Below are 72,089 nucleotides of genomic sequence, written 5' to 3'. Positions count from 1 at the left end.
AGTTTTGTTCTGTATAAAGTTTCTCCTTGGGAAACGCCCACTTACACCAGGGCCTGGCCAGTGTTTTTCCATCAGTCTCATTAGCCCATGCTTCAAAAGGGTGGAGAGTAAGTACCCGGGATCCTTCCAGAGTAACTCAGAATTTCCAAGAAGCAGCTTTTGTACATAAGGCTTCAAAGAAATGAATTTGGCCTGGGCTGGCGCCTGTCCCGGCCAGATCTGAAGTAGCAGCACAGCCATGGCTAATGCGCATGCGGCCCCACACACTTGTGGCTAATGTCCATGCGGGCCCACAGGTGCTTTGACTTACCAGCCTGGCTTCCCAGTAATTGCAATAAGACATAAAACAGAGGTCCTGGCTATCTGGGGTCATTAAAGCAACTCAGGTCCCCCGCCCCCGCAACCAGAGGGTTAGCTCAGGCGTTCTAGCTGGGCTGCAACTGAATTAAATGACTCCTTTCTGTTACCACATCCATCTGCCCACCCAGCGTCGAGCCACACAGGTTTCTGGTAGCCTGTCGGGGCCTGTGGACCATGGAAGGTTAGACAGGAAGTTAAGAAAAGCCACAAAGACTTCGATGGGGCATGGAAACTTCCAGACTGGTTTTTTTAGATGCCTTGTTTTCTAATATTCCTGAGAAAACTGAGACTTAGCTATGCATCTGGTGATGGTGACAGACCCCAGACCCCTCTTATTCTAAGCCGGAGTGTCCTTCCTCTATCCCAGGGACACTTTCTGCCTCTACCTCTTGTCCCCAAAGAAGAGATTCAGGGTGATACTGGATCACCGAAGTCATTTTTAGTTTGAAAGTAGAGTGAGAAAATGTCTTATACTGCTCTCTAAAGTTGAGCTTAGTTTTAAAAAAATTAGCTTAACCTACTTCTTTATTCTTGGTTTCATTGATAAGGTGAATCTAGGGAGCCCTGGTAAATATTTGGAATGGCGGAGGAGGGGCCAGGGCTTAACAAAGTGTGGTAGTTCACATTTCTGCTCATTGACTTTGTTAGATGGGTCGAATATATCACATTTGCACGTTTGGATTTTAATTGCACGTCTCTCCTGATTGCTTTTATTTTATTTTATTTTTGAACTCTAAGAACTAACTCTGAGATGGATTGCTTATGAAGAGCAGACAAAACAAAACAATAAAAAACAAAAACAAAAAAAAATCTCCTAACCTAGAAATGAACCCAAACTTATTTTGGCTCTTCTGTAGCCAGCTTGGACCAGAGAAAAATTTACTGTTGCTGTTTGAGAGGAATAATAACACACACACACACACACACACACACACACACACACACACACACCCCTCAAACAGTGACTTAGGGACTTTCCCAAATGCTAGAAGGGGGTCAAGGTCACCTCTGACCCAGAATATCGCACAGATGACTTATTTTCAGATAAACCATTCAGTATTAAAATGCTTCTGACAGCATATTTACCGCTAGGTTTGAGTCCTATAGACCAGGTGTTAATATGAAAATACAGCGAGGAGATGGCTCCACTACCACAGTAACGGGAAGGTAAGGCCCAGAGAGGAACCACATAAATAGTGTTCTTGTATTATGTTAATCCTTACAAGAACTCACAGCAACATTTCATCCCAGCACTGCAGACCCCGGTGAAGTAGTCGGTGGCTTCGTCAGGCACGGAAATATGTTCTTCTTGCCTGCAGATGCCAAAGTAAATAGAAATCAATGGAAGACAGCAGAAGTGCTGAAGTCATTCCAATAAGGGAAGTGCCTGTTCGTTTCAATTTTGCACTTGACATTGGTAAGGACCAATAGTGGGAAATCACGTCCTGGGCTGGCTTCTGAAGTCACTTTGGTCATCTTACCTCGTATTTCTTTATTGCTGCAAAAATAGTGTTATAAATAATAAGTGCATCTAATTGTGATTCAGCTTTAGAGTAAGAAGGAGAATAGATGTTGTGTATGTTTGAGTGTTAAGTCTTGGGAACTTTTGCCTATAAAGGGTCTTATCATATTGTGTTTGGATCAAGTGACCTCTACACACACACACACACACACACACACACACACACACACACACACACACACACGCTCATCCATGTATATGTGTTTCAGAAAGTTCAAACGGTGCCTCCTGCTGTTTTCAAAACCAAGCAAATATGTTTGAGGCCTGTTGGTAATTTAGAAGAGGAAGATATACCCAGAGCCTAAGGTGGCCACAGGAAATTAGAAAAGTCTTGACTCTACCGAGCAAAATGAATGGGACATTGTATCACTAAGTAATTGGAGGGGTGGGTCTGTGTTGTTGATGCTAAGCAGGTGTCCATAAATCAGCATAGATGTTTGTAATTAACCATTGTTAGTGCTAATAAGAAAGGTTTTCAATAAGCTAACTTGCTTCTCCTTCAGCTAAACCTCTTAGAGTTCATAGCTTATCATTTCAATCCCAAATGGATGGAGAAGCTATTCTTTGGGGTTTCACTGAGTGTCATAACCTCAGATGTACTACTCCATGTTTCCCATCAATGAAACACCCACACTTAGCCAACAGTGACTCATTCCTGGTCTGAGATGTGGTGTCCCACACAGTTGGAACACCCACTTCAAAGCAAACTTTTCTTTTTAGAAGAATCACACAGTTTGTCAGTTCTTAAGGAAAAAGTTTTAGATAGCCTTGCTGGGTCAGGATAGCCTGTTCTGTGGAGAACCTGTCTCAAGGAGGTCATGCCATAGTCCCAGAGCATCTGTTCTCTGCTTCCCTTCAGAGAAGGCTGTTGAAGAAGAATCATATTCTCTTGATTCATTTGTCGGATGTGTGGGAAAGTCTGAGTCATACAGTTTGGTTGCACCACACCTTGCAGGCCTGAGGCTGAGGACTGCTATTATTTAATCCAAATGTTTCTATAAAGGAGCAGTAATTTAGGACACTGTCGGATGCTGAGGAAATGAGACAGCAGGAAGGTACTGGCTCAGTACTGAGGTCTGCTCTGCGTTCTTTCTGGAGAGCAACCAGGATCAAGGAGTGAGCAGGAGGAGGAGGGGAGTCCTTTTGGAGACGAAATTGAGATATGAGGTATGTGCTGAGAGCGTTGGTATGAGACGGCATGGAAGAGAACGTAAGGCTAAAACGCTCCGTCTGCTCTAGCAAAAACAAGGTGGTGTTTATTCCAAACCCATCGAAGTAGGAAAAAGTACTTCTGAGAATTTTTTAAAAGAAAGAACCCATATCATAGGCAGTCTGGATCTAGGCCAGTAGACTAGGCCTAATAGAGTGAAGGGGTGCAGTTCTACTGTCTGCACTGGGTCCTGGCTTGTGATGCACCCCTCTACCCTTGCAGGCCACACTCATCAGGAATACTGGAAGATTCCAGGGAGACTAGACCACAGCCCGTTAGGTGGGCATCCGATCACCGCACAGGCTACAGTCATAGCAGGCTTCTCAAGGCCAGGTCAACGTGACCAGGAGCCAAGGTTCTGAGCACTGAGCTGAATCGACTCCTTTTACATGCTTTAGAGATGATCTCCACGATGGAAAAGAGATAGGAAAGGAAACTCATTCAACTTGCCAAAGATGAGCCGTGGCCAGGCTGGCTTGGATGTATGACAGGAAGACACTGAGAGACCATGACACGTTTTCTCTTTTTAAAATGAGCTAACAGCCTGGCACTGAAGTGAAGGGATGATGTGTTCTGGTAAAAATAATTCGCTATCTCTAGAATGAGAAGCAGCAGCGAGGCTTCAGCCGGCAACTTGGTTGGTGGGGCTAATCACCTTGGACGAGCATGCTTGCAGGTTTCATGGGAGGAAGGATTTCTCTCTCCTGACCCGAACTCTCTGAGTGTGTTAGAATTCTAAGGCGGCCTTGTTATAGAGCCTGTTGACTAACTTGAGACACTGGCCACCCATCAGGCCAGGGTGCGGAGCTCTAACTTGGTTTCCTTCTGCTTTGTATTAGAGATTTTTCCAGTAGTGAAAAACCACGTTTCTGGAAACATCTGGGAGAGTGAAATGCCACACCACCAACTTCCAGCAATATATCTGTTGTTGTTGTTGTTTGGTCCTGGAGGCTTCAGCAGGAAGAACTCATGGAGCCAGACTTGAGTGCAACCTCTCACGGGGAGAGCTCTCACGTTCTCTCTCCTATAAATTCCCAGCGTAAACCTCAGAAAGACTTCGCCTTCTCTGTCAAACTCGTCCACGGATAAGAGTTCTCACCTCGGGTGCTCCTTCCTACAGACAAGGGCCCAGAGAGGCAAATCAGAGAATCCTGGCATTTTACCAGAAGGTTCACTCAGAGGTCAAAGGCACAACAAATCACGTACAATCGTCACATGGGGAAAATATGTGGGGCACCTTTTCTAATTCATCTGCCTGGTATTACATGAGCACATCTCGTGTCTCCTTGCCTCAAAGCAACGATGCGTGCTCTTCTAAGGAAGTTCTAAGGGCTTATTATCCTCTTGTGCCACTGCTAGAGTCACGTTTTCTCTTGGTCTCCCCTTCTCAATACCCATGCCTCCCCTTTCTCTTTCATTTCGCTTCTCAGTGTACCATGGGGCTTCAGCCACTGCTTGATGAAATGGCCACAATAAATACAGAACTTGTTCCATGAATGTCAAAAAGTTCTCGTTGTCTTCTTTATTCTTGGCATTGTGGGTGGGAACGAGCAAAAAAATATGAGGTGGCTCAGGTTCTCAAAGGGGAAGAAGCAAGATGTCAATATACTACTGATGGAAAACAACTCACTTGATTACAGTGTAGCTGAGAAATTATGATGTCTAAAAATAAAAGGATTTGGGGGCTAGCGCTATGGCTTAGAGGTTAAGAACACTGACTGCTATTCTTGAGGACTGGGGTTTGATTCCCAGCACCCGTGTGGTAGCTCACAACTGTGTGTACCTCTAATTATGGCCTCCTTGGGCACCAGGCATGCACATGGCACACAGACATATACACAGACAAAACAATCATACAGGTAAAATAATAATGATTTGAAATTTAAAAAAAAAGAAAAGTAGAGATTGATAAAAACATGAATTTCTGGCTCCCAGTTGCAAAATAAAATAAAATAAAGAATAGACCCCCATAACCAAGGAATTCTTTTTGGAAACCAGGATAATATTCCTTTTAGTAGAGAATAAAGGGAAATGTGTTTCAAATGAGAGAATGCTTGATCATAAAGGGCAGCAGGAGCTGGGAGTGGAGGAGCTGACCCTCTGAACCAAGGGAAGATGTTGAGTGCTGGAGCTAAGAACTGTGAGGAATCCAAGGTTCACTACTTCTGCTCACCTCCATGACCGGGAAGCTCTCTTCACAGACTTTCTTTGAAGTACTGTCTAGACTGTTAGTGCTGAACACTAGGCTCACAGGAAGCTCACCATTTCCTAAGAAGAACCATGCGATTAAACGGCAGCTTTAATAATTAGAAGGCTTTACTTTGTATTGATCTCAATTATTTTTCCTTCTAACACTATTATTTTTAATCCATCCCCCTTCTGATCTCTGTGGTTAACAGGGAGATGTCAGCTCATGCAAACTAGAATTCAGCTGCCAGGCTGAGGATCTGAGCTTCAATCTGGGAGCAGTGCGTCCAGGAAGAGTGAGCAGATGTCCTGCTTTAAGGGAAGACTTGAAGCTCTTGAGGCTATTTGAGGCAGAGAATAGTAGAGTCACTTCAGGTGTGAGCGTGATTGATATAACACCATGTCAGGACGCTGGAGAGGACAGTTTGGAGACAAGAAAGAGTGTGGAGGGAAGTTCGAAGATTGCAAAGTGAATGCTAAACTGTGACACTGAACAAATTCCATTTACTGATGAGACTTTTCTCCTCTCACAAATGAGCTAGGTGCTGGGCATGGCGGTGGCACACTTTTTTAAACCCAGCACTTGGTAGACAGAGGCAGGTGGGTCATTGTGAGTTTGAGGTCATCTCTGTTCACATAGGGGGTTTCAAGCCAGCCAGGTCTGCAGAGTGAGACACTATCTTAGAAAACAAAGCAAAACAAACAAATAACAACAACAACAAAAATGGTGGAGATGACCTCACAAGGATCTTTCCACTTTGCTGCTCTGTGATTCTCTGGCTTTGGAACTAAGAAGGGGCATTTGCAGAGCAAGGAAAGTTTGAATCATTGTGAGGAAAGCTGTAGGCGCCTAGAATGCCAATGGGAAAAAATTTGAACCCAAGAACATTATGGAGTGGACTCAAAGGTCAAGATGATGTCTTCACTCTTGAGACCAAGAGAAAACAGGATGAACTGAACCCAATTCCTGGGCCTGGGGCACGGACGAAGCATAGCTTTCAGATTTAAAGAAAATTTTTCTTCAGCAAAACTAGTTGGGAAGGAAGGAGGCTTAATGGTGCTTAACGTGTGGAATTTGAGAACATTCAGATATGAATGGAAAGCTGGGGTAATCGGTGCATGTAGTCAGGAAACAGGTTTTGTTGGGAGTCTCCAGATGGGTGTGATGCTTCTAAGGCAGGAAGAATTAAACCGGGGAGGATGTCACAAGGGTGAGACTGGGAGGGGCCTGCTGAAAGGGGGAGAGAAAGAGCTGTGGGCAAAGGACAGGGGCATCACAGAAGGAAGGAAGCAGGTTCAGAAGGATGTGGTGGTGTGTGGGGGGTGGGAGAGGCGGAGGGAGCAGCAAGGGAGTGGGATTAAAGAGTCATCTCTGGAGATGACTGAAAGTACCTGCAGTGAGGTATCAGGGCTGGAAACCACTGTATTGTAATGAATTAAGGAAGGAAGCCATTCATTCAACAGAAAATTATTCACCACGTCTCAGGGACAGTACTAACATGCTACTTGAACTAAGCAAGAAAAGTAGATTGAGAATTACCATGGAGTGATTTGGATTAGATGGCTGGTGTGTGAAAAGTCCTGTCAGCAAAGACACCAGCTAGGACAGGACCTGGGGTGGGAGAAAATTGACATGTGTGAGGAACACCTCAGAGAGCAGAGACATTTTCTGAGAAGAACTTACATCATAAAGCTTTCAGACAAGACTGGGGCAAGAAATTTAATTGTATCCCCGTGTGTTCCTAGGTGCATTGGAAAGGGGTGGACTTAAAGTGTGTGGCGGTGGTGTTGACAGGATGCAATTTATCTAAATAATTGTCTTGTCTACCTCTTGGGAAATGACCACATTGGAAGGTAGGTGGAGGTAGGAGCCCATGGGGAGGCTACTCAAATAGCCCAGAAAAAAAGCCGGTGGTGGTATAGAACAGGCGGTGGTAGTGGAGATGAAGGAGAGAGAATAGATTTGGGATGTGGTTCTGAGGTAAGGTTTATAGAATTTATCGATGGCTTAGATGGAGAAAAAGAATATATTATGTTTATTTATTTTTAAACAGGGTCTCACTATGTCCCCTGGGCTGGCCTCAAACTCACTGTGCAGACCAGACTGGCCTTTTGCAGAGGCTGCCTTTCTGGCTATGGACCACACACCCAGCTCAGATTCCTCTTTTTCCTTCTAGATTAAATCTGAAAGTCATGTACACTGATTCATCAAGATTAGCAAGACAAAAGGAAATCCCCACTTCCAACTTGATCCTCTGTAACGACTGTCCTACTGTGTGGAAGATACAATCCCAGTCTTATTCACTTGGTAAATATTTTGTCAACACTCACTATGTCCTGAGTACTGTGCTAAATCTAAAGTCATACACAGGACAGTCTCTTCTTCATTGGCTGTAGGTTTGAGTGACATAGGTTATGGCTTACATATTTATTACACAGTTCATACATGACTACATATGATGAAAAAGGCCAACAAAGACACGTGCACAATGGTGAGAAGCAAAATAGCAGGCAGTTATAGCTTGGGGAATCAGGAAGCCTCCCTTAGAATGTGGTATCTGAGATATTTGAAGTATGATGACAGAAACATTGACAAGACTTGTGGAAAGAAAAAGACTCTGAGACCCAAGGAACACAAAAATGGCAGTGTCATTGAAGCCAGGGGAGAAGGAATGATATTAGAGGCGTGACCAGTCAGTGGTTGACCAGATGGTACAAGCCTTCATTGTTGTTGTTGATAAGGATCTTGGCCTTTAGTCCAAGGGTAATAGAAAACAATGATGTGAGGGATGTGAGGGATTTTAACAATGTCTCTGACTATAGAAATAAGAAGAGTCTTGACTTTCACATTTCGGGACTCTAGTAGAAAGCATGGGTGGGCTAAAGCCTGAATCATGAGAACAAAGTTCGTGATGGACCTGAGCTGCAGAGTATGTCACAGTTACCTTTTCAGATCTGCACATTTCAGAAAGAGCACATCTTCTTTCTAGTGGCTTCGATCAGCTGAATTGATAGGCCATACTTTAATTCTTCCCTTCTCTTTAAAGGCGCCCATTTAAACAGCTCTCAATTTTTACTATCACAAACAATACTTTTCCGGGATATCTCTAAACATTTATCTTAGCTCTCCAGAGATTGAGAAGTAAAAATGCCAGGTTAGAGTACAGGAACATTTTTTACATTTTATTAGATTATGAAAAATTGCACTGAAAAGATATGATGCCAATTTTGAGTAGTGTTTGAAGGAAACATGTTGAACTGGAGTGTAATACCAGAACCAAGAGTGTAAAATCATGACAGCCAGCAAGGAGCTAGGACAGTGATGCTGTGGTAAGCCGCTGGGCTCCTGACCTCCCTGATGGGGCTGATTGGAGTTTGCCTCAAAGTCAGAATTGCCCATAATCCTCAGAGGGGCAGCACTGGTCTTTGACTTGCCAATTCACCTAATCAGTCACCACCTGAGTTTCTATTGCAATCACCATAGGCAGACTTCGGAGATGCTGGTGGCCAGAGGCTAGAATCCCAGGTGGGTTCCCCTTGGTTAACCTCTTCCTATCCCTCAAGAATCCCAGCAGTGTGGCCTTGGGGTAGTAGCCCAAAGGTAGGACTCTTGCTTGACATGCACAAAGCTCTGGGTTCTTTTCTCCAATACCAAAAATCCAATAAAGCCAGCACTTCCCACCTGCCAAACAAGAACGTTCTTCTCAACTCTAGAGCAGCACGCCCTGCTTTCCTTTGCAAAGAAGCCATGAGCCTCTTGGCCTCTGTCATTGGTCTTTGGTCCTGCTCCCTCTGGCCCGCTTCCAGACTCTTTCCTCCATGATTTTATTATTCCCAAAGGGCAGAGACTTTTATCTGGCAACTCCCGACTTAGAATCATCAGCCCCAGCACCTCCTGAGTTTCAGGCTCGTCCCTGCAACATGCCTGGCCCAGAGGGGTGGATTTCCACTTCCAGTTTGTGCCCTCATCCCACCCCGTTTCTCCTGTTTTGGTGAAAGACATTTCTCTGACTGGGGATAGGAAGAACCTCCGAGTCCCCTGGAATTCCCCTCACCTTCTCAGTACAGTCTGCTGACAGGCTTAGTCATCTCTCCTTCCTACAGTACTTGAATCAGTCCATTTTCCTCCTCTCCTCCCTCTCCCCTAGTCCAAACCATCTCTCACCATTCACTGTATCTCACTTATCCCCTCTCTCATCCATTCTCTCCACACAACAAATGAAGAGCTGCTTTTTTTTTTTTAATGAAATGTAAAGCAGACCATTTTACTCTTTTGGTTAAAGCTATCAAAGGCTTCCTGTTTGGAATTTGGAAGTAAAATGGGGCAAAGCACCTTGGCCTGTATGAAGCCTTCACCAACCTCCCGCCTTCTGGACCCTTGGTTGGTTTCAGCAGACTTGGGTTTGCACTCCTTTTCATCTCCTGGGCTCCTAGCAGGGCTGTGATCTGCCTCCTTCTCTACCAGGAATGTCCTTCCCCCTTATCTACATGTAGTCAGTATCTATGACCGCCTTACACTGTGACTCAGTGTCACCCTCAGGAAGCCTCCCTGACAGCTCTACCCAGCAGCTTCTCTAATTTGGTCCTCTATCAATCATAACTCCATTTCCCCTCTACTTCTTTGCCTTCCCAGGATTACAATGGAAAATTCATGAAACATGGCATCTCTTGCATATTGTTCACATGGATTCTTCACTATTAGTAGGACTTAATATGTATTTATTAGTCTTATTCTGATAAACAAGTGTCACTTTTCTGTCTGGTAAATCACTGATAGTGTAGTTCATTGTTATTTACCATACTTACCATATTTACCAACCTACCATAGTAGGTTCACACTTGGGGCCTGTGAGTTCCCTAACTACAAGTTCCTGGCAAGATTTACAGTACATGTGTTTTATCTTATGAAACAGGCCTTAATAACAATTAGAAACTGGTTGGTTATCCCACAACATTCATACCATTATTGTACCCATGGGCATATCTTGCCATGTTGGTCATTATTGTAGTTTACAGAGTTCACAGTTGGGTAGGACTATTGATGACTCCCCTGCCCCACTCCAGCACCTTACACAACATTTTCCAATACCATGAAAGCTAGCCAGTAGGAAAGAAACTGACTTGATCATTTCATGTTCTGTGACCAGTATGCATGGTGTCTTACCATCAAGTTCTGGTGAGCAGCCAAGAGCAATGACTGTATCCTGTATTGTTTGGTGGCTTCTGGGACACTTCTGACCAAGAATTCAGGGGGAAGTATCCTCCACTTGGCTCTGAGCCTTTTATTTGGCAACATATGGCTCCAGAATGAGTATGATCCCCTGGGTAGGGTAACTCCTATTAACCAAACCACATTTCAAATGTTATGCTCTATCCTGTATTAATGTCTATGGAGTGCCTTTTCTGTTGTTTCTGGAGTTCCACATGAAAACATTGTTTAGTTAGCCCTATGAAGCTATAGAAAGACCTTTGGAGGCTTGCTGTGAGAGATGTGCTATTTGCTTTGGGTAGTGGTTCTCACAGGGAGGTCTCCGGGGATTGAAAGTGGTCTCTGTTTAGGCTCCACATCCTCCCTCTCTTGGAACAAGAACACTTCTCTCTCATCTGAGTGCAGATCGGGACACTCTCTGCTGCCATCCTTCCCACTCTGTAAACATTAGCAAAACATCGTGTAGCTGATGAATTACTCAGTTATTGGCTCTCCGAGGAATTTAAATTGCTAAATTTATAAGTCAGCACAACACATAGTATGAGTTCCATGAGTTGTGATTTGACCCCCTCCTACTTCTGGGCCCTCCAAGTCTTAATGTGTAAACTCAAATCTTCTGTACTCCTGACTCCTGAGTCTTTCTACCCCAACCCATATGGAGCAGAATGGAGGAAGAGAAGAGGAGAAAGGAAAAATGAAAAACAAAACAAATAAAACCTCCCGTGACCTGAAATGACACCCATGGACACTGTGCTTATAGAAGAAAGAACTTAATAAAACTTTTCTAAACAGAGGAAATCTAGCCTTTAAACTTTATCCGACCCCAGTTCCTAGTCTGCCAAATGTCCATTCTTGTTTGGACATGGGAGGGCTCTGTGTAGTCTGATTTTATTGCACTGAAAGGAAAACCTAAAACAGATTTGTCTTAACAATGGCCTGACATATCAAAAAGCTAGAGTTATTGAAACAATGTGGTGTGAGAGTGAGACCAGATATAGAGATTAACCAGACAGACTGGGAAAGGGATCCACACAGACACTAAAATGTTGTTTGTGCCAGAGATGCAAATCATGAATAAACAAAAAGGTAGAAAATGGACTTACTCCATTGTTAAAAAAAAATCCTTATCTTATACCATATGCAAACATAAATTCCAGGCCATTAAAGACCAAAATGTAAATAAGGTAATTCTAAACATATGAGAAGAAATACATAAATATTTTTGGTGTATGAAAGACTTTTATTTTTAAAAAGACACAAACCCCACACACTATAGGGTAAAAGGGACTGGAATTTGATACAGTTAATTAAGTTTTTGTGGAAAACATTGAAACTGAAACAAATTCCTAAACCTACTACAAACAAAGATAAAACACAGCTGAAAAAGGCAAATGATTCTTTTTTCTTTAATAAATAAATGGTGAGAAAAGAAGAAGAATGGGAACTATTAGGAACTAAAGGGGACTTGAGAGCCATGGCAGCTGAAGGAAACACATAGAATTTGTTTAGATTCTGACCCAAAGAAACCGAGTGTGGAAAGAGTGTTGTAGGTCATGATGTCAGAGAAGTTTGAATATAGAGTGGCTAGTATGTGGTTGCAAAAAAAATTATTGTCAATATTCAATGAATCATAATGAGATTCTGCTGTATGGTGGCGGAGAAAGGTATATAAGGTATGAGGAGACAGGAACTAAGGCTTTTCAGCTGGGGAACCCCTTTTGGCTAGAGGCCTTTCAGCTGGAAATCTTTTTCAGGCTGAGGAGTTGGTGAGGTAAGAGGTGGTGGCTGTGGCTTACTCTGCTTCTTTGATCTTTCAGCTTTCACCCCAATATCAGGCTCTGGGTTTTTATTATAAGACCATTTAAGATTCATGTTGCACCTGGTGTCTAACTTGTGGGGCACGAATTCACAAAAAAGCCACTTGCCTGTGGCAATTAGCAGGAACAGACCTAGCAGAAATTGTAGTAGCTTTAACTAATGATGAAACTGACAACTTTTGGGCAGAAAATGAACCTTGGCAAAGAGCTTGCAGTAATTTTTTGGGAGAGATTAACAACAAATACCCAAAAGCAATAGAATTAAACTTATAAAGAGAACTAACTGGATCCTCCCTCACATTGTATGGGGAATACCAATATCTGGAGCCCCTACATTTGGTTATGCTGATGCAAACCAAAAGGAAAGCAGGTTACAAATCATAAAATTTAAGAAAAGTGGTTCAAAGTCCTTATAATTCTGTCCAAAAAATCAGAATTATATGCCATTTTGGTGGTATAAATGGATTTTTCAGAAACTCTCAACATAGTTACTCATTCTCAGTATGCAGAAAGAGTGGTCTTACATATTGAAACTGCTGAATTTGTTCCTGAGGAGTCAGAATTAACTTCACTATTTATTCAATTACAAGATATAATCAGGAACAGGAGTCATCCCTTACATATAACTCACATCCCATCCCATAAGGGTCTCCCAGGACCTCTAGCACAAGATAATGACAAGATTGACTAACTATTGATAGGAAATGTGATGGAGGCCTCAGAATTTCATAAAAAAAATCATGTCAATAGTAAGGGTGTAAAAAAGAATTTTTCCATAACCAGGCAACAAGCCAAGGAAATATTGAGGAAATGCCCTACTTGTTCTTTATACAATCAAACTACCAGAAGGATATAACCCAAAGGGTACTCAGAGGAATGAAATCTGGCAGATGGATGTGTTTTATTTTGTAGAATTTAGAAAATTGAAATATGTACACCACACCATTGTACCTATTCAGGATTTCAATGGGCAACTGCTCAGAGTTCTGAAAAGGCTGATTCCATAATCATACATTTGCTAGAAGTTATGGCCATTATGGGTATACCTGTACAAATTAAGACTGACAATGCTCCAGCATATGTCTCTGGTAAAATGAAATAGTTTTTTGTTTATTACAATATAAATCATATTACGGGTATACCACACAATCCTACAGGCCAAGCAGTCATAGAAAGACCAAATTGAACTCTAAAGGATATGCTAAATAAACAGAAAGGGGTAACAAAAACCCCCAGAAACAGATTACATAATGCTCTATTAACTTTGAATTTTCTCAGTGCTAATGAGAAAAAAACAACAGCTGCAGAGAGACATTGGATAATAGAAAAAACAACCTACAGAATTAAATCAGCCTATTTACTTTAAAGATGTGCTGACCTCAGAATGGAAACCAGGATATGTGTTACAATGGGGATGAGGTTTTTGCTTTTGTAAAATTGATGTAAGTTCAATTTGAATAAGAGAGACCTCTTAATTAGAAGAGGTGGGGCTGGAGAGATGGCTCAGCCGTTAAAGGCTAGGCTCACAACCAAAAATTAGAAGAGGTGATAGTTCATCAACTAGCATGACCATTCAATTTAAATTAACTTATATGACTAACAAAAGCTTTTCATTTGATCATATATAATTGCCAAAAGGGAACCTCCCCAAAGTTAGGGTTGGGGAAGGGTTTTGTTTTTGTCTTTCAGGAGAATGAAGGCTAAGGAATCTGAAGAACATTGGACAAATGAGATAACTGAAGAGAAAGGACAAATCATCTTTAAAAAATGTCCCAAGAAAAAGAGTAAATTGGCCTATTGGTATATCACATATCTAACAAGATAAAATTTCACAAGTCTTTCTAAATATTTGTGTCTGCTGTTCTCTACAGACACATAATGAAAATGGTCTTTATGTAGTCCCAGTTCAATTAAAAATTAAAGCTGGCTTTGGGGTTGTAATGCGGCTCTCTCCTTCTCTAAACCCAAGCACGCTTGTTAAAAGAAAATGCAAAATCTCTGTATCATGTCAGAAGAGCCACCTGATATGGGACAAAAGAAAAACCAAAATTAAGAGACTATTCTATTGCTATTAATCTCATGATCCTTTGGTTTTATTTTGATTCTTTAAAACTGTTCTTAAGGTATGGATTTCATATCAAAATTTATAAGATATATATATATATTAAACTTTTGTTATGACATTGTGATCATAGAGAATACTAACTAATTCTAGAAAAAAGGCTTCATCTAGCTTTTTATACATGATTTTGAGTTTGAATCTTTATCAATTTTCTACAGTGAATCATGACCATGCCAAACAGTGACTTTGAAGTCTCCAAAAAGATGATGGGACCCCACAATGATGATTCCATGAGGACAATGATAATGCCATTAAGCTGACAAACACCACCCAAAGATTGACTTTGAACTACAAACTGCTCAGGACAATATTGAGATGGCTAGCTGAGATGATACAGCCTCACAGACTACTACAATCAGGACTTGACCATAATCCTAAATTTTCTTTGTGTCCCCATAAGACTACCAGCATCTTCAGTCAGCAGGAAGTAGCCTAGAAAACTATGCCCACATTCCCAAAAAATGGATTAGAGAAGTTTGTCTTTGTTTAGGGGTTGGTTAAAAATTGTTATTGGTCATAGTCAATCTCTTTCTAAAAGAAGAAAGGGGGATATGATATAGAAATGTATTATATAGAAATGATAAGATAAAAGGGTAGATTACTCTGAAAAGAAAAAAGGGAGACTACAGATATGATAAGATAAAAGGTAGATTCTTGAATCTACTCTGAAAAAAAAGATATAAAATGATAGGATTAAAAAGGTAGATTATTGAATCTACTCTGAAAAAAAAGAGGATATGGATATGATAAGATAAATTGGTAGATTATTGAATCTACTTTTAAGGAGAAACTACTAGTTTTAAATATTTACATTGGATTGGATTTTTATATATTGTATATAAACTGTATATATTGATACAAAGTTGAGATTAATTTTGTTAGAAAATACTGCACATATATTTCTAATCTTGTTCAAGGTATTGTACCTATACAACTCACTTAACAATGTAATGCAATTTCTAGTCCTTGAAAGTTATTATTACCAACTAATTAGGATATAAAGAAATGCAAGTTAGTATTTAGTCACCTATTACAATCGAATTTGTAGTCATATTAGGTATGTTTTCAAGGTCAAATGGATATGTTTTATCTTCAAACACTTCAGAGATCTACAGAATATGGCATTTGTTTTAATAACATAGGTTCTTTTTTTTTTTAAATGACAATGAGACATGTCTGCTCCTGACAGTACCAATTTACTTCAGAGAAGATGATGGTCATTGAAGAAACTCCATATGGAGTTTACTTTCTTTGTGGCAAAAGTTAGCCACTGGGCAAGAAAGTGCCCTTGTCTCAACTGCTGACTGTATGCTGTCCAAATGGACAAACAGGACACAAAAGAAAGAACTGCTGAATCTTGCCAAGACAAGGTAGAAAGGCCCTTTAGAAAATCCTGCTTCACAGATGAGTCTGTCAGATATGCTAGGCCTGTAGGCCAAAGATGGATGTCCCAATGTTGCAGCGGAACCTTGGGTGACTGACCAGGTAGCCAGGTGTTTCTGTCATTTCTCACATTTTTTGGAAGTCACTCGTTTGCACTTCCTGCTTACTTGGTTAATATTATTTCCTTCTCAGGTCTCTGAGGGAGGTGAAGATTAGATAATTATAGTTATAGTTTTCCTTGTTAATAAATTCAGAAAAGAAACTCACTAAAGAGTGTGTAAGTTTAAAAGACATCAAAAGATAGTTTTTGGTTTGTAATACAAGTTAGGATAGAACATGAATTAGGTACAACATTTTGGACTCACAAAAATAAAATAAATAATGGAATAATTTCTCTGAATTTGTCAAATGTTAATGGACTAGACATTGCTAATGTAATTCTTGACTATATATATTGTATATACTTATACTTACTGTATATATTTTTCTTATATTAGTTATAACTTTCTTTTATTATTTTAGACAAAAAAGGGGAAATGTGGTGATATATTGTATTCCCTAATAAAATTTGCCTGAAGATCAGAGAATAGAACAAGCCACTAGATTAAACATAGAGGCCAGGCAGTGGTGGCACGCACCTTTAATCCTAGCACTTGGGAGGCAGAAATCCATCCAGGGTTCAAAGCCACGCTGGACTACATGGGATTAACACAGTATAGGAGAGAAACAGAGCCAGGCAGTGGTGGCACACACCTTTAATTACAGTGCTTGGGAAGTCACACGCCTTTAATTCCAGCACTAAGAAGGAAGTGGTGTGGTGGGCGGAGAAAGATAAGCGTGAGGAGACAGGAACTAAGGCTTTTTGGCTGAGGAACCCCATTGGCTAGAGGCCTTTCATCTAGAAAGCCTTTTCAGGCTGAGGAGTTGGTGAGGTAAGAGGTGGTGGCTGTGGCTTACTCTGCTTCTCTCAGCTTTCACCCCAATATCAGGCTCTGGGTTTTTGTTATAAGACCATTTAAGATTCGTGTTACACTGTTGTTTTCATTTTTAATTCTTGGTATTGCAGAGGCAGTACTCACATACTTGTGAACAAAATTGACATTTGCTTTACAGGAACCAGCAGCTGTATGGAAAGGCAGAGGGTGCGAATTTCTATCAATGTGGCTTATGCTCTTAGTTATTGGAGCTGGGTGAGGGCCTCACGTAAGTTCATGATACTATTTTATTTTACTGATGGGATTTTTAAAAAAATAAAACACAAGCAGTAGATTTAAAACAATGCTTGGCACATAGCAAATACCGGACTCCACGTTACCTGTTATTATTACATTAATTTTTAGAAAGGAAGATGGAACATACATTGTTGGTGGGAATGTATTTGGGACAGCCTCCAGAGAACATGGTTTGATAACACCTGGTTTTAAGAAGACAAACAGTCTTTAATCTAGTTCTCCTGCTTTTAAGAATCTCTTCTAGAGACATTGGCACATTATAAAACAATATGAATAGTTGCTAAAACACAATTTTTAACAACAGAAAATTGGAAGCAACCAATTCTAGTTTCCAGTTACTAAGAAACCGTTTAAACATGCTCTGGATCATAACTTTTAAAAAGTGGCCCTACAGTCAATAAGAAAAAATTAAAAAGAAGTAGTTCCGTGTTACTGGGGAGCTAGCTTGCCCAGTGAGTACTTACAGCATGAACACGACAGCTGAGTCTGCACCACATCATTCAAGTGGCATACCTTATAATCCCAGCACTCGGGGAATGGGGACAGGGAAATGGCTGGGGCTCACTGGCCAGCAGCCTAGTCTAACCTGTGAACCCCAGGTCCCAGTGACAGTCCCTGTCTCAAAAACAAGGTGGATGGGTCCTGAGGAACAGCACATTCTCTACATGTGCATACTGTGTGCACATGCACCCATGCACATGAATGCTCACACATGTGCACACGCAAACATGGCTGTTTATAGACTAATATAGAATTACATTTTGGGTATATTGAGGTCAAGGAAGCACAATGAAGAACAAATACCGGTATGCCATCTTTTAAATTTATAAAGAGGGACTATAGAGGAACAGGGAGACTATTTTTATATGCACAGAGAACTTATGGAGCATACAAATAGAGTACTGTTCCCCCCCCCCCCCCCGCCCGGCCTCCAAGAAGAGAAACTGAAGGGAGCAGGGGGAGAATAGATGTGAGGGACAGACTTGTCACTGTGCTCTTTGTACTGTATGTAGTCATTGCAAAAACAAGAAGACTTACTTGCAATGTGTTGTGGGAGTATGGCTCCCACTTTTTTCCAGGGTACTCTTGAGGAGAGAAGGATAAGAAATATTTAGATAGAAAGATAGTGGAGAGAAGACAGACAGAAACACAGGATAGCTTCGGGAGGACCTGGATCAATATCCACTGGCCCCTTCTGTCTCTTCAAAAGGACTTTTTATAGGAATGCCAAAGGGTAGAGCAAAAGACCTCCCCCCAGCACAGCCAAGTGCAGACCCCTCCAATCACCTGGTAACCATGCACATGGTCAAGCCATCCCCTAATGCAGCCCTGCTGGGAAGCAAGCTCAGATCTCACTAGGAAACCTCTGTGGGCCCTCACAATGTATATATTATTAAAAAGATTAACATCTATGATATCCATAGAATTCTGGCAAATAAATAGTAAAACAAAAATAGTCCAATAGAAAAATAGTGAAACGATGTGATAAAAGAGAATCACAATTCAAAAAAGCTGTGCTTGGGAAATGAAAAATAAAACCAATGTTTACAGGGTTTCTTGTATGTTTATCTGTTTTTGTAGTGAGGATTGAATCCATCCACAGCACCTACGCTAGGAAAGACTTCTACCACTGAGCCAAATTCCAACCCTATTATTATTTGTTGTTGTTATTATTAATTGTGTATGTGTGCACATGAATATGCATAAGGTGTGCTCACTATATATGCACATATGGAGGCCGGAGGCTAACATCTGGTATCTTTCTACATTGCTCACTACCTTATTTTTGAGACAGTGAACCTAGAATTCACTGTTTGGGCTAGACTGGTTATCTAGTGAGCCCCCAAGATCCAATCATCTCCATCCCCTCAATGCTGGAGTGACAGGGGCGTGCCCTGGAACCTGGCTTTTACATGGATGCCGAAGACTGGAACTCAGGTCCTCATGCTACACAGTAAACACTTTACCCACTGATATGTTCCTTCAGTCTCTAATATTTCTAACCCTTTATTTGGGGGAAAATTATCAACTAATAATGCCCTACTGTGGACAGGATGTGAGGAGAATGGTCCCATCATTTTATGCTAAAGTATACTTGGAAAATTGGAAAAAATTTGCCAATACTTCTACAAAATAAAATTCTGTGTGCCATAGGGTCACAAACTCTACTGCTTAGGTTATTTTATAAAGAACCATTTGTGTGTGTGTGTGTGTGTGTGTGTGTGTGTGTGTGTGTGTGTGTGTGTGCAAAGAGACCATTGCCAGATTGTTATAGAGAGAAAGAAAAAAAAACCTGAGAAGAATCTAAATATCCAGCAGTAAGAGATTATAAATGTGACTTATACACAAAGAAAATTGATGAGCTAGATGTATATAATTCAGCCAGGAGTCAGGTGTGGTTCCAGCTATTTGGGAAACTGAAGATGGAGGATTGTAAGTTCAGGGCCCATCTGAACTACAGAGTGAGTTCAAGGCCAGCTAAGGCAACTTAGTCAAGTCCTGTGTCAAGACAAACAGTAAAAGAGGGCGGAGGTCACAGGTCAGTGGTAGAATGCTTGTCTGGGGTTTGAGAATAAGTTTCAGTTCCCAGTACTGTAAAGACAGAGGAAAGGAAGAGGGAGAGGGGGAGGGGGAGGGGGAGGGGGAGGGGGAGGGGAGGGGGAGGGGAGGGGGAGGGGGAGGGAGAGGGGGGAGGGGGAGGGGGAGAGAGAGAGGGAGAGGGAGAGGGAGAGGGAGAGGGAGGAGAGGGAGAGGGAGAGGGAGAGGGAGGAGGAGAGGGAGAGGGAGAGGGAGAGGGAGAGAGAGGGAGGGAGGGAGGGAGGGAGGGAGGGAGGGAGGGAGGGAGGGAGGGAGGGAGGGAGGGAGGGAGGGAGGGAGGGAGAGAGAGAGAGAGAGAGAGAGAGAGAGAGAGAGAGAGAGAGAGAGAGAGAGAGAGAGAGAGAGAGAATTAACCAGGATAGATTGCCAAAACCCCAATGTTAGTAAAGAGGGAAAACTGCATAAACTATAACAGATGATGGCATTTAGTTAAGTCATAAAACACATATAGAATCAGTACTGTGTATTATTTGTGACACACACACATATACAAAAGGGACATATTTGATGGATTGAAAGGATTCAACTCTTGAAAACATTTGCCTTGCCAGTGGGGAGTAGACCAAATAAGAGTGATTGCATTTAGACCTGCAAAATATTATTTAAAATAATGGAGGATCAGGGCTGGGGAGATGGTTCAGTGGTTAAGAATACTGTCTGCTCTTCCAGAAGACCCAAGTTCAATTCCCAGCACCCACATGACAACTCACAACTGTCTGTAACTCTAGTTCTAGGGGACTCAACACCCTCATATGGACATACACGCAGGCAAACCGCCAATGCACATAAAATAAAAATAAATAAATAATTTTAAAAAAGGGAGGATCATCTGACTGGGTGTTAATAGGTGTTCATTCTGGGAAGTATGACTGTGAGAATTTAAACTTTTATGTATTTTAAATTTCTCAAGAAAGGAGGAGAAAGCAGGAGAAATTTTCTCAGAGAAAAGAATAACGGAGCTTTTCCTTCAAGCTTTGGAGTCTGTAAGCTTTCTTATGAAGGAAGTTGTGAACTAACACTTGGCTTCCTCTAGAAGAGACTTGCTGATGACAGCCATTTCCTCCCATCACTCCTCACCACCACAGACAGCAAGGCGGCCATTTGTAACAGCGGCAGCTCAGAGCCCCATATGCCCACAAGGGAGAGTGCTTGGGAACACAGAATTTTCCTGAGCATGATTTGTGTGCTGTCAATTTTGTGCCTGTGTGTGTCTATTATATTTTACTGGAAACTTTTCTACGTGATACAGAAAGTGGCTTAAGTTGTGCTTTAAATTTCAAAGATAAAGTATATTTAAGAGAAGTTCTAGTTGCGAGGGGTGGGGGCTGGGAAAAAGAGGGAGAAATGGGGAGTGAGCGTGACTGAAATACTTGGATGCATGTGTAAAATTGAAAGGAATTAATTAAAAACATGCCACATTAAAAAGGAAAAATATCTGAAAAAAGATAAAGTAAAATGAAAATACGGATACCAAACACATAGGTAACAAAATTACAAGCCTCATTTAATACATATAGTAAGAGCTGTGTGCTAAATATCCAGAGATATATCCCCTAAAAGAAATCCCAACATATTTTAAGGAATTGAAATTTAATCAGACCATATACTTTGATTAGAATGAAATAAGATTAGAAAATAAGAATAAAAGTGTAGTTAAGAGGGAAAAGAAGTTGATAAACTTCTGAGAAATGGAAAAAAAAACTCCTACTAACAACTTAGTATGCAGTTAACATGAATAGTTGAGAAAATACAAAGTGATGTGGTTCTCCTCAAGTGTATCTGTTGTCAATAACATTTTGTTTTCTGAAAGGGAAAGAAAGAGATGTTCTGAGAAGACAGTGCTCCTGAATGACTTTTTTTTTTAAAGGAAAAATATTGAGATATTCTCCAGAAAAAGAAAATCGTTTTTCCAACCATGTGTGACTTGATCAGTGGACACACAGTGACAAAAGGCCCTGCCACAGGCCCCTCTGTCATACCTGCGAATAAGGCTGAGCTCAAGCAGTGGGGATGGCACTCACAAAATGCCATGGTGTAAGTGTGGAAGCAAGGTGGGTGTTATGGTGGAGGGCCATTGTCCGGCCTGGTCCCTGCTACTGCGCCTGAGCACAGGCGTGGTGAGCAGAGCGCAGAGCCCTAGTGGAAAAGGAGACATTTGGGCAGCACCAAGTCCTTTTTCTGATCCCGTATCATCAGAGTGCTTATGACACCAGTCGGCCTCCATCAAACTCTCCTGTCATCGTTTGACGACATGGTGGACCTCCATATCCGTGCAGTGTGCATAAATGAGACACACTGGTTTTGAGACCGTTGTTTCTGTGAAAGAGAAAGAAGCCAGCGTGGAGAGCAGGATCGGGAACTGGCGACATCATTTGAGAATAGCAACAGTAGAAATGGGGCTCTTTCAGGCCAGGTGAAGCCATGACACGGTGCTGGGACCCACGGGGGTAGGGTGGGTGGGTGGGTGGGGGCGGAGCTAGCCTTGCAGTTCCGGCCTTATCCTGGAGAACATCTGGGCTCATTCTCACGGCTTCTGCAGCCCCGGGTGAAGGGAAACTCATCCCTGGCCCCAGTCACTTAACCTTTTATGATACTTGATACTAAAAATTAGTATGTTGGCAACTCTATGGCTCCTATTCGTAGAGATAAGTCTTTGCTCCTTAAGCTTTGATTTATGGTCTTTGGTTGTTTGGGGTAGGGAATGGCTGCTTTTTAACAAGAAGATAAACTTACAAATGGAAATTCTTTTAAGCCATAAATACCACTAACTTGCCTGTTCTGGGGGAAGTTCAAATAAAGACACCGGGATTCAGCAACTGCTGAAATATTTTCTTTCTCTTCCCATTGGCCAAGAAAAAGATGTGCCCCACTGACAGAGGAGTAGGCGCCAGGGCCTGACCTGGGCCTGGATCCATAAGCCACTGAAAGCTCCTACTGCGGAGAAGGGTGGTACGGAATGACAAATTGGTCTCCAGCAGTTGACCTCTGAAGTGGAGACGTGCTCTGCACAGCAGTCTCCAGAGGGTTTCTCAGCTGCCTTCTTTAACACCAGCATTGCACTGGAGTCTGAGTCCTCCTGTCTCTCCCAGCAGACATTCAGGGTTCATTCAGGGCCAGTGACTGAATTCACCATCTCTGCTCGATTCTCAATATGGTTTCTAGCTTTTTCCTACTTCCGCCCAAACCCTGGACGGTATGAAATCTGAGGGCTGGAGTGGCATCTCGTTCACACAATTTCCCCAGCATTCTACATAACACACGCCGCTTAGTAGGAGAGCAAGGAACGACTGTCAGTTGATTTATTCAGTAGAGCTAGTGAGGTCTTCACCAAACACGTGGAGAGCTCTAACAACAACAAACAAACGAACAAAACCAAGCCGGTGAATGTTGTTGCACAGGCCTTACCCCATACCAAATGCACCCTAGTTCCTGACTTGGGTCCCATCATTGGTAGGTGGGTGGAGCTCTACAGGGAATTCTGTTACATGGAGAAGGTCAAAACTACAGTATCAATGAATCTTCTGCTTTCCTTGGCTGTATTGTGTTTGCTTCTGAGTTTAGAAGAACCTATTGGAACTAAGAACAGTAGGCACAAATATCCAGACTGCTGAGCTATAAGTACTATTTCACAGCCACAGTAGACCAGGGCTAGCTGTATTATGTGGTTCTAGGGAAGTCACTACAACGCATGTGTGTGCATGTGTGTGGAGGCCGAAGAACAGCCTTAGGTGCCATTCTGTCGGTGCCGTCTAGCTTGCGTTTTGGAAACTGAGACTCTTAGTGGCTTGGACATCACCTATCAGGCTAGGCTGGTTAGCCAGAGGTCCTCCTGTCTGTACGTCCTCAGCTTTGGGTTACAAGCATGCCTCTCCATGCCCAGCGCTTTCACATGGGTTCTGAGGACTGAACTCAGGCGAGCATGTTACCAAGGCTGAGACATCTTCCCAGCACCCATTGCTATGCCGTTTTTGGGCTTTGGTTATCTCAGCTGTAAAATGGAAACATAATGGACGTGGCTTCTGAAGACTTGCAGAAATGAAACGTCCGTGTAGAGCTTGTAGACTGGTACTTGATGTGCAACATGTAGAAGAGGCTGATGTGTTTGTTCTCTGCTTTGGTCAACAACAGTCTTCCTCCTGGAACAAGCTCCTCTTCCAGCCTAGCAGCTCCTTTGCCCTCCTCCCCTCTCGTGTCTGGTCCAGTGCCGCTCCTCTGACCTCTACAGTGTCTGGAATCTCCTTCTTCCTCTTTGATCCCATTGCTCTGGTTCTAATCTCTGCTCTTAGGATCTCTCTCCTGGGTTATGGCTGACAAGCTTGCCTCCTCGCCAACAATCTGCTTATATGAGAACCATCCTCACTCAGGCCCCACAGCCCCCTAAACTCAAGCTGGGAGCATGGTGCGGCTGAGTTCAAAGTTCAAGCGGCAGTCTCCTTGCTGTGGAGACTAGAGCCTGGTATGATTGGTGTGGTTCCTTCTCTCCCTCTACGTTACCCTTTCACTGTCTGTAAATGAAAACCAAGTTTGAACGTGTATTTCTCAGCAGAGGTGCGAGAACAAAGACGAGAGAATTTCTGAGTGTAGTGATGTAGCTCAGTGGTGGAGTGCTTCTCTAGGATACATGAGGTCCTGGGTTCAGTTCCAAGCACCACAAAAATAAAAATACTAGGGGGCGGAGAACAACTTTGCAAAACAAGCAGCTAGGTCTACACAGCCACTGCAGGGGCGTGGTCACTGCTAGCTATGACTAATGTTTAAACTGACTCCTGGCCACTCTCCCCCGCCTATCCCAGGCACTGGCTCTTTCTAGACCATGGCTTGTGTGTTCTGGGATGTGGACCTCTGTACAGATGTCAGTCTTTCTCTCTGGGTGTCTTACTCCTCTGGTGCTTAAAGAGCCACCCCTAACACCTCCATGTCTTTAGAAAGTTTCCCTGGAAACAAACTCAAGAATCTGTGTATGTAACAAGTGTTGGGGTGACCCTGATCTGCTGGTCCAGACTTTGGGCAGCACCGTTCAGGACGCTGAATCACACAGCTTCTGCTGCAGTGATCGGAGTACAAAAATCCTCTGCCAGGAAGACCGCAGTTTCCACAGAAGGGTCGAAGTCTGTCATTCTTTATAGCTGGAGAGGATGGCCACTGGGCTGGGCCATGAAGGCTAGGTGAGGGGCGGAGGGGCCGGGGAGGATGACTACCTGGAAGCAATAGGTGTGGACTCAGTGTGAATCCCTGGGTTTTGTTCTGTGGGTTTTTTGCTATGCCTGCATCATAAGATTCTGACGAGGTTCAATAATTAATGCATGTGAATGTACTTTGTAAGCTCTAAAGCACTGCAGGAATATAATTAATTATGTTTATAATTACAGGTAATGTAATTATAATTGTAATTACTTTGCAAGTGGAAGCAGAATATATCTATCCTATTCACATTTTATAGCAGGTTACCCTTGGTGGATACCCTTGATTAGATCATCAGTTTGTATATTCAAATCCGACTTACTTTTTCTGGCTTTATTTTCAACACTGTGATATACTTGAGATACTGATGTGAGAAAAATCTCATCCAGCAAGTCTGATACAAGCAACACTTGTAGTACTGTTCTTTGGCACTCATCTGTCATACTGATAAGTTAAGGGCAATTTATTTATTAACTTTGCCATCTACAACAATCCTTGCAAAAACCACATAGTTAAACACAAAAATATGATATACCTATACACATATAATTTCCATAATTGTTATATATTTACATCTCATTCAAAATAAAAGTCAACTTCAGAAAACCAGACTCTATAGACTAAAATGTTTATCATATGACTTCATTCCAGACGATCCTTCTTAATACTAAACTAAAATGTGTTTTGCTTGTTTAGCAAAAATAATAAACTTAATAAAAGGGGCTGGTATGTGCCTTTCCCCTTCCATTAACAGGGTTAGTCTTAGAAAAGAAGCCTTTGAACACATGGCCATAATGATTTTCTCTGTGCTGGAGGAAAGCTTTGGAATCATCATGGTCCATCAGAGAAATGATGTACCATGTACTGGAGCCAGCATTCATGTTTTTTCCCATTTGGAAAGTTATGGCAACAGCAGGGTATTTCCCAGGCACGGGTCTCCTGCAGTCCCCTTGTTGAAATGGTGAGATTCTACACAAGAAGCTAAAGACTACATTTCTCAGAGTCTCTGACCTTCTGCCGATGTTCGCATGCACTGTTAATTGTTGTTAATTTCCAACACACCATTAACTATTTGCCATTAAAGATGTGGGAGATGGAAATGCCCTTCACTCATGGGTGATCAGATGGGTGAACTATTCATAACTACAACACGTATGTTACTTTAGAAGTATAAAGTGGACTTGAGCCGTTTGCATGGAAGGCGCTGTGCCTCTGATGGCTGGACTGTGACATCCGGCCAGTGTGGGTGGGGTGCTTAAGTGATCCAGCCCTCTCCTTTTGCTTCCTTCGTGACCGGAGCATTTGGCCACTAGAACATGATGTGCTTTTGCAGAGAGTGTTTTTTTTCTGCAACTTTTCTCCTCCTTTGTGGAAATTGCTCTGAGGTGGAGTAAGTCTCTCTGATGTCACCGCCCAGGTCAGCCACACAATTAGGACTAAGCTCAGGGTTCCTGACTCCCACTCCCCTGCTGTTCACCAGACCATGCTGACAGGTCAGCACCCATGCTGACAGGTCAGCACCCATGCTGGGGAAGTGCTACTCCCACCTCAGCCTGGCAGAGATGGAGTCAAGGCCATCGATTTGACATTGGCTCCTGATGTTTGAAAAAAAATATATCTGGGTCGCCAGTTGGTGTAGAAATGTTTTTGTAGTGAACTATCTAGAAGGCTCAGAGATTATTCCTGTAAGTGGATAGCAATGTTAGAAATTAAATATCATGTCAGAAAACAGTATCCTATGTGACCTCTCGGCTTGGACAATCAGAAAATGTTTGGACATCAACAAAAGATTTGGGAAAACTCGATGAGAAACTTTTTTTTTTCTTTTATAGGTGTAGATTATACCAGTGAAATAGACAGTGTAGATTATGGAGTTAAAACTTAGATTTGTAGCAAGGACAGTTTGAAGGTGATAGTTCTTTCTAGCTGGACCTCTTGTTTGTTAGTGAGAAGATGGAGAACCAGGAAAGCGCCTGAGGTGCTTAGCTGTAAATGTGGGAACTGAGGCAGCCGCGAGAACTGTGTGTTGCTCTTCATGGTTTGTGCTACGATTCTGTTCTTCACCTAGGCTGAGACCTCAAAGTCCAGGGCAACATCTCATTCTCTCCCCAGTGTTATCCTCTACTGCTTGTTCCTGTGCCAGCATTGGGCGTGTCGGGGGACGTCTTTCCATTTCCTAGAAGAGACTAAAGAATTATGCTGCGGAACTTGGGGCATCCCATGTCTGCATAGGCAAAAGGCCAGGTTGGAAGTGTAAACAACAGCCTGCTTTCACAAAACCATCTATCGTACCCTTCATTCTTTCCACCCACAAACGAGGCACTTCCACCTTAACTCTTTAGAGTTAGTGGTTAAGAGTCTGAGGTCTAAATTCCAATTGTTCCTATTATTTTAACCATTATTTTTATTGCTATACAATAATCTATACCCAACACAACTCCACCTTTTATTTATTTCTCCTATCGATGGTCATTTAGGCTATTGAAAGTTTGTTTTTCCCCATTGAAAGTAGTGCTGCAATGTTTATCTATGGATTGCTTATTTATGCCTGTAAAACTTTTTCTAGAATTTTGATTTTATAAAATGACACCCCATTAACCATATCAGTTTCCAAGCTTTATTCCTTCATCTCCATTCCCATAAACTAGGACAGGAACCTTGCAACCCCCAGGTCCTCATCTGTGGAAAGCATGGACCATTTCTGCTTCCGTTGCTGTCCTCTAATTCTCTCTCAAATCAATGAGGAGTCAGATGGAGGAGTAAAGCCAATGTTTGTCTCTACACTTGCTTTGCCCAGGGGCTGGGCTTTAAATATACAAGTCAGGAAGAGATGACCTCTGTTGAATGCTCTCCCATTCCTTCCCCGAGTTGAAGAGTACAGATACGCCCAGCCGCTTGAGTAGGGAGAAAAGAGGTCAAAAGGGGAGATTATCAGCTTCTAAGTAGTATTAGCATTTAGTCAGAGGCTATGGAAGTGCAGTCTCAGCACTTCAGAGGCTGAGGCAGAGGATTATGAATTTGAAGCCACCCTGAGCTACCCAGTGAGACCCCCTTTCAACAGAAGTCTGTATAACATAATTTTAACAAATTCATTTGACTAATAACAACAAAATTATGTGAAACCCAAACTCTCCAGCTCTTAGAACTGTTATTACTGCAGCATTCATCATTTCTGTTGGATTATGGGACAGTTAGTATTTCTTATTTGTGTGTCTTACGTTTCCTGTAGGAAGGCAATGACTGAGGGTTAGATACACTACCTAGGTATATTCCGAGGCAAGGAGAAGGCAAGAGGAAACTCAAGAAGCATTTTTTTAAGGGTAAGGGTTTGAATGAAGAGTCTGTCTCAGTTGGGGTTACTATTGCTGTGATGAAACAGCATGACCCAAAGCAACTTAAGGAGGAATGGGTTTATTTGGCTTACATTTCCTGAATCACAGTCCACTGAGGGAAATCAAAGCAGAAACACAAACGGGGCGGGAACCTAGAGACAGGAGCTGATGCAGAGGCCATGGAGGAGTGCTGCTTACTGACTTGCTCAGCCTGCTTCCTTATAGAACCCAGGACCACCAGCCCAGAGGTATCCCTCACTCCTTCCCCATCACTCACTAATTAAGAAAGTGCCACACAGGCTTACCTATACCCTGATCTTATGAAGACATTTTTTTTTTTCCAGTTGAGAGTCCTTCCTCTCAGGTGGCTTCAGCATGTGCCAAGATGACTTAAAGCTCATCAGGACAAAGGGGAAAGCAGAAGCAAAGCTCTTGATTTGGGGTATTCAAGCTAGGGTAGGAAGAGAATATTTATTCTTCTGATAAAAAAGAGAGGAATGCGGTTTGCTATGGCGGATAGAAAATGATGGATTTCAACTAGGGAGTTTAGTGTTCATCCCCAAGAGAGGCTCAAGCTGAGAGATTTCTGTTTTCCTTCAAACTGGACCTTGCTGGGATGGACCACTGCCTCTCCTGTGTTTCTGTGTGACGCAAGGTTGGTTCACTTCTCCTGCCTGTTGGATGCTGCAGCTAGCCTCATGCAGCTAGTATGCAGCAGCTGTCAGCTCGTCCTGTGCTTTGCATCTTCATGTCAAGGCTGGGCATCTGATCCTTGCAGGCTGTGTGCACACCCATGCAGACATGCCGTCACGGAACAGTCTCTCAGACTAGCAATCCGGATATGTGCTTTCCATCAGAGAAAGGTTCAGCTCCCTTCTGGGTCCTATTTGCTTTGCCTGGGAGAATCCTTGAATGGGGGCGTGGAGGCAGCTTTGCCACAGGCATTTTGCAGATCTCAGATAAGGGGAATTATCCTGTAACCAGCTGAATAATCTACTAAGGGTTCCCAGGTGCGTTATCCGGAGAGTGAATCACATCTTTTCCTTTTCAACCCTACAGCACATTTGCATTCCTCGTACCAAGTACAGTGTTGAAAAGTAGTTATTCAGCAAATTGCACTCAGATCCCCTTCTTCTGCCTCTCCCCACCTCAAGGTCGTAGACACCTCCGTGCTCACTGTACCCTCCACTCTGCCCAGCCAGAAGCAAACAAAACAAGGACAACTCTAACCAGTTTCTTTGAAGAGCTTTTAAAAACGGACTGCCCTGAGTTATCAGCAATGTCCTGTTTCTAGGACAAAGAATTACTGCTCTCACCTCATAGCTGCTCCTTTCAAGGGCTTGGGTTTAAAGATTATGAGGAGCTATTCAAACCCACTTCTTTCTAGTTCTCTTCTCCCTTTCTGTAGCGCCTCTCAGTGTGTGATGGAGCACACATTCACAGCAAGAGACCACTTAGCTCTATAGGCTTCCAGGACTGTAAACAGGGGAGATGTGTTCCTTTAACCTCTCGGCCAACATTTCTTGAGTACCAAGGCAAGCTGGATGTATAGATGTTGAAGGTCAAAGATGCTGAGAGCTGCCACCAGTCCTGGAAACTACCTGCAAGCTGCTGGCTACAGCTGACTGCAAAGAAAACGCCGATGTTTTGTGTTGCTCTTTTCTCTTCTTTTCCCACCTACATTTAAAAAAAAAATCTTTTCTATCTTATTCTCTTTCCTCTTCACGTTTCCTCTCCCCTTCATTATCACACGATCCCATGTGATGCTGAAAAACCAAACTTGTCCTTTTCTGTTCTTCTACTTAGTGTAGGTAACAGTACTTGTCGATGGTAAAAGACAAGACACCACTCGGTACAATTCAAGGGCTCTCTGGCGATTTTAGGCATCTGAGAGTATGTCAAGAGGATGAAAAGTTTAAATTGTTCAGTGAGTGAATAAAACTATTGGAAAAGGAATAACGGTTTATGACTTGGTAAGAAGGTCCATAATTTCTGAACAAAAAGTCAGCTCCTGGATTAGTCAGGATTGGCTGGGTTTTGCAGTTGTAATAAACAACCCCAAGTGTCAGCACTTAGTCTAATAGAAGTTCACTTCTTGCTGATGCTGTGTGTCCAACATGGGGCTGCAGAGAACTCAGCTCCACTAAATCCTTCAGGAATCCATGCTGTCAAGCTCTCAGTCCCCTGAACATGTACTGCCAAAGTCATGTCTGCAGAGAGAGAGCTTGAGGGTCTTCTGTGACATGCTTTGGACTCTAGGTGACACACAGTAGCCCCATTCAAATTGGTAGCAGACCACTGGCTTGTCCAACTGCAAAGGAGCCGAATTGTTTAGCTGCTATAAGCCTCGAAGGACAGAGTGCCTGGCTCCGGGACACCAGCAGTGACTATCCACAGCACTTAGTCAGAATCTGAACCATGTGCGACGGGAAGACTGTGGAGAAGAAGTCCAGCTGCTGTGCTTTGAAACACAAATGTGGAACAATCAGAGGCAGGCCTGAAGCAAACCTCTCTGCTGGCCCATTTCACAGATGCGTCTTTTTGCTACAGAGACCCCTCACAACCTCATCACAAACCCTCACATGAACCCTTGTTTCCAAAGGCAACATTTTCATCAAACTCACACCTGCCCTTTTATCTGATAACACACCAATCTTAAATTGCTAAACTAATTCATCCCTAAGGTTGGACTACCCCTTCCCCTTCATTTACTCCTTCAATTAAGGAAGGTATGGGGTTTGTGAGTGTTGGGTCATTAGGAAGCACCAGTGTTCTGAGCAAGGCTGGGAGATTAGCTCTCTCCTGTGACATGTGGTGGAGCGAGGCTGCCAACCCTCCAGGGTGTCAAGAACGACAGGACTGAATAACTAACCGAGGTGTGTCACTTCCCTTAGACACAGTCTTTCAAAATGAAATTAATGTTGTATGCAACCAGAAAAGTCTTTTGGGGTGGTTTTATATAAAGTCCCAGGAGTTTTTAAACTAAGTAACTTTTGGGCAATTGTAAACTAGGTTGCCCTTTTGGACTTTCTGGAACCCCAAAAGATCAAGGTCCTAAGGGTATTACAGCTAAGAGTGGTATGTGCTCATGACTTCCCTTGATGAGGAGAGTCTAAAAGAAGATAAAACTGACAAAGTCAGTCTAAAAAAACTGAGACTCCAACTCCAGGCTGACTCTGGGTGTGTAGCCTGGCTTTTCCCATTTGTGCTTGGATGACCTTCGGCAAGTTACATAACATCTTCAAGCTTTAATTTCCCATAAGATGAAGATTAAAATAGCACTTGCCTCATATACTCGTGAAAATTTAACAAGCTGATGATACTCAGCATACTGCCTGGCTTATCCTAAGCAGTCAGAAGACATTAACTGTTACCAGTAGCTGTAATGACTAATGTTGCTTAGGTTGAGTAGCATTTATAGGATGTGTACCACAAACAACCCTCTTCAAGACCCAATGAGGAATATGTGAGTAAATTTGGCAGAATTTCTCATGTCATAGATTTACAAATGTGTTTTTGTGGGGGGGGGGTAGTGTGTGTGGGGGATTAGTGTATGTGTGGGGGTAGAGTCTGTGTGTATGGGGGTAGTGTGTGTGTGTGTGGTAGTGTGTGGGGGGTAGTCTGTGTGTGTGTTCGGTAGTGTGGGAGGATAGTGTGTCTGGGGGGGGGGTAGTAGGGTTTAGGTGGGAAGAGAAAGAGTAAGGAAAGACATAGGATAAGAAAAAATATGAGCCAATAAAACAAAAAGAGATAACATATAGTTGTGGGCTTACTTTGTAATAATTATTTTGCATGAATAGATCTTCATGTGGCCCAACTTATTTATGTCTACGTGATGCAATGGGTAGACATAAACTTTAGAAAGAGGTTGCGATGTGGAGGAAGGATCAGGTTGCGGTGTCCAGACTAGCTAGAGCACAGGAAACAGCAGAGTCCTTCACCATGGGCCTGGAGTCTGTAGAGGCCTGTCCACTAGCACAGGTGGTCAGGTGGTCAATCTGAGTAATCTGAGGCCACCCTTCATTCTGACTTCAAGTTCTTAGAAGTATGAAGCTTGATCAGTGAACAAGAAGCTATCTCAAGGCTAGGTGACTAAAACACACATTTAACAGATCAACCTGAGTGGCCAAGCCAGAGAAAAATGTCCTTGCTGGGTGTAGAACCCTACCTGAGCATAATGGTTGGAACTCAGTCTGGCCTCCTCACCCCATCTCCACAACAGCGTTGAGTACATGCCTCTGTCTTTGCAAAGCTGCAAGGCCATGGCAGCCATCAACACCACGGCTCTTATCCTCGTCTGCAAACCCTACTAATAGGTCTCACTATGAGTTCAGAGATCAAAAGGAAAAGTTGGAAAGTATGAGGAAACTTAGAAACTTTTAGGTTCTTACATTTTTGGTCCATTAGAACTTTGGGGGATAAAAAAGTAATCTCCCTGTAAAATCTCCTTTAAAATAGCCCTGTAGGCTTATCTGAAATTAGCACCTCCAGAATTCTTGTTCTGTCTCTTGGTTGGGTTTATCCATTTGTATCTTGATCTTATATTTGGTGAGAAAAGGTCTGAGGCATTTCTGCACTATAGACCAACCTTAACTGTATTTGATACTAGGAGTTGGGCCTGGGCTTAGAGCCCCCCCCCTTTTTTTTTTATCTGTGTATGATTTAGTGTTCATCTTGCACTAGACACTAAAATGCATTGTTTAATTATCTGAGCTCAACACACCATTTTATAATTCATTAGTCAGTTGCTCTTTGCAAAAGCTTATTTCTTATGAAACAAAAGTGGGATCCATGCAACTGAACTATTTATCTCTCTTTAGGGGTTGGGGGTTAATATCTGATAGCTCATAACATCTTTATTATAATGCATTTATAATGATTTACTGGAATCATTCTATGGCTAAGTATCTAATGTCAAAGCCGAGATCTGGCATGAAATAAAATGCTGTATCCTTCAGTAGCTCTAGGGAAAGAAAGGCCTCAGCCAATATTTTCTGAGTAATTCTACAAACTGTAATAAGGGTAGGGGTAATTGCCTTAATGTCAATTAAGCTATTAATAATGCCCATCTTGTCATTCCTAAATATAGCGGTGTCTCAATCATACATTACTGTCCCCTGTTAAGGCTACACAGAAATGAGCTCACAGTGTAATGCAGAAAGTCCATCTAGTAGCCTGTCTTACCTCTTCTGCATAAGAAAAGGCTTGGAGCTTTATTTATTGGTTATTGATAAATAATTTCTATTTATACCCATCTTGCACTTGTGAGGGCAAGCATTGGCTGTGCTTGTGAACTGGGTGAATACAGCCTTAAAAGAAGTCTCTCCTAGGGGATTACAAAATGGCTCAGTGATCAAAGGTGCCTGCTGCCAAGTGTGGCAAGCTGAGTTCGATTCCCAGGATCCACATAGAGAACTAACTTCTCTAAGCTGTCTTTTGACCTCTACAAACATGCCATGGTACATGGGTTTGTGTGCTTTCATGCACATACACACACATACACGTACAAATAAATGTAATTTAAAAAAAATCCTCTTGACAACTGGGAAAGGAGCTCCTTTCCTTGGGACCAGCATTCCAGAGGATAGACCCCACAACTGATGGGCCAAATGGTCCACTAACAAATACTCAGGAGGGCATTTCAGAGCAGAGACACACACTGTGGCTACACCTGGCACTGGTATGGTGTTGTATGCATGCTGTTCCCAGTCCATACTATATGTAGATGGTCCCCAAAGACAGACAGAAAACAAGGTAAGAAAAATGAAGCTGAGACAGTACCACACAGGAGAGAAGCCAATGGGTGTTCAGTGATTTTCAGCAGACAAGGTCAATGCTAACTGTATGTCTAGAATAAGGAACAGGAAGTGAGGAGCTCTAGGGCTTGGGGAGAGGAGAATTCAGCTCCTCAGAGGGCTCTAAACCCCGACATTCATCTTGCGTTGGAGAAGCAGGATGGGACCCTTCTTCAGCTGGCACTTATGGTTCTCCTGGGTGAGGAGAGTGAACAGCCACCCCTGCAACCCTGTCTTGGTGAAGTGAACTTGTACTTGATGATATTTAGAGCTCATTAATTTGTCCCAAGGAAGCTTATTGTATGGCAGTTTAATGACAGAAACCTGTTTTAATGCAAATGGACATGTAATCCCACTAACCCGCTTGGAGGGTATAAATTTAACACAACTGCTCGGGACTGACACCTGAGTTTAATGAGATGAAGGACCAGTTTCTAGATCCCGGCACACCCAAGGGACCTTGCTTGGACACCCAGCTCTGGACATTTTAATGCAGCTGTCGGTTACCATGGCAATTAAAAAGGGAGGGGACTTAATGAAGCTGCCCCCAGATGCTGGGTATCTGAGTTCTGGGGAGGTGGGGGGGGGAGGGAGACAAGCATGTGCAGGGAGGAAGTGAGGTGAGTGGGTCCTGTTTGCTGTTCCCCAGGGCACCGGAAGGGGAAGGTGAGGCTGAAAGCTGGGAGACAGCCTCTGTCCTGGGTGATTTGAATCACCCAGCCTGGCAAATCTACAGTAAGACCGTCGAACCTTGCCCGGGACCTCTTTCACCCGGCAGGTAAAGGCAGACCCCCGCCTCCGAGTGGGTGGAGGAAAGGGACAGCAGTCGGAATTGTTTGTGAATATTTGTTAGATTATAATGCTTTGGGGTACTACATCATTCTCCAAGGAGCCCTGAATAAGCCCTGAATAAGGTTATTATGGGTGAAGTCATTTTTGTAATAAAGTTGGCTGTAACTGTAGGTCATAAATCATGGGTTCTGGTACTAAAAAAAATGGCTAAACATGCCTCTGTTACCACACACTGTCCTCCTTTAAAATATTTTGATTTTACTACAAATCTTCCATTGACTGGGATGGGGGAAATACACACAAGGAGCCAACGATTCCCTCTGTCCCAGCAGCAGCCTGCCAGCATCTGGGCCTCCTGGAATGATTTCCTGAGGTGTGATGTTATTTATGGTGTGCTTTCTCTATCAAAAAGGCAAACAGCCTCCCAAGTGACCCCAGAACGTTTGCATCATGGCTTCTCCTGCTAATTGATTCATCCCCTGGCAGGGCCTGAGACACGGGCTGTTAGCTGGACACACTCATTCCTGGCTGCAGACCCTGCAGATTAAGGTGAATAATAAGCAAAGATGTTAATAAAATTGTTAAATGTCAAAACCGCACAGCCCACGACCGTTCAAAGTCTATCAGGTCTTCCGGAACCATTCTGTAAAATACCATCTCCGCCCCTCGTCCTTTTCTCAGCCGAAACTTCATAACCTTTGTTAAGGGAATGATTAGGAAGTGTCACGAACAACACTGATTGTTTAATCTCTTTCATTACGTCCTCCCCGCCAATACGGGTCCAGCCCAGAGTGAAAGGGAAGGTTATCATATGAAGTACTTCTCAGACGTAATAAAGCAGGAAGGAGAAGGGGGCCACAGAGGCAGTTGTCAGAGGGACGGAGTGTGGATCTCTATAGCTCAGTGGCTGCAAAGCAGAAAATGAAGATTGTAAAAACGTCACATAAAGAAAAAATGCACAGTGGATTCGTTTTGCGATGCCCATAATTCAGTAATGCCTTTAAGTAGCTAGAAGAAATATAATAAATGTTTTTCCACAACATTGATCATACTGTATCAGAGGAAATATTAGTGTGCAGGGAGCCATGATTACACTAGTAGTAATTCTCAGTGCAGAAAACTAGTAGAAGATGGGACCCTTTATGGGCCCAGCTTTTATTGGCCGCAGTTATTTACCTTTAAGAATACACTTAATACATTGTCCCATAGCTAAATATTTTGGGGGAAACTCAAACCAGCCCTATAGGTAAATCAGAAATCCTGCCACCATTTTATAGAATATATATATATATATATATATATATATATATATATATATATATATATATATATATATATATTCGCGTGGAATGCTCTGATATGTTCCAGAATACAAAAGCCAGGCAATTGACCATGTTAAAATTCTAGGAAGCCTGTAAAACAGGTTCTTCCTCTGTATCCTAAACCAGGATAGGAGTGGACAGGTTTACGGCCTGTGATTCCATCCAAATGCCACCTGTATATATAACATCTCTCCAAAGAAATTAACTGGATTATTGGATTATATACTTTAGTAAAATGTGCTCGAGGAGAGGGGATGTGCAAGTCATGCATCTGGTTTTACAACAGTTGCTGTTTCTTCTCCTCCTCCTCCTTCTCCTTCCTCCTCCTCTTCCTCCTCATCCTCTTTCTTCTCCTCCTCGAAAGCTTTGCAAAACAGGTGTGTGTGTGTGTGTGTGTGTGTGTGTGTGTGTGTGTGTGTGTGTGTGTGCGCACGCGCGCGCGCATGTGTGTGTGTGTGTGTGTGTGTGTGTGTGTGTGTGTGTGTGTGTGTGTTCCCTTTTAAGTAGAAAAGAAACTGATTGTTCATGCCAGTCTCTTGCTCCTTAGACTGGCAGGAACTGGTAATGTCTGTCTGTGGCTGAGGCCATGCTGGTACAGGAGGCTCCTATGTGCTAAGGAAAAGTTCTGCCTTCACTGTTCATGGGCTCCAGCTGAATTCCAGAAATCATCCTATCAGGCTCTGGAGTACATGAGGTAAGAGCTGGGTTGGCCAGACTCCTGCAGAATCAAAAGGAGAGATGAGACCTGAGCTTGCCGATGCTCCACATTTCTGATAAAGCCCTGTTGTGAAATTCACTAAAAGGAGCCAGAAGCCAGAGGAAACTCAGAGAGAAGATCCCGGTGGGCACAACATGAGGAAGAGGGCATTCTTCAGCATCTGGATGACCCAGCTTGCGGTTCAAAGGCCTCCCCAAAGCAATGCAAACTGCATGGAGGCTGCAGGCTCACCTGCTCTGCCTCAACCGTCTTTTCCCTAACGCTCCTTGACACAAATAGAGATCTTGCCCAGTCAAAGGAGGCCTTCCTCCTCTCTCTCCCAGGGTTCTTTGCTTGATGTAAATCACAGGTTTGGCCTGTGTAGAGCTGCCTTCAATCTAATACATTTTCCACTCGGGCACAGTGAAATATGTTATTCAAAGGGCATCTGGAGGTTTGCGTTGTTATTGTTTTGTTTCAATGAAATCAAATCTCGATTTCCATACTTGCTTTCTGTATTGGATTGTATAGATGTTTTGTTTTGTTACTGTTGTTTGTATCGATGAGGAGAATGCTCTCTCCAAGCTTTGTAAAGAGGCAGGTGGTTGGAGGAAGGTTGCAGCGTCTGTGACTGTCTGTGACAGTCTCTCTGGAGGGAGGGCTGCCTGGCAGGTCCCAGTGTTACCTGGTGCCTGCAGCACTGGCATGGCCATGCCTGACTTACAGGCTGGTATAATGTCACAGTCTTCTATCGGAGTTCCTTGCCTGGATCGGGCAGGCAACGCTTTTTAAGCAGCTCTGTGTGTGACACTGTTCTCAAGCCATGACAGCTCTCCTTGGGTTTTCTTTTCTTTTTTTTTTTAAGGTAGAAAATTTCCTTTTGTCTTAGCTAATTTATCTCCTTGTAGCTGAAAGAATACAATTTAAAACAATAATGTTTTGAGGTGCTTATCTTTTTTAATTCACTCTTGGGAATAGTGTCGCATCAATGGTTCTGTTGCCGAAACTTCGTAAAGTCAGATGAGAAATCCTGGTCTTTCTTCTCTCCCTTCCATTTTCTCTTCTTCCCCTCTCTCTCTTCTTGTTCTTTCTTCTTTCTTCCATACTTCCTTCATCTGTCTCACCTCTTCATCGTCTCATTTTCTTTCCTTTATCCTTCTTTCAATTAATCTTTAACAACTTGGGGGAAATCTTGATGAATTTCTTAGTGAGATTCTACAATAAAAATCTCCTGGGTTGCCAATGCCTTCCCTTAAGTGTTTATCAATGAAAGAAAAAGGAAACTTCTGGTCTTTTGGGGTGTGTAGTTCACACATCACTGTATCTGTACTAGTAGAAGCAGCTAGATTAGGAGAATCAGAGAAACTCCTGCAATTTTGATAAAAGTACGACGGTAAGAATTTGAGATTATAAAACACGATACATTTGAAAATGAGATACACTTGTAATTATTGCGGTAGCCGCTGGATGGCACTGTTGCATACATCTGGTGGTAAAACCTTCCTACCTAACTGGGTATTAGGCTTTGAAGAGGATTCTTACCTTGGGGGCAACCTTTTGACTGGACACATGCTATCAGGCTTATAGAGTGTCTTCTCCATTCAGGGCAGCTGGTCCAAGTCTCAATTGTCCCACTCCACTGAGAATTCTAATTTCCCGGATGAGAGTCCTCAAACAATTCTTTTCTTCACTATGTTCAAAAGGAGAGCTGTCCTTTTATGACGGTTTCCAACATTAGATAGTAATTGTAATGAGTACATTCTATACCAAGTGGGGTGAGGCAACAATAAAGCCATAAACACCCTGGGATTATAAGGCGCCCTCCCCCACCCCCAAATCACTCCTAACATTTTCCTATATGTTTGCTCATCTGTCTTCCCAGCACCCTTAGGGGGCTACCTGCCTTTAGATCTTTTCTGAGTCAAACTTGACCCATGAAATAAACGCAGTGAAGTCATTGTTTGTTCTGGCTTCCCTCAAGCAAGGCAAACCAAATGTATGCTCCAGACAGCTTCCAGTTTGCAAAAATCATTAGTTGGAATTTTGATAATTCTTGAGCTTAAAAAAACTTACTTTTAACATTCCACAATCCATGGACACTTTGGGCCTTAAAAATTCATTGGGAAAAATGTAGGCCATTTTGTAGAGCTGACGCTATACAGAGATTGAACCTGGTGAGTGTTCAAATGCTGAGAAAAGCCTGGCCCAGCTGAAGCAGTAGCTAGGGTAGTGAAAGAGGCAGGTTACCAATCGGAACAATAGTCAGCCTTCCCTGCGATGAGATGACCGTGAGCTTCACCAGAGCTGCCTAGTTTGGCCCTCTTTCTTTTGACTCCAGCTTGAGGTTGTTTTCTTTAACTTCCTCGAGAGAGAGCTCGGAGGACTACTGGCCTAGATTTTAGGGGGGAGGGGCAGAACTCTCTGTTCTAGTGAATTATCAGAGAGCTATGCTGCCTGCCATCTACGGGATGCTTTGATCCAAAATTTCAGTCATTGTTTCCACATTTAGGGGCTGGAATGAACATCAAAGGAGTGGGCGTACAGAATTTAGTGAATGCCAGAGAAGTACAATAACATACAGAGGACATAAGCAAATCCCAGTGGCCAAATTTGCTGCCAATTCTTGTGCATAATAGAGGCCCTAAAGTGACAGTCTATCTTTGACAAATGCATAATGATATCAACGCCAAGGGAAGGAACTAGCATGCTGAAAGGTGAATGGAAGAGTCGGGAACAATTCCGTGGAGTCACACATTTCCGCCCTGTGTTTTCTCACAACAAGGAAAGCGGATGACACCAGTGCATTAGGTAATCGTTGGATGGGCTGCACACTCACCAGCAGGTCTGCACCAGCCTGGCTCTTCTAAGATCCTGCTCTGAAGATGAGAATAAAATGTGATTAGAAGTTATTCATCTTCTGGAGGGAAAAAAAAGCTAAGGAACAAGTAAAGTGAGAATAGCTCTCTTGTTCTGTCTTGGATAGTTCCAGATTTTAAAGCCCATATGTTGTTTGCTATAACTTCTTTGCCTCCCCGGGTCAATGCATTCCAAACACTCCAAAGTCATTGCTCTGAGAAGTCTCGGAAGCCAAGGCTCATTTGTATCCATAGTCTTTGTTCAAATATGGATTGATTTTGCTTAATTTCTGTAAGTGCACAGAAAGTAAAAGGCACAGACTGAAACCAGGCCATCGTGCGATCCTCTCAAAATCCACTTTTCAAGCTCCTTTAAGTTTTATTTTTGAAATAAAAACAATAAAATGACCATAAAAAAAGTTTCCAAAAGCGTTGACATTATGAGCAATCGCTAACCAAGGCCGTTCCCAGAATGATCGAACAAATCTGGATATAATTCTTGAGACGTTAACTGCCTCGCTGTGCCAACTCTAAATATTTCATCTGGAAGGTGATTTGATGAGGATCCTGTGGAATATGACTCCTGCCTCGGGGTCCCAGAAGCTATGTAACTGTGGGTTGCGTTGGTGTAAACAGAGTTGGCACAGGAGGGCAAAGGCCAGTTCTTGTCCTCAGTTTACAAAACCTAGAAAACACAGATAAATATAAGAATGGTATCTGAAAGTACTTCAAAAGCACTTCGACTGGATGCGGATGTTTTGAGAAGGGATTTTCAAAACTGCAATAAAAAAACAGAAACAGCCTCTATAACTTACAAGCCCAGATTGATGGTGAATCCAACAGAAGCAATAGCAAGGGGTGTGTGTGTGTATGTGTGTGTGTGTGTGTGTGTGTGTGTGTGTGTGTGTGTGTATGTGTGTGAAACTCTACTTGGTTAGGTAAAAATTGTGCCAGCCTGCTGCAGATAAAGGCAGCATTTCTGCTGTTGCCTCTAGACGACGACGAGGGTGGATTTGTTTTTAGAGATCCAAATCCCGTCGCACAGCTCTCCCAGTCTGTCTGCATTTCTAACACTTCTTCTACAACCGTGTACAACATAGTAAAGGGAGTCCTGGGAGGATCCTGCTGTCTATTTGCTTGTTAAGTAAATGCAATACTTCTCATCATTTCAGACTCCATAATGAAAAGACCGAATGCGTGCATGGCAGCATCAGAAAGTGGACAAGCAGGCATTCAGCTGGATGAGCTGGGGCTTTCTGCATTCCAAGTGTAATATTTATGAGCTAATTTAATCACAAGAAGAAAATATTGAGTAGGTGAGCGAGTGAAATGATGACTGTGTATTATGTTTTTGCCACGCAGCTGGATAAACACATCCAGTGGCGGACCTTGGCAAGCACTGCAAAGATGTTCTTGACAATGCCACGAATAAATATTAGGTGCTGTCTAGAATTCACCACACTTGGGGGCTTGAGCAAAGCCAGGTGAGTTTTAGTTGGAAAATATGGATGGAACTATGTGTGTGCATGGGATCGTGTAAACACTGGAGTCTTTTTGCGGCCCGGGGAGTTGCTGTTCTCCAGTTCATTTTCATCTACGTCACCGGGAGAATTTCTACCTCATTATCTTGGTCTGCACCTTGAGGGGCGCTTTTGATCTGAAGTCCCAGATTTCTGAAAGCCCCAAAACATCCCAACCAAATGGCCTTGGAGAGAAAAGAAAAAAGAAACGCTTTGCCTAGACTTCAGAGAGCTGACGAAAAAGATTGCGTTTTTCTGTGACCTAATCTAAACAGTAAGTTTTTAAAGTTCTGTTAGCTTGCCTCTGAATTCCTTTAAATTGAGTAGTTTCTGATTTCTAAAACAGCCATAAGAGAAAATAGTATTTTGAGGAGAGAGAATGAACAATGTTAACAGTTGTGAAGGATTTGTACACAAGACAAAGGAAAAAAGAGAAAGAAAAAAATGTCTGTACAAGAGAGTCTCAGAAATTCAACAAAATAGATCGTTGTGAATTCTTTCATTCTCCTCAGGATTATTACTATACTAATAAAGAACACTTATTAAGGTCTTTGTTCTTATTGCTGAAACATGTGTACTAACCTTAGAGCAAGAGGAGGAAGAAGGAAAGGCAGACAGACAAATACGAAGAAAGCTGACTGGCTCTGGGAAGATGGCTCTGTGGGTAACCAGGTTTGTTGTGTGAATGTGAAGATCTGAGTTTGAATCCCCATCACCCACATAAAAAGAATTCAGGCTCTACATATGTGCGACCTCAGTAGTGGGGAAGCAGAGACAAAGGGATCCTGGGGACATGCTGGTCAAAGAATACAGCCAATGAAGGAGCTGTAGACTCAGTTGACACTATCTCAAAAAATAAGATTGAGAGCCATAGGAAAAGACATCCAATATCAGTCTTCTGACGTCCATATGTCTGCAGGTGTACACATGCACACATACACACACACACACACACACACACACACACACACACACACACACACACGATGGATAAATAAATAAATTAGAAGTACAATTTCTGAGTCACACTCTGCTAAATCACCAAGTTCTCTACACTCTTCTGAAGTTTTCTGTTGTCTTAGCATTAAAATGTGAGGAAAGCATGCTTTGAAAGGCTGGCAAAGCTTGCTGGAAAAAACACCCCTGTGGGTGCAGGTGCCATGGATTCCAGCCTTGGTTATGAGATCTTGGGCAAGTCACATTGTCTCAATGGACCTCAGTTTTTCCATCTATAAATTACAATCATGTCTGTTTGCCAAGCTTTAAGAGTGTGGTCATGAGGCACAAACCAGCTGGACTCTTAAGTTTCGCTGTCTCTTCTTCTTGACAACACATCTGGTTTAAACTGCTTATTTCAAAATGTGTCTCAGTTTCACTTAGAAATGTTGATACACAAATTTACAGTATCTCTGTGATTTCCTAAATGCCACCCAACATTTTAAAGCAAATACGACGACGACTCATAAGCTAATTTAAATTTTTTTATTTTGATTTAAAATTATTTTAAATTTTTGTTTAAATTAATTTTTTATTTAAATCTTTATTTAAATCAAGATTTATCAAAATCTTTATTTTTTTAAAAGGAAATTCATCTCATTTCCCAATTATTCTGTATCCTTGGTATCCTTTTATTTTTTTTTGGTTTTTTCGAGACAGGGTTTCTCTGTGTAGCTTTGCGCCTCTCCTGGAACTCACTTGGTAGCCCAGGCTGGCCTCGAACTCACAGAGATCCGCCTGGCTCTGCCTCCCGAGTGCTGGGATTAAAGGCGTGCGCCACCACCGCCCGGCTGGTATCCTTTTTAATTGGACACATTCTATACTAACATTTATTTAACAAATAAATTGGCTTAAGCAGCAGAGATAAAAATTTCAAGAAATATATTTAGGAAGCTAAATGCTGAGACCTGGTGTTGGGCTGGGTGTGAAGTGGGAAAGTGAAGGGGATTAGATGTTAAGAGTAATTGATTAGAAAATGGGAGTGGAAAAGACTGGAAGAAAAAAAGTCAGTTCCATTTTAGATAAATTCAAAACATTTATAAAACATTCAAAACATCAAACATCCTTCAAAAAAATCCAGGAAAAGCCCATAAAGGCAATTGTCATCATAAAAGAATGCTGGTCTCCAGGCAGAGGGCTTCAACAAAAGCCCTGACTCTCTCCACCAGGCTCGGCTCAGGCAAAGGCTTGTTCTTCCTGGCCCTCACCTTCCTCCTGTACCCCAGAAATATCAACCTCCATCTCTTTGCTTTCTTGGAAGACAAAATAGCGATTCTTTGACCCTTTGAAGATGTTATTCAAGTATCTGCTCTATTTGGGGTTCTGTCTCAAGATGTAAGAATTAACAGTAAGAGGTGAAAGGGCCCTCTCTGACTTGGGGCCTTTGGAAGCTTCAAGTTGTAGTGAGTTGTGATGTGGACATGGCCACATCCAAGAACAGCACCAAATCTAGCTAAGTCCTGAAAACGTAATACAAAGGACACTGAGAAACACTTATTACCACGGTATTAATTTCTCAAGGGAGTAAATCCAAAGTTCCTAAGAAATAGGCACATGCCAAGAAGCATGAGAAAGAAGGGGCTGAAGAAGTTCAGACCTCTAGTGCAGAGCAAACACATGCCAGGGCTTTTGAGGAGCCAAGTTCAAAGTCTTAAAGGACATCAGCTTTAAACTCAATCAACCTGCCCACGCTGTCTACTCTAAACTCAGGAAGAACCCATGCCACCCTTACCAAAGACAAAAGGCAAAGCTTGATCACAGCTTCAGGCTGGAGTCCAGCTCAAGGTCTGAAGGTGCCAGCGGCCACTGGAAGTCTCAGGAGTGGAAGGTTCTGTCTGCTACCATGAAAACGGAATGACTAACACCACCCCAGATCTTCTGTCTGCGTGGCGATAGGGGTTTCCTATAGCATTTGTAAGAGTGGACCCGAGCAGGAGAGGAAAGACAGAAAAAAGAGGAAGCAAGGGAGGAAGAGAGGGAGGGAAGGAGGGAGGGAAGGAGGGAGGGAGGAAGGAAGGAGGGAGGGAGGAGGGAGGGAGGGAGCAAGGGAGGGAAGGAGGGAGGGAGGAAGGAAGCTTCCTTTTTGTAAACGTCCACACTAAACATCACATATTCTTCTCGTGTTGATTTTTATGATCTTACCTCGTGTCTTGGCTACACCGTGTTGGTCTCTCTCTTCTCTCTTCTCTACCTTCAAGAAGAAGTGTACAGCCATGGCCTTATCCCTAAGGGTATTCACTTAATTTGGGAACTGTTCTGGAGATTCATGGTTAATTAAGGTAAAGCTCCTGAGGGCAGGAGTTACAGTTCTGGAATGTTTCAGGCCAGCGGTGAATATTAATTGATTGGGATTGACATTGCCATTTTATTGCCAGGCGTTAAACTTGTGGGGAGGAGAAGAGACTCTAGCCAGTTGAGAGAAAACAACTCTGCTTTGCTCACTTGGTTTTGGAAGCAAACATGACCTCTGCCAAATCAAGCGAGGGCTTGTCCACAGCGTCTGAGGAGGGACGAGGGCCATGGGGAGATGCGTGAGAGTTAATTTTCTATCACCACCATTTATGATCCCCTAAGGCAAATTCCTGAATCCACCACCCCCCTACAGCCATGCCCTGAAAACCTGGGCTGCCAACTTTCTCTGACCACCATGAGGCAGAGCAGGGATTCTGGCCGCCAGCGGTGGCAAGGGCTCCTGGGTAGACGCCACAGGACGGAACTGAAGGCTGCTCCACTTGGGGAAGGGCAGAGCAGACAGACTCCGTCAAAGAGACTGTGTGAAATTCAGGCACGTTCTTAAACACCAAGGCCGGGACAAGGAACACACATCTACCTAAAGCCTCCTTCCCCTTGCAGCCCATTTTGGGTGAATAACTTTAAACTAGCACACTAAGAACTGGTTTTCAGACTGTGTCTTGCTGGGGTTCGGTAAGTGTCCTTCAACGGCGCATGTGTTAAAGACTATAACCAATCTCTGAATAGAAATGACCTATTTCCTAGCTTCTAAACTTTGATTCCTTGATTACTCTTTTCTTTGAACATGTTCAGCACAATTTCTAAAGTGCTCCATTAAAAATAATCCATCTTTAGTAAAATTTCACAGCTATGTAAGAAGTGATGGCAAACACCGGATGCTTTGCGATGGTTAACCTTCAGTTAACTGGATGGGATTTCAAATCATCTAGGAGGCAAATTTGTGGGCGCATTTGTGACGATATTTCTAGAATGGTTCAGAGAGGGAAGAGCCACCCTCAGTGTGAACACTACCACCTGTGGGCTGTGGTCCCAGATTGTATAGGAGGAAACAGTGGGCTAACTATCAACACACGCCTCTCTTAGCTTCCTGACTGGAGACTCGGTGTGACTGGCCATCTCACACTGCGGCCACCATATGATCCATCATATGTATACAAACGTCTAGATTATGTCTGCGAAGTCTTTTTTCTCCTCCATCTCCTTCACCTCCTGTTTCTGTCCTCCGGTCCTCACTTGGTTAGTCACACTGCTAGGCCTGAGTGGTGTAAATGCTTTGCTATGGATTGAATGGCTTAAAAGTTTTGCTATGTCGGGTTCTCTGGTGTTGTTAGAGCTGCCCTGCCCTGGCTTGAGCCTAACAGGTATAGTACACCAGTGATTTGCTTTCATCTTTGAGTGATGTTTTGGAAAGACTATCTTTGTGGGCCCACATTCTTGCCAATGGTTGGCTTTTGTAAACTGGGCACTGCCCTGGGATATTAGTTGCCCAGGAGCCATATCTAATCCCCCCCAAGGCAGTGCTTCTCAATTGATCTGTGTCAAAACATCAATTCTGTTTTTAAATGTCTGATCAGCTACCCATTGGCATTTGGTACAGTGTACAAAAAGGAACTAGGAGTAAAATAAAAAAATCAAGCCGGGCGGTGGTGGCGCACGCCTTTAATCCCAGCACTCGGGAGGCAGAGCCAGGTGGATCTCTGTGAGTTCGAGGCCAGCCTGGGCTACCAAGTGAGTTCCAGGAAAAGGCGCAAAGCTACACAGAGAAACCCTGTCTCGAAAAACCAAAAAAAAAAAAATCAATAATATACACACACACACACACACACACACACACACATATATATATATATATATATATATATATATATATATATATATATATATATATATATATATATAATTCAAGTCTCTCTCATTTGTCTGTCTATCTATCTATCTATCTATCTATCTATCTATCTATCTATCTATCTAGGATTTTGGGGACAAGATTTCTCTGTGTAACAGCCCTGGCTGTCCTAGAACTTGCTTTGTAGACCAGGCTGGCTTTGAACTTACAGAGATCCACCTGCCTCTGCCTCCTGAGTGCTGGGGTTAAAGGCATGTACCACCACCACCCAGCTAGGTCTCATTTTTTTTTTCTAATTATAAGATTCCACTGACGTACATGTAAGATCTCAAATAACTCTTCACCTTTCAAATGTTTCCTCTTAATCTGACCTCTGCAATAGCAGTGTGTGACAAACTGTGGCCTTGATCTGGACCTCAGCAGCAGAGAGGACAATGGGAAACATCGAAGGCCTGACATTTCCATACTGTTGTTCTTCCATGGAGGGTTATTGTCAGGCAGAGGACACTAAGGGTCAGCAGGCCTTGGCCTCAGATGGAGGGCATCAAAGCCCACTGTGAAGCTGGTGGCTGAAAGGTGACTCCAGCCGTGGGGAAAGCTACTCTGTGTCCCCGGCCACCCTCAGAACCAGGGATTTATGCAGAGCTAAGCGGCCGGTTGGCTGGCACCAATGCACAGGTGTGGCAACAGTTTGTGATAGGCAGGTTTATGGCAAATAAACACATTGTATGATATACGGCAATCAACTATATAAACAACCTTAAAATTGTCTATACTTCCTATTTCCAGCATTTGGTTTGGTTAATCATATGTCTTCCTGACAGCAATTAAATAACCTTGAGAGGAAATGCACACCTGCTGTCTCCCCCGGGGAAACTACATCTCTTTTGTGAATGACATAAGTTCTCCATAAAATATAACTGAAGATAGGAGAATTGGATCTGGAATCTGTCTCCTTTTTCTCTTGTTTAATTTCTAGTTGAATTGGAATATGCAGCTTAAAGCAGCTAGTCTTTTTTTCTGGAGCCCTATTCTGATATTTTATTTAGACCAAATTATTTCCCTGAGGGGCAGATCGGAGACAATGGGTAATAAATGAGGAAAAGGAACGGCCTCTGCTCCCTTCACCTGTACTCCATCCTCCCCAAGTTCTCACCCACAGCTCAGTCCTATCTCACTCCCACAGGAGCTTTCAGCTTGCATGGATGTCGGGTTGGTCAAGGCAGATGTAACAAAGCTGTGGTTGAATCAGGACCTAGAAAGGGCACATTCTTTAGGACTGGTGGGTTCAAAGCTCTGTTAACTTGAAGTTTGGCGGGTTCACAAGGTGAGGTCATAGGTCATTGCTGTGGTACTGACAATGCAGGTGCTCAGGGTGGCCTTATGCGGGTTCAGACCTGTGCGCAGCATATGCCGATCTGATAAAGCCTGAGCTCTTACCTGGTTCTGCACAGGTTTGACAAAGTTGGATTGGGGGTTGTAGGGAGAACAGGGGTATGCTCCAAGTGCTGGTCTACTGAAGGGCCTGGGCAGCCCTGGGGCCAGCACTTCACATTTACCAGTTAGCCATCTGTCTTCAGCTCCATGGACTACATTCATGACATTTTTCTCCTGACCTGGGGAACTGGCTCATCCCTTCTCAGCTGCAAGGCTAAGTACATAGTCCTGACCACAGAACAAACCTCAAAGGCTTCAGAAACTGGCTGAGGCCCATGTCTCATAAATGGAGCTCTGGAGCCCTGGGGCCACACTGGGGTTTGGTTGGAGAGTTAAAAATGGCTGTCCTGGAGAGGAGCACACGCTGTGGACTCTGTCACCGCTTCTTAGGATGGTCCTTTCCACACTACCTATTAGAGGAGAATGCCTTCAAAGCACAGCATTTTGTTAGTGTGAAAATAATGCCAGAGATAAACCACCTTGCTAACGAGTACAAACCTGGTCAGATTTGACTTGATAGAGTGGGAAGGATCTGACACTTCCTGGGTCTCTCTACAATTGTTTACATTGGCTCTATAGCGACAGCCCTATTGTGGATGAGGTAGTAGAGGATGACTGATGGGGTCAGAAATATTCGTTTCACCATGGAAGGTACTATATCTGTCAAGATAAATTCAAGCCTGGGAGCTCGCTAGACAACATGTGCAGATGTACACCACGCAGAAGAATGCTGTTGCTACTGCTGCAACACTGCAGTGGTGGGTGTGAGTCTGAAACCATTTTTCAACTGGTTGGACAGTAAGAGTGGGAGGCAACTGTCTCCTCCATCTTGGACTGACCGGAGGTGGACAGGTTTTTCTCATATTCCAAGAAAGGTTTCTTGTCATTAAGAGAAGCTGGGCATCCATATGAAGGCATCAATGTCCCCAAACCACGCAGAATGCAATCAGAAAAGAACGCCGTATCTGTGTATAGACTTCACAAGGATTAACTGCTCTTAGCATCTTACTGCACTGGCTGGAACATGGGCTCTTAAAGCTTGAAGCCCCGTCAGTTCCTCAGCTTTAAAGGCAGAACTTTCGGGGATCCAAGGTCTGTTGTGGTACCTAGTTCTGGGCAGCGGCCTCTGCTTCTCTGCCCTTCTGCCGCTCTCTTCTGGCGAGGTTTGTGGGAACCATTGATATGACAGGAAGAGAATGGCCATTGGAGCTCAAGCTCTCCTGGCCACTGGCTTTGGTTTGCCTCCCAGAGTTCTCTGACTTCTCATCCTCACCCGGGAATGGCTTTTCCACTACTTTAAAATCAAAGAAACCAAGACACTACACTGATGCCCTACTGGGTGGAGGGTCTGAGCTCTGTTACTAGCATACGGAACAATTCAGACAATTAAGTTCCAATTAATTTCACCCAACTTTGTAAATTACCTAAAATGGAAAGTTCCCCCTGTTCTCTGTCATTAATAGTCCACTTTCTCACTCAGTGACTTGAGATAATGGACAAGCCGAATGACCATGCTGCTTACAGGCAGAGGTGGGAAAGGTTTAGCAGGCACAAACACATACTCTCTGTTTAGTGTCCGCTGTCCTGAACATGGAGTTTCCAGTCCCTGAAGAAGAAGAACAGGAGAGCCTAGAAAGGCAGAAAGGCTTGTTAGGAAGTTAACGGCCAGCTCCTCAGAGTTTCCAAAGTGTTCGCTTACAGTGAAATTATGAAGAACCAAGTGTAAGCCTCCCTTGTGTTCTAAATATGACAAAAGAAATGAACGTGCACATAAACAAACAGGTGGGGCTTCTGCCATAAATCTCTCAACTTTTGAGAAGTGTAGTTGTTGAAGAAATTGCCTGTTTCCCTGTTTGGAGTTTTGCTGATTGAGTTCCTGTGATCTGTTTGACACAGTCCTCCGTTGCTGGAAGCTGTCTATTTGTGGTTTGGTTTAGAAGCTTGTTCGTATTCGGGTTCAATTACTTTGTCAAGAATATTTCATCTGTAGAGTTCTATGCATTTGCTAGGAGATACAGAATGTCTGATTGTCTCTCTTTGGTGCTGTTAACAGTCATTGGTGATCATTGCTCAGAGCCACTAATTAATTAGGAGCTTGCAAAATGGTAATATTCTAATTCTGTCATTTCTAAATCATTTATTAGCTAGAAAAATTCCATAATGAGAAATTTCCCCTTGACTTTTTGGTTACTCTGAGACCAATTTTCTTTTTTTTTTTAATATAATGAATTGGCTCCATAGCATTCCTTAAAGAGGGATGAGTGGCTTTTATTTCTGGATTTGTGGGTTAAAATATACTTGATATATTTTAATTAATTTCATTTAGTATCCTACTGATGCTCAAATAATTCTATCTTTGACCAGGAGGATCTTCTTTTAGCTGGTACTCAAATCCTTTAGGAAGAATTCTAAACATTTTCATAGCTTCCTTGTACCCTGCTATGATGAAATACCCCAGCCTCAGTCAACAACCGTCTTTCCTCAGACCTAGGGTTAAACATCATTCAAAGAAAACTAACTCATTTCAGTGGGAAATAATACTTAGAGATGTAACCAAGGTTCTCATGGTGTTTTCTGATACTAGGTCAACCACTGTTTCTAGGCCTTCTTAAGGGACAGGACTAGAAAATGAATATTGTGTGAGCACAAAGCACGTTTAGTGTATTTAATGGGTCAATGTACTTAATGCATTGCAGCATTAGATTTTTTTTAAACAAAATATTTTAAATATTTTACTGTAAAATGTTTACTGTAAAGATCTTGTCTGTTTTCATGCTAGTGTAATCCTCAAATACATTCTCTCTCTCTCTCTCTCTCTCTCTCTCTCTCTCTCTCTCTCTCTCTCTCACACACACACACACACACACACACACACACACACACACAGAGTTTTGCTTTACTTCACAATATACACACAACAGTTTAAAAAAAATCAGAACCAACAGTACCATAGCAACATGATAACTGAATCATTAGATATGAGATATGAACAGAGCTAGTTAGAAGATACAATAGAATAAAAGACTATACATAATAGCTAGCAACCAAAAAAAAAATCTCAGTGTAATTTTAACAAGAAAATTTCAAAGTTGTTATGGGGAAAATTATAAACAACACTACAAAAGTGACCTTAAATAATTAGAAAGGTAAACCATGTTCATGGAGCATGACATTGAAACAAGCGCAGTTATTCCCGTGTTCATGTAAACCTTTGATGCAACTCCTGCAAAATGCCATCGGGTTTTTTCCCCTAGAGCTAGACAAATTGATTATATCATGCATTAGAAAAATAAGCATGAAAGAATATCTAGGAAATCCCTCAAAAAAGAAAAACAATGGCTTAGTACCAAAACATACCACACATCCTCAAAATTAAAAGTTTGGCTTTAACAGATGAACAATCAGACAAGGGTAAGAACTGGAGTATTGAGGAGTAAACCTCAAGCGTTTGCTGGTTAGAAGAATTCTGATTGTATATGAAGGGTTCGTGGGTGATGCAGTTGGCATCCCTAGCTAATGAGTAACACATGGGCTTCTTGAACAAGCTGTTTTAAGTTGCATGGATAGGCAAACGCAAAGGGAGAACAAAGCCATCCCTGTGATAGAGCAACACAAATTCTAGCTGTAAAAGATAAATATAAAATGCGAGTGGAAAATCCTGATTCATTTGCTTTGTAACCTAGAATGTGAGTTTACCACAGTCTTGATTATACTGGAAACACAAAAGTAAAACGTGAAAGTACAACCTTCACGAAAAGGGAGATGTTTTCATCTCATCCATACGGTTCCATTTGGACCATATTTGTCGATGAGGAAATTAAACGTCTTGCCCTTGTTTACAGTTGGACAATGGCAGAGACGGGATGCAAACACGTGGAAATTGCAGCTCTCTGCACACTGGGCCACCTAGACTTCCATTAGTTTAAGGACATTAACAAAATCAGAAAACAGGGGCTGGAAGAAGTGGCTCAGTGGTGAAGAGCACTTGATGTTCTTGCAGAGAACCCAAGTTCAGTCCCCAGCACCCACAAGGGTGGCTCTCAACTACCTGTAAGTCCAGTTCCAGGGGCTCTTCTGGCATCTATGAGCAACCTCATTCACATGCACATACCTCCACCCAGACACACATTTACACACATAATTAAAAAAATGAAAAGCATTTTCCAGACCCCACTCAAAATTAAGTAACAGATCCTGTTACTTCTGCTCAGCCAGTTCCCGTTGGTTTGAGAATGACTTCATGTTGAGTTCCAGAAGAACTTCCATAGGCACAGAACTGACTGCAGCATACTATGAGATAGGACTGACCTACAACATGATGTGGAGCATGGAAATGCAGACATCTTAAATTGGAATCCCTTGGTCAGAGTACTGTGTGGATCACTGTAACTGTTTTATCTAATCCTTTCTCAGTTCTCTATAACATGAGATAGTTTATTGTTGACAAGACTATGGTTCAAACGAAGGTTGAATGAATTGTCAAACCTCTTAACATATCATTGGAAAAGACAGTGACTTAATCCAGTGACATAAACGGGGCCGGCTCATCTGGGTGCTGGCTCATAGGGCAGAAGGCACAGACTGATGTGAAGATTTCCCTTTTCTACCTGTGTTTGACATTCTCTCCAAATACAATGAATTATCACTTCATTTCTTCCTCTCCTTGTCATCTAATCTGTTCACATTATAATTTTTTGTTTCTTTGTAAGGTATCATGTACCTAGCCATTAAGTTAAAAATAACTCTTCATATGTCTTAAAGAAAAATTTAAAAGACAACTATCCTTTTTTTTTCTTCACTAAAAGCTTGACCAGTGATTGGCTTATGGGAGATGCAATCCACTGATTCATCAATGGCTGAGGTCATTAAGGCTACTTGTATTATACTAAGCATTGTTCTTTTCTATTTATTTAATTTTCCTTCCTGTCCTGGCAATTGAACTTAAGGCCTTAGGCATGGGCAAGTTCTTTATCGTTAAGCCATGTCCTCTATGTTTACTTTTTAACTTTTGAGTTAGGGTCTTCTTCAGTCAACCTTGAGCTCTTGTGGAGGCTAGGAAGACCTCAGACTTGTGATTCTTCTGACATGGTCCCCTGAGTAGTTGAGACTTCATGTCTATGGAATCAGGTCTCACATCCAAACACTGTCACTGGTGCTGGAGATAAGGATGACAAGGGGACAAGTATCCACTGCAGAGGAACATTGACTTCCATAGGAGAAGACAGAGGAACAAATATAGAACCAGGCCATACCCAGAATGACTTGCTCAGTGGATAAATAGTGGCTGGGGAACAGAAGGAACTTTCTTAGATTGCATGATCTGAAGAGTCAGATTTGAGTCATGTGAAGATGTTTAAGCAGAAAGAAAAGGCTGTGGGAATCCATTTGGAATGTAAGAAGAAAAGAAAGAGCATGTGTGGTTGGTCCGGGGTGCGGGTGGGGTAGGGGGGTGGAGGGGTGGGGAGCTAGTCAACTGACCTAAGTACTGGATCTGCTTCTCTGTTAGTGTATTTGTGTATACTCTTCCTTGCTGTAAAATGGTTTTCTAACAGCCTTTTGAAATATAATTTTTTATTTAAAAGTGTTCATACAATACATTTTGATCATCTTTTCCTCATCCCCCAACTCTTCCCAGAACCTCTATACCCACCCAACTTTATGTTGGCTCTCTCTCTTTTTTTAAAAAAAAATATATAGTGTTCTGCCAGCATGTATGCGTGCAGGCCAGAAGAGGACACCCGATCTCATTATAGATGGTTGTGAGCCACCATGTGGTTGCTGGGAACTGAACCCTGTTCCTCTGGAAGAGCAGCCAGAGCTCTTAACCATCTCTCCAGTCCCATGTTGGCTCTTTTGAATATTCTGTTTTGTAGAATGCCTACACATTTAAGAAAAATGACTCTTCTAATGGGGCAGAGTTCAACAAAATAAATAGGAGTCAAGGCCATAGGGCCATCAATGGAGGGGCCCTCCTCCTCCATCTCCTCTTCCCCTTCTATTCCTCTTCTTTTTGTTCTTTTTCCTCCTCCTCTTCCTCTCCTTCCTTCCTTTCCCCCTTTTCCTCTCCTTTCTTCCCTTTCAAAGACTCACACACCTTGAAATGTCACTTAAGAAATTGTTTTTAAGAAAATTGTGCTAAATTTAATTTCAAACCAGCAGACCCATTATATTGTCTAATTAATCACGGCACATGCTATTTACCAAACTCCTGTTAAAAATAAATTTCTTTTGTACACATTACAAAGAAATGTTACATAAAATTAAGCACCAAGTAATGACTTTAATTTGCGGTTAGTTAATAATACACAGATGATCACACGGCTGTAAGGAAGCCACTGGGGACATTGGCAGATTTGCTGGCACAGAAGAAATAAGCCTGTGGTAAGCCTGTGGGCTTCATGTCCTGGGCTGGTAGGAAGGAGGGCTCAAGAGTCAATGGACATTTGTAGCTTTGACTTCTGGCAACATATGGAAATCTGATAAAGACCTCTGCCCAGAGAAGTCTGTATGACTTCTAGGCTTCTTTAACGTTTTTGCAACTTGTTTTTTGCATCTTACCCAGCAAACAGGTTTTACAAAACTTAGTGGAATTTTCATTTAACACAAGACTTACTGAATGACCTTGACTCAAGTCCCTTTCAGCTTTGCAGGAAGCTGCAATTGACCCAAGTTCTGTGAGCCTCTTTACTCAACTAATTTCTTGGCACTTAATGATCCCAAGCTGAGACACCCAGACTCTGCATTGTTGAAAAGGGAAATAAAATTGAGGAAAGTCCTAGTATTTGAAGAAAGCCAATGTTACATGTCTCAGAAGGTCTGTGGGCTACATAAGCAATCACAGAAACAGAAAAATGAAAATGAATGGGTTGGAAAGATCTATGGCCAAGTGGATTTGTGAGGAAAATTTGCTTTAAACTCTAAAAAGGAGGAACGGGAGGTGGTTTGGAATCTGGAAAAACTTTCCTTTTTTTCTTATAAAGTTAGCTTTTCTGAGAATTTCCTGATTCCACTGGCTGCTATCTCTAAACTACGGTGGGGTAGAGGAGAATCAAGGCAATGGAAGATTGCCCAGGAGCATCCTCTTCCCAGGCGGGGATTCCCAAAAGTTATTCAAGGCTCCACCCATTCACAGAGTAATGCCATTGTACACCCCGTGTGTCCCTGTACCTCTTGCTTGGTATATGAAATGGTATTAAAGAATGCATTTACTTGGTGACACATTAATTCCTGAAGCTGTGTCTCAGAGAGCACATCGGCTTCCTGTTTACTAGTCTTGGGTATTCGTTTGTTTCCCAAGAACACTAAGTGAAGTCATTCATGACCACGCTTACTAACTGTGGGACAGGATGGGAGCCAGGAGGATTACACGGCTAATCCAGAGTGAAGGCTCACTGTGGCTCTCAGCAGACTTTGGGGAAACATGGTAATGGACTCCCACAAACAGGCACACACCCCATTACGGAGCTAATGACAAACTGAAAATAGAAAGGAAACTTACAATGGAGGGAAGCTTCAGGAAGGGATTAATCAACAACTCCAAGGCAACATCATGCTGTGCCTGTGTTTTCTGCAAATATTGACTTTAAAGAATTAAACATATGGCTAAAAGCAATGTCATTGTCCTCATGAAAAACTGTTTCCTCGTGACTATTTCAGATCCAAGGCAGTACAGAATAACAGAGACAAGGGACCTCCCACACATTGCGGTGTTCTTCTTCACCTGCAAGGAAGGGCACACATCCATAGTGTGGGTCCTCACTGTTAGTTAACCCCTGCCTCACCACTAGAAATCACAAACATGCACAAGCACACTTAACATATGCGTGCAAAACTTCCACTAGAAGTACGAAGTCACTAAGAAAGAATATCTCTGTGTTTTTCTTCCTTCACATTCACACAGCCATCAGAGACTTCTCCAGAAACACTATGGGACAGACAGAAGTTTGAACAGAGGTGCATGGGAGGGGATAAGGAGAGAGGACCTCGTGGCAATCCAGACTCTAGGACTCAAGGCAGGACAAGAAGGCGTGATTCCTTTAAGAATAAGGATGAGTTGTCTGGAAACCCGGGACCCCTCACTGAGCAAGTCATGACTGTTTCAAAAGCAGTCAGCTGGGAGCTGCCCAAGAAGCCAAGTAGTAATGCTTTGATGTGAGATATTTGTACACATGGTCCCACGATGCAAGGCAAGGATGTAATCCTTCCACACAAACTTGTCAGAACAGTCAGTCTTAGATGAAATCCTGACTACATCTGACAGCATGTTACCAACCATGAAAGTTTAGATTTGAGCTTTGTAGCACGTTAGTGTTTCTCAAATATTCACTCCCCATCTTTCCTCAGCTCCAGCTCTATATCTGTTTCTGGGGTATATGCCTTCCTCCTTTACTGATATTGGGTATCACTATCTGACTTGCTTTCCTTGGTAAACTGTTAGTAGGCAGGGTACCTGCAAAATCTGCAAGGATGCTTCTGTCTGCCATGGGGAGACAATATCATATTTAGCCTGGTGTTCCAAGGTGGAGAAGATGTGTAAGGACCAGATCTGGACCTGTTCTCTAGCCTGAAGCCAAGTCTCATTGCCTTGATGCTAGGTCAGCCAAACCCAGATTTATGAAGACAAAGAAATGATTACTCTCAAGCTACTGAGTTTGGGGGTGGTTAGTGAGGTCCAACATTACTGCAGTTGTGGTTAGTGGATGAGCAGAATGGGTGATGAGGAAGCGAAGGAGGCAGGGGGTGGTCTGTGAACAGTGTGTATAAGGAACATGAGTGAGGACAATGATGAGGTGGCCAGGGGGCCAGGCAGGTCAGTGAGGAAAACACCTTCTTTGTTTCCACAACACTATGATGCTCCTGCTGAGCATGGGTTGGAATTTGGCAGCTTTTGGAACAAGATTCAGAACAATGATGGCTCTTGGACAGCTGCCTCGTCTGAATCACTTTCCACAGTGGATCTTCTTCTTAGAGCAAGGGGAAAGTGGTGTGGTGGCAGTGGCAGTGATGGTAGTGATGGCGGTGGTGTGGTATGGTGGGTATGTTATGGTGGTGGTATGGTGTGGTGGTGGTGGTGGGGTGGTGGTGGTGGTGGTGGTGGTGGCGGCAGCAGTGGTGGTGATGATGGTGGTGGTGGTGGTGTGGTATGGTGGTGGCGGTGGTGGTGATTTCTTCATTTGTTTGTTTTGTGTGGTTTGAGAGGCGGGTGGTGGGGGAAGGGAGAGATGCAGATGAAGAGAATTGGAGCTCCCATTCTGGATCTTGAAGACTCAGGATGTTGGGAGACATTGTTTTTGTTTCAAACACTGCATTCCTGTATGCCATCACTGGAGGTGGCTACTGTGAGCTTTTCCACCAATCTGCCCGAGGAAGGGGTTAAGAGCAGGATGGGAGCAGGGCTTGAAAGCCTGAGAGGCTGGTGTGTGAGGAAATGAGGCAGTCCTTAGGGACCCCCTGAAGTACATGGAAGGACTTGGCAAGAGGAGGGAACAGGGTGGAAGGAAGCAAATCAAGAAATGTGAGACGGAACCAGGGCTGTGCTGCTGCCCTTGATGGTGAAGCCCCAGAGAACCGCAGTCACTGTATGCATATGGCTCAAAAGTCTAACTGGTCCAATTTCTACTGTCAATGTCCATGAAGTTGACTTGATGATGCTGGGGGGGGGGGGGGGCGGGGGATTGTCTCTTCAAATGCATATGTATCCCAACAGATAGTCCAGCCCTACTGGAAGAAAACGTCTCCAAGAAATTCCAGTGTGTCATTTCTGAACGAAAACTCACAGGCTCCTAACAACAATGCCAGTTATATGAGCTGCTCAGAGGAGTGGATAGGGGCTGAAGAAACAGTTCATTGGTGAGAGCGCTTGCCGTGCCAGCATGATGCTTGAGTCCTCAGCACACACACAAAGCTGGACGTGACCACTCGCATGTCTGCACCCCACTTGCTGTCGGGGTGGGGCGGGGACAGAAGCCTTAAGAGAGTTTGCTGGTCACAGGCCTAGCTCCAGATTGGGTGAAGGACTCCCTTTCAGAAGAATAAGGAGAGAAACAGAAGAGGACAGCTAATGTCCTCCCCTTGACTTGGTGTGTGCACATCAGTACAAGCACTAGCACACACAAGTGCACACACACACACACACACACACACACACACACACACACACATTTGGAAAAAAGAGAAATGAGTCTATGTAGAAAGGAAAGGGAAGAGGCAGGGATTAAGAAGACGGGAGAGGGAAAAGGGAGAAAAGAGGGGAAGGAGGAGAGAGAGAGGAGACGAAGAGAAAGATGTGAGAACTCAGCTGTGACTATACAGGATGCTTCCCCAGACGCTGAGAATGCCAGCACCCTTCCTTTTCAGATAATAGTATTATATAGAAAACCCAAGGACTACATAGGAATGATGCTGAGATATCAGTTCTGAAAAGCATTCTCTAATACCCCATGACCTGTATATGGGAAATGAATCAAATCTACTCAACTCAAGAGAGTCCCTCTCCAGGAGACAGAGGGACACATTGTGTGGCATCCTCCCCCAGTATGTGACAGTCAATTCCGTAGTCTGTTCTTCTCCCATTTAAAATCATTTTGGTGGATATCATCTACAGATTTTAAAGTTCCACCGGCTTATGAATACTGAAACAGTGATTGTCTGCAGGGAGTCTTGCTGTCTCTGGGAAATCTCCACCCTGCCCCCAAAGAGTAAAAGGTGCTACAATCTCGATGTAACAACTGAACACTGCCCAAGAGACCAGTGATATTTACAACACAGTGAGTCACAGCTTTCCATTACACTTTTCTCACAGAAGGAACTCGAGTGAAAGATTCACTGCTGATGAAGAGGAACATTGTTTTCACCCAGCCAATCAGCCATTTACTTGTGCAATAAATACTTACCGAGTGTCTTCTCTTATTGAAGGGCTAGGCTCTATGTTTGATCCTCTCAGCCCAGGGCAAGAGAAAAGCCCAACTGCCAATTCCCTCACCGATTCATTCTTTTTTCCAAAGCAGCCCAATATCAATGGAAAAAAACTGACATGTGGCTATATAACTCTGGGAGCAAAAGGAGATAATGGATGGAGTTTGGGTAATGAATGGGCCTTCCTGGCTCCAGCTTATAGGCTAGCTCAAGCAGTCTATGACATCATCTTTCCAGTCCCCCCATGTCTTACACTGCAGCAAGTGACACACGGGCTGATGTGAGTGACAATAACCACAATATCCATGGGGAGGCAAAGACAAGTGGCGGAGAGAGGCCAAAAGATGAGTGAGAAGGTATGCTATGTCTAGGAGGAGTCTCAATATTTCCAGCCTGGACTTACAGGGTCATAAAACAGAACGTAGCTCCAGACGGCAGCGGAGGATAGGAGTCTCCTCTCAGAGCCCACCTCCTGAATTCTCTGCATCGGCACCTACTTCGAGTTCTGAGTGGTATTTCTATATGTTTTGAAGGAGTCTTTGTGCTCAGTGTGAGCTTAGTGTCAATGGCGGACATTCATCAGCTCTATGACTTTGGCAAAATCATTCAACTTTTCCAGCTCAGGTTATTAATTCACTGACTTGTTCATTCATGTAATGAACATTCAGGTCCTACTGTGTGTCTAGGGACTCAGCTAAGGCATCAAAACAAGAGATACACAGCATCTAGCCTCATGGAGCATACTTCATTAATGAGAGACACAATGATTCCAATAAATAGTCAGAAAATGTGAGAAGGATGAGAAAGAAAATAGAGAAGAGCCAAGATGGAGAAAAAGGCATTTGCATTAGGTGAAGTAATTAGTGAGGACGTTCTCATAGAGGTGCTATAATCTTAGGAATGACAATATACTTAGGCATAAAACCAGGATAACAATGTGGTCTTCGTTGGATCATAATGAGGTTTAATTAGACAATGCATATAAAACATTTGATTTAGTGCTTGGCATAAAAGAAAATTTCAATAAATATTTATTATTATCTCTTCCATTCTGGGCTGGATTTAACATATAGAGTTAGTTCATCGTGTTTAGTACATAGTACTTACCATATGGCTTTGTACGTGCCTTGTCGTATGGATAAGATAGGAGGTGTCCCTGAAGGCTCATTAATTTAGGCTTGGCCTCCAGTTGATGGATCTGTTCTCAAGAGGTGATTGGATCACAAGGGCTCTGTTCTAACCTGTAGATGAATTCATTGAGAGGTTCACGGTTTGGTGGCATTGTTGAGGTGGCTGACACTTGGAGATAGGGTCTAGACAGAAGAAGTAGGTCACTGGAACAGGTCTTGGGGGCTATATTTTTTCCCTGGGCTCCTTTCTGTCTGTCTCTGTCTGCATCCTGTCTGACAGGAGGTGAACTGCTTCACTCTGCTTCCAACATGATGCTCTGCATCACCTCAGGTCCCCAGCAATGGAACTGGCTGACCAGGTAGTGGAACCTCTAAAACCGTAAGCCCAGACAGATCTTGTCTCCTTTAGGTTGTTTCTCGAAAGTGGTCAGCACAGTGAGGAAAGCTAACACAACATAGTAGGGCCTCAGCAAAGGTCTGATGCTGATGAGTTATGACAAGACTCTGGTCGTCTGGTCTCCCTCCCATCTCGTCACTATTTGCTCTCTGGCAGCCCTGGAAGAGCTAAAATTGCCCTCTTGGGCAGAAACATGTAATAGCAAGTTATACATCACCCTCTGGACCCCAGAGTGAGTCCCCATAGGATAATATTGTTCCAGGCAGAAATCAAGGGAAACTTGGTGCTGATTTGTGCTGTGGTTGCTCGCAGTATAAACAGAAACTGCAGGGCTGCGTACTCAGCACTTCTTCCCAGGCTCGGGGAAAAAAAAATGCGTATTCTTTTTTAAAAGAAAGATGGAAGAAGGGCATGTTCAGTACAGGCTGCAGCTCTTTGTAACATAAACTGCTCAGCCCAGGGGAACTGAAACAGATGAACCGTATGCAAAGCCAGATAATGAATGGAATTTGGGCAAAAAGAGAGGAGAAGAGCAATTGCTTGTTTTTATTTTTCTATCCACGGTGATGTTTGCTGGACTTCAACTGGATCAGTTGCCTCAGTCACACTGAACATTTGGGGGAGAAGGTCTCGCCACCTCTGTGAACCCCACAGTGGGTGTAATAGGGTTTGTTACTTTTCATCTATTTGTAAAATAAAATGTCTATGAAATGTAATTGTTGGGAACTCTAAGACCACTTTTTGTTATACATGGGAAGTAGAAGTATCACATTTTCTGACATGTCTGTAAAGCTGAGATACTCTTTTTATCATTTCCGACAGTATGTTGGTCACATTATTAATAAGGGGAAGGAACACCGGCTAAGTGGGAAACGGTACAATTCTAAGCCTAGACTGTCACTTGCAGATGTAGGCCAGTCATTTGTGTTGTCTGTTCTCCCTGATACCCGTGCCATGAAAGAATTACCTGTGTCTTGTGAACTGGTGAACCTCTAGCTCTTGAGGTCTGGGGGATCTGAAGTTCTTAGATGGCTGTCAGTCTGAGACCGTTATTCAGACAGCCTGCTCCACAGTTCCTGCAGACCGCCAATGCCACGAGCTCATCTGCAATGCACCAGGCACAATGAAGAAGGAACTCGAGGATAGGGAGATGTCTTATTAGATAAGGTGCCTACCAGGTAAGAAAGAGGCTGTGAGTTTGATCCTCAGCAACCAAGGCGAAAGTCAGGTACTGTGGCATAATTGCAACCTCAGTACTAGGATCAGGACCAGAGTCAAAGATAGGTGGATTTCTGAAGTTCATAGGCTAGCCAGCCTAACTGAATCAATGAGCTCCAGGTTCGAGAGACCTGTCTCAAAAAATGAGATAAGCTATGGAGAAAGACATTCTATGATGACTTCTGGTCTTCACACACTCACTCACACACAGATGTGCACGCTCCTCACACATGCATATATCCCCATGAACTTGTGTGTTAAAAAAGGGAGGTACTCCTTGTTACCCATTTCAAGAGTAAACTGCAGAGCCCGCTGCTGCCCATGTGGGTAGAGTTGGCAGGGATGCTGCACTAGTGCAGGCCTGGTCTAGCCTGGAACTAGAAGATGGGAAATCGGAGAAGCAAGGAGGCCAGGTAGGACTCCTGCAAGGTAAGTTCACAAAGCAGCCTGCGCCTTGCCCTTCATCTGTCCCTCATGCTGACAACCCTTTGCAGTCGGTGTGCCCTTTTAATGGAGTCCACATCAGTAGCAGAGCAAAGCTTCTAGCATCACAGATACATTCTGCAAGGCCAGTCTCTTGGCTATTGAGACACTTGGAATGTGAAAGTTGGATTGGATTGAAACCCATTCTCATCACCACAAGAAATCCTAACATTTGCCTCAGTCAAAGAAAAGGTAAAAGAAGAGCTCCCTGATTCCTTAAAGATAATTTCAACTGTTGTAAATTTTGGAATGGCTGTAAAAATGGTTTTAAACTTTTTATCACCTACTTGTATGAACAAAGTTTCTCATCAATAGTGACTATCAAGAATTTGAAGAGATCATTAAAAAAGATTTGATCATGACTTGCTAGCAGCCATTTCAGACATAAAACTTGGTATATAATTATGTGCACAGAAGCAAGAGCAACTTCTCCATTAAATTTTTTGGGCAAAAATTATTTTGAGCTTTTATATAAATTCAATATTTAATATCCATTGCTAATGCTCTATATTTTATTCTCTGTTATCATTATTATAAAACTGAAAGGAAATGTTGTAAATATTTCTACCTATCTAATGTAGATGTCCTCAAGTCCCCTCCAGTTTGTTCCAGGGGGATATACAAATATTTCTGTGTCTTGACTTTCAGTAGACATCAGAACACCTGGAAGCTAATGCTGATGGCTTAGTCCATTTCGTACTGATTAAACAGAATGTTTCTTCTAGTTCTGGAGGCTAGGTAGTCCAAGATCAAATCAGCAGCAGGTTATGACTTGGTTTTTCTTTTGCCAAAATGGTGCTTGGAATACTGGGTCCTTTGGAAATGAAGGATGTAGCAGTCTTACAGGCAGAAGAAAAAACTCACATCTGCAAACCCAATAGTGGCTTGCATCACATGCAACACAAGGCCCGCCTCTCAGCACTGTTGTTTTGGGAAAGGAGTTTCCAGCACATGAAGCTGAAGTAGATACGTTCGCGTCATGGCTATGGTCTTAGCGCCGGCTTTCTTTAGTCAAGTCTCACCAGTAACTTGAGTCCGGCTTCTTCTATCTGTCAATTATTGCATTATGTTATATTATTTATATTGCTTCAGATTCCAAGTTATTTTTAATATCTGTTAATTTCTAGAGTCACAAGAAGGACTTTTTTTCTTATAAGAACATATCCTAGTCATCAATCAGTAATTTATGTGCATGTGTTGTTGTTGTTTTGTTTTGAGATAGGATTTCATAAGCACCAATTGAATCTGCTGTATAGCTGAGACTGTTCTTGAACTCTTGACCCTTCCATCTTACTAAGAGTTTGGGTGACAGGCATGCACTACCATGCCCTGACTGTCGGTGATGATTTTTGAATAGTCTTAATGAAAACTGGTTTTTGCTATAAGTCAAGAAAACTCAGTACACACCCCACAGAAAACAAACAGGGTACACACTTTGTGCCCCAAATGTTTATCAGCAAGAAACAGCTAGGAAAATTTAGCTAGCATCTAACCTCAAAGGACTCAAGTTGCTATACTAATTCCACATACCTTAGTTGCTCAAGGTTAGCTTCTAAGAACACTTCCTTGGTTCCCTTAAGTTTATGGAGTTGTAGGATTTCACCATATGCTACCCTGTCCCTTTGCATGCAGAGGACATTGCTGGTAATTATTAGACCCACATTATTACTTTCACACTCCAACATGCCTCCACATTGACTTTTAGTCATCTCTTTTCATCTTTGGAAGCAACTACTTCAGAATGAGTGAGGCCAAGGATCTGAAAGGCAATCACTACCTTCTAATCAATCCATTTGGATCCAGGATTCTCACTCTTAGGGCTTCTCCTCCCCAGCTTCTGCCCTCTAAAAGCAGAAAGTTAATATAAAAAATAAATAAATAGAATCTGATTCATTCACCAACCAAGAGATGAGTAAGGCCCTACTTTGGTCCCTAAAAGGAATATGTTTTATAAAGAGGTTAGTGAGAGTAGGTTTCTGGGTATCAGAAAACTCCAAAGCACTAAATCATCCAATTCAAGAGGAACAGATCTGAAATAGCTAAGTGTTGGTCACCTGATCAGCACAGGCAGCTTTGGCACAGGCCCTAGGATAGGTAAGTGCATGACTTCTGCTTACAGTCATTGTCAAAATTAGCTTCAGTACGAGATCAAGTTGAATTATGTATCTCGATGCTTCAGACTTCCTCTTAGAGAGATGCAACCGGTCTTTCTAGGAAGCTTGAGCATCAGAAGCTGTGTAAAGAGATGACCTAACATTGTCAGCTCATTTGTTCCAAGGGTTAGTAGTGTCAACACCCTACAAAGCAGGCACTATGGCGTGGAAGCAGAAGTTCAGGGTTGGGGCTATGAGTGAAGAAGATAAAACAAAAGTCAGGAATCAGAAAGACTTTAAAAACAATGGGGTCTCTTGGGTTCCAGCAGGAACTCAAGTTACACAAATGGGCCATTTTGTTAAGATGAAAGGCACCATAGAAAACTGCCTGAAAAAATGCAAGAGCCCATATTGTCAAACCAGAGGAAGGAAATCACATTTATTAAATACCATACATAGGGCACAGTGCTAGGAGCTTCCACATCCTGCAAGGCTAAGTATCCCCACACACATTCATTGCAATCAATGAGGAGACCAGGCCTGCTAAGAAAGTTAAGGAATTAGTCACAAATCCTATAGCTGGCAAATGATCAAAACCCATTGTGTCCATGCCATCAACGTCACGGACATGCCTGCCTCCTGGTTTAATTGAGGGAATTCTCCAGCACAACTACTAAGTCTCTGAATTCCACAGTTTTAGCTCAAGTCCTTAAAATCTTGGGTACTTTGTTTTACAAATTTTTGATCTAGGTTTTGTCACTGAGGGTGGGTAGGTTATGTAGTTTACAAGCATTTTGTTTCTTAAAGGAGATTGCTTACCCAACTCTGCCAACAACAAATCCCACAAGGCTGGGTTGTCTGAGGGATGAGGAGATTTCTTCTGGCTTCTGGGAAGGGTTAGGGACTACACCACCACAATCCTTTGCTTCTATACTTTTTGCCTATTTTTCCCCCATTGAGTCTTCATATGGCAATTTGGTAATATTTTCTAGAGAAAGCATAGAAACACAATTCAGCTTTTTCTTTAGCAATATCAATCAAAACATGGAAATTTATTATCGATAGGTTAGAAAACTTCCTTTGAGCTTTAGATTTGTTACATGATGGCCTTACTTAGGATGATCCCTGCAGTTCCTTGCCAAGAACAAAAAGTGCTTCAAGGAGAGGGGGTTCCCTGAAAGGGCAACTTCTCTTTTATGATTTGTCCAGAGACGACTGGAAGGAAAGTGACTCACGGTAAGGTGGAAAGGCCGGCAGTTGGATGTTTTCTAAACCCTGGGTGTCATTGGCAGGAGACTGTAGGTACCCTAGGAAGAAGACAGAAGAACATCAACTCACTGTGGTACTGAGGACCAACAAAAGCCTCACTCCATCCACCTGGATCCTAACGACAACTTCTGGTGGCCCACCTTGAACATCCTGGCCTACACTTGCCTTTAGTGGTAAGGGTCTACTCATTCTCATCTGCCTCCAACTTCAGAGCTCCCTGACCCAGGGCAGGTCTGGTGAGGGAGAGGCAGTCAGACCTGTACTGGGGGAAGAACAAGGAGCTGTGCGGGCAGCCAGATGCAAGTGTTTTCAGTCTTCAAAAGCTGTGGCCTTAGGTGAGAAACTACTATGAAATTTACACATATGGCTTTGCCAAAAAACCAAAAACAACAACAGCAACAACAACAAAACCACCACTGAAAAATCTAACCACAGTGTTAGAGGAAAGACCAAATTACGTATTTCTCTTATCTGTAGGAACTATCCCAAAATCATTGCGGTGTAAAGAGTCAATCAAGAAGTATCAAGGCAGAAATGTAGGGAAACAAACTTTGTAGAACTGTATTGAGCAATTAGCTACTGAAAAACTGAAGTTCTTTTTTTTTTCTTCCACAGTGTTCCCTGAGCCTTAGGTGAAGAGTGTCTTCTAAATGGATCCAGTGGAACTGGGCTTCACAACCCTGCATTTTGATTGGTTGATTGTTTCTGTAGTGGTCTCCTTCTGTGACAAAGAGAAATTTCCTTGAGCGGTGAGAACTACGGTCACATCCGGAGAACACAACTGCTCAAATGTGAGCCAAACAAGGACCACACCAAGGGAATGTCAGACTGGCAGGAGAAAAGCCCATGAGGCCTCAACCCTCCACAAAGAACTCCAGACCACCGAGCAAAGCTGCGAGCAGAGGTGGCCGTCTCTAGGGAAGAGCACCTCAATTGGTTGTCCGGTGCCAAATAGTCAGCCCTGAAAAGCTGCATACAAGTAACATTATACAGACCGAATAGGTTATATTAAGGAATTCATGTGCATAAACAGATACACATATGTATACACATACACATGCAAGAGCAATTCCTAAAAAAAGGGGCCATGAATTTGAAGGCAAACTGGGAGGGGTGTTTGAAACAGGTTTGAAGGGAGGAAAGAAGGGAGAAATGCTGTAACTAAATTATAACCTAAAAAACTCCTAAACTAAACTAAAGCTTTTCCTGCTTGTTTCATTTTGTTTATTTGTGTTTACTTTTTGCTGCAGAGTCTGACCTGGAACTTACTGTCTGAGTCCAGGCTGGCCTTAAATCGAAGGTGATCTTCCTGGCTGTGCCCTGTGAGCACCAGGATTACAGACACGACCTACGACACTCAGTGTCCTGATGTTGCAATGTGCCAGTGTTAGGGAGTTTCTGATGCTCTGATTTCTTCACTCATTCAAGACAAATTTCCCCTTCCATATCTGTTCTGACATCCGTGTTTTAAAACTGTCCGTTTTAAGAGTGTACTATAAACTCAAGCATGAGACCCCACAAACCTGGATTTGACCCTGTGCCGTAGTACAAAAGGCTGTGTCCACCATCGTTGTGCTATCCTGATGCCCTGGCCAGAGTGCAAGATGATGATATTAACTGAAAATGGGCTTTATTCAGATACGGAGACAGTCCCTTAGTGAGAGAGCAACCATCCTTTGTGTTCCTCACCCAGGTACCTGTTACACAAAGAAGAGCATCTTGATTTGAGTCCTCCACACATTCTCACTCCACTCAGAGCTACTTTTGGCTTCTGAAATACACAGAAAATGATCAGTTGAAAACAGAGGGGAATAACCCATAAAGTCAATAGCTAATCAGCCACATTTAAATATCGAAGGGAGGAGAATAATGTCCTCAAAGGTGTCATTAGACACTCATGGGAGGATCATTTGGTCCCATTTGGACGTTTTCTGTCTCTATTCAAGGTAAATCACCAGTCTGCCTAGCCACATTTGTTAACAATGCATGGAACCCTTAACTGCATCTCAAAAGCATACTTACTCTCAATTTCGCCTCTCATTCGTTTTTATGATCCTAGGGAAATTCAGATTATATAGGCTTTCTTTGTGCTGAGATGGTAATTTTATATCACTTGTAGATTAATAGCATTTTTAGTGATATTTGGTATCACTCATTTGTCTCCTAGGGTCGTAAAGATATATATTTTTTCTAATTTGGCTTTGCCAACAAATAAAAAATAAGAGTCTTTTTCTGTTGAATGAGCGGAAAAAGTCATTCTGATCATGAAGAATTATTCTCCTTTAGCATACCCACAATCCACCATCTAATTGTTTTTGTTATTGCAGCAATACAGTTTCTGCAAGAGTGTGTGTGTACATGTGCATGCAGTTCTGCCTGCATGGGTACAGTTCAGCCCGCAGAAGAATTTGCTCCCAACTGTCGCTCAGCCTTCACTTTGGGTTCTGGTTGCTAAGTCTCCAGCAAGTCTGATGAGTACCAGACATCCAGGTACACACTTAGATTGAATTATTCCTCCCTTCCCTCATTCTCCCTGGGTCCTAGGTTTCTGGAGGTATCTTTCCTTTGTGAGCATATTGATATTTCTGGAATTCTATTATGGGGACTGCTTATGCATTGAACAAGTGCCCATTCCAGGGATGGTTATTATGGAACAGAAAAGCAGGCAGACTCAGTTTAGCTATCAGATTTTAAGAGCTTCCTCCATCTGCTAAAATGTGCACTGCAAAGTTGCACATAAAATGCTGATTGGTACCTCCGTGCAGATTCATATAATGATCCACTCTCTCTTGGTTTACATCACACTCTCCTAAGTACCTATTCACCTATTCTATTGGAAAATTTTAATCATCTCTCTGACATTAGGTTGGCAATTTCAGCGGCCACTTCACAATCTTTCAAAGTCTTTCTGGTCCATTTCATTCCTGTTTCTTTTCTGCTTGTGTTAATTATTTTTGCAGCCAGCATACGTGTTTGTCAATAATGCATTGCATTTTCCATGTGTCAGTCCTTCAGCCCATCAAAGAGCACTGCTTTTTACATTCTGAATCTATTTCCCCTTTCCCAACTCAGCTCATTTTGCTCTAGGCCTGCATTCTATTCTTCATTCCAAACCCATAAGAAGTTGCACAATATTTGGCAACTGTAACACGGTCCCCAATGTAATTGGTTCTGGTTCTGTATAAAGTGTTGAATCTGGGCTTGCAATGGGCTACAAGTTGTCCTAAAGCCTTGCAGCTTCCCTGAAAGCTGAGGTACCTTTAAGGTCCCACTTCTGAGATTCTCACTGCTGGAATAAGCCAGAGAGTTTTTCCATTTTGAATCAAGAGTTCAAATATACATTCTCCACTTGAGGACCACAAAACTCTCTCCTGACCATACTCACTTCATCCCTGCATGTGGTGTCTTTGTTTAATGAAGGGAGCCTTCTCTTGATGGCCATGGAATGAAACTCATTGTGTGGTGCGAAGCATGTACCCAAGCTCTGTAAATACCTGTATCACCAAATGTGACATAAAGGACTTTGGACCCACAACTTCATGGGCTGTTTGGGGAACTATGGAGGTGTGTTGCCCATGTACTAAAAGTCTCTAACAGTCTTCCTTCTGTCCCTGAATAACCTACTCTTGGGAATTTTCTAATGGCTTCCATTTCCCTTTTCATAATTAATATCAAGGTTAACACAAATTGCCATGACTCTTCTTTTGTGACTAGTTCTGAGAATTCTGACTCGTTCCCTCTCACGGGCCAAGGAAACCCCGTTTCCAGAGAGCTTTGCTTCCCAGAAGGAATGTTCCTTTTGTGAAGGGCACCTGAAGGGAAGTTTCTTTCCTTGCTCTGCTTTTGTTTCAGCTCCCCTTGGGGGTTACACACTTCCTCTTCTAGTTCCCAGGTTCCTTGGGGAAACACTTTGTCTGTGAATGGAAGAGAAGGAATACCGCCCTGAGATCATGCAGATCTCCCCTGCATCTATCCGGATGTCCACTTTTTTTTTTCTGCCCCAGTTTGCCAGTCAGCACTAGAATCATCACAGTGCTGCAAACTAACCTTGGGAAGGATCTGTTTCTGACATTCATCACTATGACCTTCTGATCCTCTAGAGCAGTGCTTCTCAACCTTCCTAATGCTGTGACCCTTGAATCCAGTTCCTCATGTTGTGGTGACCCCCAACTATAAAGTTATTTTTGTTGCTATTTCATAACTATAATTTTGCTACTGCTATAGATTGTAATATAAATATCTGATATGTAGGATAACTGATACACAACCCCCAAGAGGTTGTGACCCACAGGTGGAGAACCGCTGCTCTATGGCCTGAGAACCCCTCATCTCCCTGCTGCCAGAGAATGCTGGGGGTGACTAGGCGTAGAAAACAGAAGCGTGGGAATGAGCGCTGGGGACAGGAACAAAAGGTTCCCATGTACCTAAGGCTTTTTAACTAAGCAGAAACTTGTGTTCTTTGTGAAAAGTCACCAGAAATGATCATTTTCTGCTATTCGTCATAGAAAAAGCATTGCCTCCTAACTGTTCTTTAGTATCTGGAAGTCATGCAAATCATCAGAGAAATTGACAAAGGAAAGGAGAGGAAAGGGAAAGGGAAGCCATGCTTACCTCCCAACTCAGCTATCCCATTGTTCATTTTACCCAGATAGGGAAAAGAGGCCCATGGCTCTCCTGCTCATGTCCTGTATGCTCTCTGTCTTGCTAGAGTTTCTGTCACCCAGAGCTTGAAGATGGCTTTTGGATTTAGATGGCCTTTAGCATTCCCAGGATGACAGAGCTCTCCTGGAGTCTTCAGTGTACAATGACTGGAAGATGAAATATCATGGTTCAAATGTAAAGAAGATAAAGATGGTAATGGCATCAGGGATTCCATGTCACCCACAAAACACAGACTAGGATTTGACCATCGATCTTGTTCTTGAGATTGACATGGGTTGGTTGATCCTGGGCAGTTTGCCTTCCCTGGTTGATGGCAGCACTAACAGGTAAGTTGGGGAAAGACATCACTTTTTTGACCACTTGCTTCTTGGTGTAGTGAAATAGCTGAGTTATTAGTTTTGTGCAGCTTCCCTGAGTCAGGGTAAGATGAAGGAAGTAAGTGTATGAAAGGAAATGTGAGAATGTTTACAGGAAAGATCACAGTTAACTACAGTTTTGAGGGGGAAAAATGCTTCCTTGGAAGGGCCCTAGTAAAAGCCATTGTTAAGAAGGAGGGTGAGGGGTTGTTATATCACACTATGGACTTTTTTTAAGAAGCATTGAGGTTTCTGTGAGTTTTTAAAAATTAAAGCTTCACAAAATTTATTAACTTTAGCCAAGGATAATCTTCATCAGTTGCACATGTGTGAAAGCAGGAATCTGAATTTACCTTATTGTAGGCTTCCTAGGTCTACTTTCTACAACACTTACAAGAACATCTGTTTAGGCTAGGGGTGCAGCTCAGTGGTAGAGTGCTCACCTAGCATGCACCAGGTCCTGGGTTTCATCACTATCCCCCTGAACTCACAACACCCCATAAAATATAATCATCATGTTTCACATAAATATGCATGTATTTATAGCATATAATATACATATATATAATTGTCAACTATATATCAATAAAGTTAAAAGCCCTTCATTTCAACATGACAACCATAGTACATACTTGACTAGTATTACGATACATGTTAGTAATAATTATCATTGTGGCAGTTAATATTGATGGCCAAATTGATAGGATCTAGAATCTTGCGGGCATATCTATGAGGGAGTTTTTAGAATGGGTTAACTGAGAGGGCAAGACTCATAGTCACTGTGGGTGGCACCATTCCACAGGCTGGGTCCCAGACTCCATACAAGTGAGAAGAGTAACTGAGCATGAGTCTTCATATCTCTCTGCTTCCTACTATGGATGCACAGTGATCAACTGCCTCCTGCTTCTGCCCCCATAACTTTGCCAAAGTGATAGGCTGTCCCTTCAAACTGGGAGCCCAAACAACCCCCTCCTTCTCAAATGGCTTCTGTCAGATACCTTGCCACAGCATCAAGAAAAGTGACTAATACAATGATTGACTAATCCAATTCCCAACTGCTTTTCTACCATAATATCCACAGTGGGGACTTAGAGAGGGGATGCAGGCCGCATTAACAGTTTTAGAAACTTTAGTTTCAGCTGCAGCATTTTAAAGTTGAGATAGTTCTTCTTTTTTTAAAAAGGCTATTTCTTTTCATTTTTGTCTTTAAATGAAACGGCTGCCTGGGACACTGGTTCTGGACTGCTGCACAGCAGCAATAGGCTAGAGCTGAAGGGCTGTTATCAAGGGCATACCTTACCAGTGTGTGAAATCCCCGTGGTGTGAAACATCCTCCACGCCTGCTGCTCAGCCCACCGCAGTGTGTGCATCCCCTTCTCCCATCATTTACTTACAAGGCACTTTCATGAAGTCTCTACTCTCTTGTGCCACTAGAGTCCACATTTCACAGTCAAGGAAACTGCAAAAGAATAGGTTAAGGGACAGGGACCTAAATCTGGACCTCTTCTTGGCCAGAATCGTGGTGCTTCCCAACTGTGGATGAGCATCTTCCTTGGATTTCATTGGGAGCTCTTTGTCCTCTGTCAATTGCACTGAATGTTTCTAGCTGTGATTTTAAGAAGAGCCACCACATGCTGTGCCAGTTTTAAATGGAAAGTTAAAATGTGACCTAAGGTGTCTCAGGCAATGTCCTCTCCACTCTGCTAATAAACAGGGCACTTTCTAATTATTTGCATGGAAGTTGGCTCCCAAGATAATTCGGTGTCCGTGTGGCTCTGTTTCACCTCTACTTATTTCCATTACCTTGCATATTAGCTATGTCACGTTGATGGGCCTGCTGTTCCCCAGGGTGGCTATTATAAATACTGGTGCTACAATAAACGCTTCCAGTCTTCTGGAAC

General features: G+C 42.8%; 1 long non-coding RNA gene across 1 annotated transcript; it reads left to right on the top strand.

Annotated features, from left to right (window-relative positions):
• The first annotated feature begins 31,476 nt into the window (after nucleotides 1-31,476).
• Nucleotides 31,477-70,387, top strand: LOC128102336 (uncharacterized). Its single transcript, XR_008215385.1, has 5 exons — nucleotides 31,477-31,619; nucleotides 65,194-65,343; nucleotides 65,786-67,116; nucleotides 67,498-67,660; nucleotides 69,879-70,387. It is a non-coding gene; the product is annotated as an uncharacterized LOC128102336 (long non-coding RNA).
• Nucleotides 70,388-72,089: the final 1,702 nt, after the last annotated feature.

Source organism: Peromyscus californicus, unplaced genomic scaffold, assembly GCF_007827085.1.
Source record: "Peromyscus californicus insignis strain IS unplaced genomic scaffold, ASM782708v3 Scaffold_7__1_contigs__length_154581171, whole genome shotgun sequence".
In the NCBI taxonomy this organism is placed as follows: Eukaryota; Metazoa; Chordata; class Mammalia; order Rodentia; family Cricetidae; genus Peromyscus; species Peromyscus californicus.
Note: the sequence above shows the minus strand (reverse complement) of the source record. Positions and strands in the feature narration are given on the sequence as shown.